Source organism: Pinus tabuliformis, chromosome 8, assembly GCF_031772625.1.
Source record: "Pinus tabuliformis cultivar Carrire ecotype Pingquan chromosome 8, CPIR1, whole genome shotgun sequence".
In the NCBI taxonomy this organism is placed as follows: Eukaryota; Viridiplantae; Streptophyta; class Pinopsida; order Pinales; family Pinaceae; genus Pinus; species Pinus tabuliformis.
Window position 1 is genome coordinate 1,508,646,795 of NC_142294.1, and position 72,089 is coordinate 1,508,718,883.

The window sequence follows — 72,089 nt, forward strand, 5'->3', positions numbered from 1 at the left end:
ATCTTGTATTTTATAACTTCTTCAATCCTAGGGTTTTGACCACAAACCCTAGGGCTTTCTGCATTCAACTTTAGAATCTGGCCAAGATTTCCAAACCCTAGATTCATATTCTAAAGGATCTCAAACATATTTAGTATATTATCAATCAAAGATTCTTGCTAGATCTGTGAAACTTGCTAATGTCAGAACCCTTCTATGTCCAAGAATTTCTGTTTATAAAAATGTTCTTATCCAATGAATGACTTCATCATTCCCAACAATATATCAAGAAGTTTGCAGGAAGGCTCTTTAAACTTTTAGAGGGATTAGGTCATCCCCTTTTGACAATGATCTAGTGACGATCATCTTCAGGTTTTGGCTTCAGTAAAGTGACATATTAGGAGGATAATTCAGCATTTCTACCACTGATAGAGATGTGTTTCATGTCTGAGCATTTATGATTTGTATACAAGGAAATCATAAAGAGGGTCATATCCACAATTGCTTGTTAGTTAACATTCTTTCAATCATATGATCTTTTATTCAATTATATGCTTCTCCAAATCTTTGACAAGGTAATGTAGCATTATTGGAGAAACTATAGTGATTATGGAGGTATGTCACAGATACCATACAGGGAACTTTGCCCTTGGAACATCAGAGGTCTGGATCATATCACAGACTTACACGAATTTTGAGCTATTGGACATTTGAGACATACCTTGTAAGGAGTGACAAATTGAAGTAGGCCTGCCAGGAATAACAAGTTAGAATTCAAGTTCTGCCTTGCGTATTGAATCTCTGCAACCAGTCAAAGTTAATTCTTGAATATAATGATAAACCTCTGCCCATGTCATAATCTCTGTGTATCAAAACTTCTGTCATATACACCAAGGACTGATCTCTGCAATGTATTCTGTATTATCTCAGTGCATCCACACAGTGCGCATGCTATTGTGTGTATATGCCTGTCATAGTTTCTTCAACAAATACAAGTTGATGATCTGGGCATATATTCCTGCAAGAAACCTCCAATCGACAACAAATTACCAAGTACACCCATCTGTTCTCAAAATATATTCAATGCAAAAACTGAATCTAAGTGCGATCACTTATAGTGCATGTAAAATGAACCTTCAACAATTGAAGTGCGCATAAAAGGAACCTCTGGCAAATTAATGAAAACATATATACAAAGATCATTGATCCGAATTCTTCCAACACGAAACACATAGATCACGTAAATATTTTCTTATCCAGTTCAATTCATAAAGAAGTAGTCTTCAGATGAGTAGATCCCTGCAAATAAACTTTGAATGACCACTGTGCAGATCACAGCGAGGAACCTACAGGTGTGTTGCAAAACGCAAGAAGGAATTTCACACTGAATAGAATGGAATATTGATTGTATGGCGTGCATAAGTTAAAGTCATCTCCAACATAATGTATATAAATGTGAACCTTCAATGATTAAGATCTGGTGCGATTAACCAATCACTGAAAATATGATGCACATGATCACAATTAACCTTTAGGACCGTTTAAAAAGTATGTGAACTTGATCCAAGCAAGGATATAGTTAACACTTACTGTCTACAATTCAAAAGGGGACATCAAGCTAGGTTTTGATCCAGATCCATTTGGACTTGATATTGCTTCAGAGAGACTTGAACTTATTCTATTCCATCACAGATTATTTGAAGGTAATGAGACTGATCTTGATGACAGTAGGTTCGGTCTCATAACAGAGATGGAAATATGGATTAGAAAGATACTAAGATCCATTCATGATGAAGACACAGACCTTTGCAAGAGAGAGTCAAGCTAGGATACTTACGTACTTTTGATATATCAAGACATCCTATATCTGTCAGATCTTACAGGCTTACAGAGATAAACTCAAGTTTTTAGAGACATACCTCTGACTTTGATATAGGGACAAATCATATTCTAACAGAGTCATTTCAAACCTACCACCTCAGATATGAGACATAGAAAATCATACCTTGACCTTGTTTCTTATTTGTCCTTCCAAGTCTCTTTGAGCGAGATCTGATTCAAATGATGAACATAACTCGGACTTCCTTCCAGAGATGCTTGAGTCTTACAAGGTCAATATTTAGTTCTTTCAAGAGGATCTCTTCTACAGACTTCTTTCAAGATGATGAGTGCTTCTTGTGATCTGCAACTTTCTTGTTTTCCCTGCTCTGATACCATGTTGAAAATCAAGTACAAGATGTACAAGCAATATTTCTGACCTGCTGATAATTATTTGTGAATTTAGAGCTTCTTTAATTATTTTTCTTCATCAAATAATTATATACTTTAGAAATCAAAAGATAGCAATGACAAGAATGTAGTGATCACAGAGCTCAAAAAACAATAACAAGAGGCACTAGAGTTTAGGTCAGAGACTAGGGAAAAACCCCACAAGGAGGAAAACCCAATCAAATATCAAGAGATCCTTGGTGAATTTTCTATGGTGCAAATTCTCTTGGAGATCAATTTTTGCATGGAGATGTTTTCGTAGGATTGATTGAGGTGTTTCTTTTGAAAATTTTGAAAGTGTCGTGCCTAATTTCTATATTTTGCATAATATGTTTGTGTAGTGGGGTTTCTATTTTGTGCTGTAATTAAATTCTAAATCTATGTTGAAATCTTGCTCCTTTATGGCATGCAAAATTGTTATCTTTGAAACTTACAAGGAAACTTTAAATGTGCATTCCTTATATTTAAATTCTCCCCTCACATGGAAAGTAGTTGGTGTTTTAAAAGTGGATGCCGTAGTCATCTACTTTTACTCCACCAAAACTGTTCTTATTGAATTTTTCTCTAGAAAACTCCATTCAACCCATTTAAGACAAGGCACTAATCATAATTGGGTTGATCATCCATCCAATCAATTAAATTCCTTCTTTCTTGCCTTTTTCCTAGATATGTAGGGCTAGCAGCCAGGATTTATTGTTGGAAATTGCTAAAAAGTGAATTTAAGTTTGATGTTTATGGTTCATAAAGTAGGAATTGCATCAATAAATCATACAAAAGCAAAATATAGCATTTTTGCATTGTAAAAATCCCCTCTTTAGGGCTGATGTGATCCTTAATTTGCTGTTTATGCATGTTTTCATCACTAGATATCCACTAAGAAACCCTGATCCTTGGTGTTTATTTGAAGGCATATTCCCTTTGTTGAATATTCATCAAACAACCTTTTCCCTTGGCTGTTATGTGACATTGTGTACCTTATTATTTAAAATCAATAAAACCCTAATTTATAACATCAATCAAATTGGTCTGGGAATAGAGTACTTGAACTTTGGCATATAACATCTACAGGTCTTCTAGACTCCATCGACACTTTGTCCTATTTAATAGACTTCATATTGATCACCTTAAGCCATCATTATTGAATACTGTTTAGGTGAATTTAAGGAAGGCTCCCTTGTGGTCAAATACCACTAAAGATCAGGATAAAGGTTGCTGGGGTGACAGTGCAAACCCTTTCTCATGTTTCCCTAAGGTCTGGTCTTGCCTAGTGGGGCTTTGCACTAGGCTTGCTAGATTTTGTGTCAGCAATTCCCGCACAAGCTTTGCCCTATTTCATCTTGAAAAAAGTGTTAATAACTTCACCATTTCACTTGAAACTCTGGTACATGGACCGATACTGTTTCTGTTTTGTTAGTGTAATTTACTAACAAGAATATTCAGAGTTTTGCTCATGCAAGGATGGGTTGGAGCTTTCAAGTTTCGAGGAACACTTCCTTTTTCAAGTGCCAAGCACCCAACACCTATCAAGAGGTGGGATACTGTGTCGCACTGTATGGCCAATTCTTGGCCCAAAGTCACCAGATTTCACTTAGCACAAGGTTCGTTTTGACCAGAGAATCATACTCAACTCAGGACTGGGTAAAATGTGAGTCTTGAGCCAACCTGACAATGACTTGACACCATGACAAATAGAAAAAAAATGCAGTTTTTAAAGTTTTTTTTTTCTTTAAAGACTATACATGGAAGATTACAATGAATATAATGAAAATGCACTGAATATAATGCAAAAATAACATATCCAAACATAACCAAGTATATGTAGGCATTTTGACTTGCTAGTTCTGCAGTGACTTGATGGGTCTTGCATTGGTCCAATGGGTCTTGTTAAAACTCGACAGGTTTAGGAATTTTTTGGCAGTTTTGGGCAGGTCACATTGACTTGGCGGTTCTTGAGTCTGCTCGCAAAGCCCTATTACTATGGCATGGACAGACTGAATGGCCATGATAGCCCTTTTGTTTTACAGGCCGAAACATACCATACTCTTGGGGGGAATTGAACACTTGTGTGGAGAATACAACCACCCCTGCTTGGCCAACCAGTCAGGTTCCCAGTGGTCTCACGGCAATATATTGGACCTGTGGTTTGGATAAAAACTGTGTATACCTTTTGTTTGTAAATGTCATCTGAGAGCCAGGTTATCATGCTTCATATCAAGTTCCTGTGACGCATAATTGACTGCTTGCCAGGAAGTCTACCTCAAGCATTCGGCTTATGCTCTCTTGTCCTCTACTTGATTACCGAAACATCCATTTCTAGGTGTGTTCCATACCTTTGTTCAAATTTTCTCTATGTTGTTGATTGCTTAGTCTCTGCTCATGTAGTGCTCCCCCTCACCCCACAAAAGAAAGAAATAAAATACATGATGGTTGTGATAGTAATCTTGTATAATTATGCACAATAAATTTAGGATTCTTTCTTCACTTGCTGCAAATATATTTTTTCTAATGATTACAATTGGTATAAGATATTGAATGATGAGCAATGCTCATGAGAGAATTGGTCATAGGCAACTAAAATATACAATTAGCTGTTGTTATAATATGATCTGACTGATCTTATCTCTTGGTTTCAACAGGAAGTGAGTTCAATGCTGCTCAATAAACTGGTTGCAGCAGGTGTTGGGGATAGACCTGTTGTGTTTGTGACTCACAGGTTTGTCTGTAGGTCTTTATTTGATAGCGGTTGTGGTTTTCATCTTTATGCTTGCATTATCCCTGGACTTGTTTATGAAATTCGTATGCTTTCTTCACCAAAAATTAGTGGTGGTCTGTTTTTTAATTAATTGATTGCCTGACATGACATCATAAAGCCAACTACATAGTACTCTATTTCACCTTCTAGCCTATCATCCTATACTTTATAGTCGAAACACAATTGCTTACTAGTGACATAACTACCCTAACTAATTATTACAATAACTATCAATTACAACAACCATTTCTTGGTTGCCATATTTAACTTCTATTCTTTATTCTAATTTATGTGTTTTATCATCTATTGATTGTAGTTCATAATTAGTTCAGTGTTACTTGGTGACAACCCAACTTTGGTGGTCAACAATGGTACTATATGGTTGATAATAGTTGCACTTGGTGGTATTTTGCATGCACTTAGTTGTTGAAATAAGGATGCAATCTTCACCTAAGGCCATTGGGTAAACTATCTTGTGTAATTGGCTTAAAAGTTGACCTATTCCTAAGTTGCATGGTATGGGTAAATCGAAACACATCTAAAATGGGAACACATTAGAAATGTTACCCTTTTTCTTTATTTATTTATTTCAGAAAATTATACTGAAACTTTGGAAGAAAGCGTTTGTGTTTTAGCATTATAATTTGGAATACAGATATAGATTCATGAATAAATGAACAAGTGAAAAGGCCCAAGGCCCAAGAAAATCATGCTACAACAAATACCTACATATCTTTGAAATCATTGCCTATATTGGGATCCTCATCATCAATATCACCCTCTAAGCATTATAATAAGATAGAAAAAGCTTAACATGCCAAATCCAGTTTATGTCTGAGTTATGGGTACACTTCTACTAGGGTCATGATAGAGGAGTTCAACAGTCAATACCGGTAACATCAATGTACAGAGAGGGCTTGGTTCTCTTGATTAAGTGCTAGTTCTTTAATCTCATACACGACAGAATCCAATGGAAACGTTGCAATCCCCTCAATTTTGAAATCCTAAAAATTGTTAAGTCCACTGGATCTTGGGTGGAATCTAAAATTCTACTTTCTCCATCTCGAAATGGTACCAAAGAGGTGTTTCGTAGGCATTTCTCCTTTTGGCATAGGGACACACATTAATCACTTTTTGTCTAAGAGATATTATGAGTTTATTAATATCAAGGGGGCTAATGTACTTTTTATGTGGAGATGTACTATGCACTTTTAATTATTAAAGTCACGTGCTTAAAAAGTGACTTTGTGTAAAGTACTAAAGTACACTTTATATTATTAAAGTGACTTATGTTTTAAAAGTCACTTTATGAGAAAAAGTGACCAAGGTACTAAAACATCGAAAAGTACTAGGGAGGTGCATTAATAGAAAATGGGACCAGATGAGGGGGGGTCAAGTAGGGGACTAATCTCCACCCTTGATCTAATGGTTTGAGATTAAATCTCAACCATTAGATCTTAGGGATAGGGTTCCAATCTTTTCTTAGGAGACAAAAGAGAGGAAAAAGGAGGAGGAGGTTCGTTATTCTCATGAAAACATTGGGAAGAGGAGCAAGAGAGAAAGGAGGAGCAAGCTTCAAGAAGAAATCGAACAATAGGAGAGCAAGAGAGTTTAAGCACTAGTTTGAATCTTAAGAGGCTGAGTTTAAGCCTTGGAGGCGATTCAAATCTCTAAGGAGGAACTTCAGAGAAAGATTCAACACTCGGGTTGAATCTTTCTCTGAGCTTGAGTTAGCGTACATGCATTATTTATCTCACCCACCAGTCAGCTAAAAAGAGGCCAAGAATTTCGGGCTTGAGGAGCGTATTTCTCTTCTAGCCTGGGCATGCTACAGTATAAAATTTAGGAGGCTTCAACGAGCTATCAAGGGTGGAAAATGTCTGCTATAGGAGACCAAAATCTAGAAGGGAGATGTGTGTCACAGTTCTAAAATGTAAATTCTTCCTTATATCAAATTCCCTAAGCACTGTAAGCCAAAAGGAGGGTTTATTTTTCACTGGATGAGGGAGACTTTGTGAAGATAGAATATCAGTCCCAGAAATTTCAGAGTTAAAGAAATCTTAGAAGAAGCAACTAAAGGGAAGAGATAAGTTTAAACTCTCCTTATAATTTTGTTGTAAGATTTCCTTTAAGAAGCAAAAATAAAGCCTCCGTTCAGAATTGGTTTTGCCCAACAGTGGGATTTTTCCAGGGTCAGGTTGACCAAAAATCAGTGTTGAAAATATTGGTATCAGCAAAATATCAGCGAGGGTCTAGAAAACATCTTATCGGCAATATCGGCGAAAATATCGCCAAACATAAAAAATGCATAATATATTCATTTTTTTTCTTCAAAATTTTAAACTTATAATAGCAATAACAACATGAAATAAACAGATTGGCACATAAATATGAAGAAAACACTGATATATATGATGTAGTGGATGTAAAATAAAAATGATACATCAAAGGCGATACCAAATCCTGCTGATCCTTGATAATTGTCCAATCAAGGACTCAAATGTGGAGAACTAATACAAAATAACATCACATATATAAAAGTATCTCATCACCATGAGGTATATGTAGCAAAACAAATAAAACTAGCAACTATCTGTTTGAGATCAGTGCCCTCTCCTCCTTTTATGGGAAAACATGATGGGTTGTTTGGCAGCCCTGCCCCTGTAGCAAATGTCAAATAATGACTGCTGGGTATGGAGCTGTGCTCTCCTATATCTATATCAGATGGTGTTGACGTTGATGCTTCCATAGTCTCCTCCTCCTCCTCCTCCTCTTCCTCTTGCTCCTCCTCCTTGTGCCGCTCCTCCCCCGAGTCCTCCTCTTGTTACCCCTGTTCTAATGGTTCCTCTGGCTCTAACCATGCTGTTAATTTCATAGAACAGTGGTATGTTCTATGCTTAAGCACAATTTACTTCAATTTTCCTTCAACAGCTGAATGCCAATTTCCAATTATATCCAGTAGCAATCACATTAACTTATAAACATTGATAGTAAATGCAAATAGAACATGAATCTAGCTCCAAGATCCAAAAGGCAAAAATCAAAAGGTTAGTCCGGGAGAAGCAGTTGGATATCAGGGAGGGCTTCTTGTCTGAGAAATAATGGATGAATAAGTAGAGTCACCGCCCAAACAAGAAACCAACCAAATGTCCAGGTGCTAAAGGTGCATATAGAGAAGATGAAAGGATTAGTGAGAGGAAAAATATAAGGCGATGAAAAGATGAAGAGATGAAATGGCGCCAGAAAACGTGGCGTTAATGGGATAAGAAATGATGAAAGATTGAGAAGATAAAGATGATTAAGATGAATGTCGCAAATCCAAGGTCCAATAAATTGGTCCCCAACAACGACACCAAAAAATGTTGTCGCACAAAATGTCTAGGCATCGCAACAACTACTCAGATCGGGGCCTGTCACACTGATCCCCAATCACTCCGTTTGAGTTGTCTCCCAATCGCAGTCTAAGGGGGGTAGACCCTATGGAAATGGAAAAAGGAAAGATTAGTTGGGAACCAACCAACCTGAGAGACGTAGCTAAGCAACCAATACTTGTTTTAGATTTTGCAAGATTTTAAGGATTCGAAATGATTTGAAGAAAGTGATACGGTTCCTTTAAGTCAACTATCTTGCGAAGAAAATAAGGTTCAAGTAAAGGCTGAGAAACTGTTGTTGAAAAGACTCGACTGTCTCATATGCAAATGCAAAATTTAAAACTATGTAAAATGCAGGGACTTGGTTAATTTTAGTTAAATGAGGGCTTAAAATTATTTCTGAAATATTTTTTAAATGTTACTTAAGGTTCAAAAAGGTGGTGATCTAAATGTGAAAGCATGTACTTATACTAGCACTGAAAAATGTAAAATCTGCACAAATAATTACTGAAATGCACAATGGATTGAAATGTAAAATTATGAAATAAAACACCTTTAAATTCAAAAATTCATTTGTATGAAATACTCAATCAAGATCATTAGATGCATAACTAAAACTAGATTAGTCCTACTTGCATAAGCATGTAAAAAACAAATGAACTACAAAAATTAAACTAAATGTTTTAAACTCAGATCACATTAATGAAATATCAGTCTAGTAATCTGCTCTTACATCAAATGTTAAAACCAACAATATATTCTAAAACAACTATCTTGTAACCATGCAATATTCATAAATTTCTATGTATAACAGTAGAAAATTTTAAATGACAAACTGATAAGTACAATTCAAAAATTTTTCTTAGTTTAATTCTTTTTGATCTATTGCTGTATTTCATCTAAAAAACTCGGAAATAAACTACTGAATTACGATAATTTTTATTTTAGAAATTTGTTTGCAAAAGTTATTGAAACTAACTTCTATTTCTGCAATTATACAATAGTAAAAATGTAAATTAAATTTGCTGCTAAATTCATAAAATTTCCGAGTTTAATTATTTCTGATCTATTGATGTATTTGATCTAAAAGCTCAGAAAATTACTAAAAAAATAGTGAAATAATATTAAGGAAATAACATGCAAAAGTTTCTGAATGTAATTATGTTTCTGAAATGTAATGCAGTGAAAGATGCAAACTATTTTGCTGTTAAATTTCAGATAAATAAAATTTTATGCCAGTATTAATCTTGCTTTCAATTAGATCAATGAAAGGTAAGGGTTTAGAGGATGTCCACCAGTGAGCTCCTTGAAGACACTTGAAGATGGGTTGCCCAAGTCACTGAAAATTCTCCAATGCAAATGGCAAACTTAGAATTTTTTTGATAAAATTTGTTAAATTTTTTAGGGAATTTTATGGAGAAAATTTAGTGATGATGGAGGGTGAAGAAAGGGAGGTTGAAATGAGAATGATGTGAGGCCGTAAAGAGGTGGGGGATGGCCACTGCAGGGCCCCAAGGCCCTAAAATTTTTTTCCCACGATCTTCTTGAAATTTATCTTCGACCTGCAAACAGAATGGAGATGCCCTTCGGGGCTTAGATCTCTCTCCGGAATCCACAAAAATCACCTGCAATTTTCAGATTTATTTATTTATTTTTATTTTTATTTATTTATTTTATTTTTATTTTTATTTTATTTATTTTTTTTGCACAAATAAAAGACAGAAAACCCCAAAGCATGTAGATACAAAAATATGAAATACCCAGAACCCTAATGAATTAAAAATTTGCTATTTACAAATCTACAAAAATATTCTACAGATCTAACATATCTGCAGATCAAAACCCTCTATTAGCCAGATTTAAACAATTTTTTACACAATATTTAGAAATAAATTTGAAATTTTAAAGAGGCACAAGCCCAAGAAAAACCCTGCAAGTAAAATATTCTATAAAATGACTTCAGAAATTAAAAAGACACTGAGAGTCAGTTGGTCCAGCTGAGGACTTCCTTATACACCCAAATTCTGAATGATAACTTCTGCACACTTAAATTTGTTTGTTAGATTAATAGAGATCTAAAAAATGATCATAAAATTATCAAGAAATAGAGATACCTGCTACTTCTATCAAATTAAAATGATATTCTAAAAACCCAGAAATTTGTGCAAGATCAATCATCAAAGGCTATTAACCAGCAAATGCAAAGAAAAGAAGCAAGTATGAATACACTATTACCACATAAATCTGAAAGAGGAACACCACGATCTGAAATCCCAAAGTCTTTGCGTTTTATTAACCAGAAAAAGTTACAGGAGTTTTCTTAAAGCAAATACACGATTCAGAAATTGGATCCAAATAATGGAGAGAGACTTCTCATTTATAGAAAAATTCTCCAACGGCTAGTTGGCTTGATCTCCGACAAAACAATCTCAACTGTTGATGAAGATCAAATGATCTTTTAATTATCACCGTTGAAATAAAGTTATTTTTTGAGGATATTCGAATTTCACTTTTAATTTCTTTTTAATTAACTCAAAAATGACTATTTTGAGTTAATTGCCGCAAAAAGTTGATTTTGACTTAACTATTATGGCCCAAGGGTTCAAAATATTTTGAAATTTTCAATATTCCCTTGGTTGAGGACCTCCAAATATTAAAAACTTTAAAACCCACGAATTTTAAATGTTGGAGAATTTAATTTTTCCTAGGACCTAAATTAATTAAATTTCTGGCTTTAGCATTTTAATTTATTTTAGCTGGAAATTTTAATTAATTGACTCATGAGGGGATTATTAATTTTTCCTACCTTCTAATATTTATTCATGGTGTCTAACTATTAAGGAACATGCAATAAATATTTTTACATGAAATATTACATTTCTAACCCATGAAGGGGTAACACCCGTTTGTTATAGACCCTCAATAATTACCCATTTCTGCGACACAAAATATTATCTAGTAGACTAAGTGACTTGTAATAAAATAATATAACCAAATAGTTAGAATTATTCCCAGATCATTTTTACAGAGACTCGATAAATAACACTAGGACTAATTAGGACTAATTAAAAATCTTGATGACAAAATCCACCCTAGCTTTGGGGTGAGGCTGGAGGGAAAAACTATGCCGATCATCTGTGTTTAGAAACACATATGAATCGGTGAGACATAAAATAATATAACCAAATAGTTAGAATTATTCCCAGATCATTTTTACAGAGACTCGATAAATAACACTAGGACTAATTAAAAATCTTGATGACAAAATCCACCCTAGCTTTGGGGTGAGGCTGGAGGGAAAAACTATGCCGATCATCTGTGTTTAGAAACACATATGAATCGGTGAGACTAAAAACCTCCTAGGATAGAAATCATCATCGGAAAAATAAATTTATCTAGGTTGTTACATACATTTGTCTTGGTAGGACCATTTACATTACAAAATGCAGTATGGGTTTACAAAACTCTAGTGTACATATCGCTGATAATGATGAATTTGTGGATCATCTAAGTGCTTGGACATGATGGAAATCCATGCGCGAAAAGATGTATAGCTATGGCATAGTTGACATGGAGTGGTCAACACCCCCTAAAAAATAGGAAAGAGTACAAATTGTCTATAATAGATATGGAACCTTGCCATAGGTAGTATGCCTATAAACAAAAATCTCTCTGCATGTCCACAATATTATACTTAGCCTCAAAATTTGATGGGAAACCTAGATACACTATCAAAGCTACCATGCCAAGACTACCAAAAATATAAAATCCTCAGAATCAAATGAAACCACCACCATCGAACTCAGAACTCAGTGGGGAGCCCAATTGTGTAATTAGATCTGACATGCAACAATTGCTAAAAGTATAAAGTCCTTAGAATCTCATGAAATCAGACTCCTTGAATTCGTCTTTCAATAAGGAATCAAAATGTGTGATTATAATTGACATGCAAGTACTGCTAAAAATAGAAAGTGCTTGCACGTTACTTGTGTTGAGAAATCTAGGGCATAATAGTTAGGGTTGTTTTAAATTTGATTTCTCTTTAATCGATTACATTTTCTTGTGACATTATTATCATCATTTAGTTCTTGTTTTATCATCAAGGCAAATGCCAATAAGAAGATCACAATCCAAACACAAGAACACCAGATGTAGGTTGCTAGCTAGGGCCATGGACTAGATTCCTGACTTGGGCAATCTATCCAACCAGTCACTCAACAATTTAGGCATCGCAATACCATGGACTAGATTCCTAACCAACACAATCTATCCAAGTGGGACTAAGTTGGACTCAAGCTTTCAACCCCTCTAGGTACCATCGGGTTTACTTGCTAACCACTAACCCAAACATACAGGTGTGTATCCAAAACAGAGTTCAATAAACAACACCACCTTTTCAATTCCGGGATTCCAGACATTAACACAGAGTGCCGGCCTGATATCTCCCTAGGCAATGCTTCATTCGCAAAGCCTCAACAAATCTATTCCATTTATTTATCATCAATACAATCACCAATATCTACGAAACCCAACAGGCTTCTTAGATATTCAAATGTATTATTAGGAAGAGCCTTTATTAGTATGTCTGCTACCTGTTCATCTGTCGGAACATACTTTAAGTTCACGATCCCATCCTGCACCAAGTTCCTAATAAAGTGGAACTTATTATTGATATGTTTCGTCCTCGAATGAAACACGAGATCTCCAAACATCTTGATACAACTTTGATTATCACAATTAATTATAGTAGGACCCAAAGACTTCTTGAACAAATCTGTCAGAAGCTTCCTTAACCAAATAACCTCTTTTCCTACTTCACATGCAGCCAGATATTCTACCTCGACACTAATTGCAACGAGATCTTGCTTCCTGCTAATCCATTAGATCACAACAGCTCCCTGACTAAAGAATCCTTCGGTAGTGCTGCTTCCATCAGTCTCACTGCCACCCCAATCAGAGTCTGTGAACCCAATTAGCTTGACTTCCTTACTATCATACTTTAGGCAGTGATGTATAGTGGCACGAAGATACTTCAATATATGTTTGGCAACTATCCAGTGATCATGACGAGGCTCCGACTGAAACTGACTAAGAAAGTTCACTGCAAAACATATATCTAGCCTAGTATTAACCAAATACATCAGGGAACCCACCAACTGACGAGGTAGGATCCACGAGACTAGAGTTGGAGATCCTCAACTTCTTGAGGTTGGTGATCATAGGAGTAACCATCGACTTGGATTCCATCATCCCAAATTTCTGCAATAACTTGATGATGTACTTTCTTTGCCCCAAATATATCTCCCCAAATCTCTGCCATACTTCTAGACCTAGATAGTAATGCATCAGTCCTAGATCCGTCATCTCAAATTCAGCTGCCAACATATTCTTGCATTCTTGAATTCTTTGTTCTACAATGGTGATGGATAGAGCATCAACATATAGTAGAATAATGACAGACTCATTATTCACGACCTTAATATATTGATTATACTCTTCATGAACCCAACCTGAGAAAATATGCATCCATTCTTTCATACTATGCTGTTAATTTTAGGTATGTTCTATGCTTAGAGCAATTTATTTCAATTTTCACAGTTAGCTCAATATCTTTTCCAGATTAGCAATCACATCAGCATTAAGATAAACTGCAGATAGAACATAAACATAAATTGCAGAAGACAAGCCAAGAAAAGAGGACACAAGATGTGGCGCTAGCCAGGAACAAACCCCAATGTGGGAGACCCTTGATCAATTCTTCTTATATGTTCTTCAATAGTTGAGCAGAGAGAGAGAGAGAGAAAGATAGTACATTTACAACATAAGTCAACACTTTGACTTATCTAGATAAGAGAATAGATCATCTCTAAGAAGATGATACATGAGATCAGTGGAAGACATGCTGCTTCAACTGATTTTCCAAGGTGACTCCTTCACCTATCATTGTGCTGCATTTGGTCGTCATGCTACACCTCACTGCACCATGCTGCACTCATCATCACAATGCTGGACCTTATGACCTTGTTGTACACATCACACTGTTGCTCCTTATGCTGCATTGTTGTCCCAGTGTTTAGCACTGTTGTACCTTGTGCCACTGCAGCACTATGCTGTCACCCATGTGCTTGCTGCACCAAGTACCATACTGCTGTCCCAATGTGCTTGCAACACTATGCTTGCTACACCTTGTTGTTGTTGCTGTCCCATGTACCATACTATTGCAGCACCATGAACTTGCTGCACTAAATACTAGATGTCCCATGTATCTCTGTTGCACAATGTCACAATGTCATTGATCATTGTGTTGTCCCAACAAGTTGTTGTCCCATCATTGTGTTGTCCAATGAGTTTGCAGCACCATGTACCTTTGCTGCCATGTCACAATGTCATTGCTGTCCATGCATCTTTGCAGCACTATGTAACCTTGTTGTTCACGCATCTTTGCAGCACTATCTAGCCTTCCTGTCTGTTGTCGCACAGAGTGTCTAGGCACCGCGACAACGCTTAGATTGGGGGTTGTCACCTTGATTCCCAATCTCTTTGTTTAAGCTGTCTCCCTATAGCAGGCTAAGGGGGGTAGACCCTATGGAAAAATGGAATGAAGAACTAGTTGGGAACCAACCAGTTCAGGAGACACAGCGAGGTGATCAAGTACTTGATTAAGGCTTAACAAGACTTAGAATTTGATTAGATTTTAAATGATTAATACCAGTGCCTTATGGAGTCAACGATTGATTAGTTGTTGCTACTTAGGAAACAAAGATATGAAATCCGTTTATAAAAATTCATGACAAAATTCTTTAACAATTGCTTGAAAATATTTGCAAAATGTCTAACATGTAACAAGCATTTAATGATTCAAGCAATGATTAATTTCACTAGATGCACAATGTCCTAGCAATTAAATTTCAAGAGATACAAATACCTTATTCAACCATGAAATTTTAAAAGCTAACCAGTGTCAAAAAATTTATGCTTAGTGACCCAAATCTAGGAAATGCACCACTTTCAGATAGTTAATCTTCAAATAAAAATTTAAGCACATTTAACTATAGACAAACACTGATATCACAACAATCTTTAGCACAAAAAGACACTAAGAAGAAACAATTGTTTAAATTTTTGTTTTTCGTTTGTTTGTTTTTTTTGTTTTATTCTCTTCTTTTATTGATATGGGCCGGAGGCCACATAAAGAAAAATTTAAAACCTTTAAATATGAAATTTATTTCGATTTAATATTTTAGGATTTCTCAAAGTCACAAAAATGTGAAGTCCCTTTTAGGTTTTTAGATTTTTTTTAAAATGTTTTTAGGTTTTATATTTTGAATGTTTTTAGATTTTTTTTATTAAAATCAAAATAAAAGACAAAAGAAACAAAAAATAAAACAAAACCCAATTCATACCCCCCTAAGAAAAACTAAAAATGGAACCCAACCTTAAAAAATAAAAAGGAAATCGAAATCGGACTTTTGAATTTTGATTTTTTTTTACGAACCAAACTAAAAGAAAAATAAAATCGAATCTAATTAAAATTAAATGAAATCGAAACCTAATAAAAATCATGCGCTAACCCTAACCTAAATATACAAAATAGAATTAAACTAAAATAACACATATATGCAAATGAAAAAGAAATCGAACGTATGATTGTTTTGCAGCTGCAGGTACAGGAATGTAAGTCTGCGGACAGCATGAAGGGGATGAAGAGGTCGACGGAGGGAGCTGCGTAGACAAGCAGAGAGTACACAGAAATGAGGGGCAGATGCGTGCTAAGGCGTTGTAGCAGCGTGGACGCAGAGATGAATGTGGACAGGGATGCGTGGATGGGGCTGCGTACAGAGGGTAGAAAGGAAGGTTTTGATGGACGATATAGAGCAGATAGCGTGGATGAAAGGTAAGGGTTAGCCTGGAGAGGGTAGATCGATGCGTTTTTAGGTGATGTGGAATAGATGCGTGAGGGAAAATGTCGCTTTGATCTTGTGTTTGCAGGTCTGAAATGCAGCTAGCAGGGAGCTGGTCGAGAGGAATGGTAGCGCGGATTTGCTGAGAGTGGACTGAAGCTAAGGAATGAGGACTGTGTGGAAGAATGAGGAGGGACGGATGAGGAGACCGAGGGTAAAAGAAGGAGCTGCGGAAGGGTTAACACAGAACTGGAGAAAGTAGCGTGGATGGCTAGCATTGAGGGAATGAACAACAGATGCAAGATTGAGCAAAAGGGAGCCATGGGAATAACGCATCAAAGGTGAGGGAAAATGGAACCAAAGAAAAGATCTGATGGTGAATGGAGAAGAAACGCGATGGGAGAATAGGGCAACATGGAAGAGAATGGATTTAATTTCTGGAGGAGAAATCACGGATCTGAGGGGCAGATAAGCTATGGCAGCGGCAGAGGGTTTTGAAGGTCACTGCTCGGAGGATAGACAAAAAAAAATGCAGGAAGAAACCCAAGATTTTCCAGATCTCATAAAAAAAATTCAGATTTAAAACTCTTAAAATAAAAATAATTTCGAAACTCTCCAAAAAACAATAGTAGAAACAAATTCGAATTTTTTTTGCTCAGGAAACCCCAGGCAGCCAATCAACCTGCAAAATGGTGGCCCAGAACTTCCAATAGAACCTCTAAATTTTTTTCCAAAAATCTTAATTAAATTTTTAAATCGCTCTGCTTCAGATTTCTTTTAAACCCTTATGAAATTTCCAGATCTGAAAATAAATAAATTGCCTGCAAAAAATGATGCTGATGGACCTCCAGAGATCCAGATCTTACCCTCCAGGGCCTAATTTTGGACTCTGCACAGCTTTCAGCTTCAGATCTGTAGCACTAGCTATAGGACAACAAGAAACACCCAAACGATATATACAATGACCCAAAAAAAACCCAAGTTAGAAAACTAAAGAAAGTTACAGATCTATGTACATAAATAGCAAATCTATCAGATCTAGGGAGTGTGAGTTTGACTCCGCTCCCAGATCTGATGATTTGAGGCTCTCAACAGCCAGATCTATCGATTTAGCACAAAAAAATTTAATTTTTTTGAATTTTAGAGGAGGTACTAAGCTCAAAACCCTTCATGCATCACCCATAAAAAATATATCTTATGATAAGGTCGGGATTAAATTATCGCTGGGCTCCTCAGAAAACACGGATCGAGAGTTGGTTGGTTCAGGCGAGAACTTCCTCGAACGCCCGATGATCTAATAATCAAGGATTTTCCTGCGAAACTCATTTCAGCCGTCAACATAGAGTGAGAAAACGATAATAAAATTCAGATTTAATAGAGATATGTGCTATTATATTCAAAACTTAAATTATCATTCAAACCTGAGCGACTGAGCAAGGTACCTGTATTCACATTGCTCTTCAGAAGCTATTATTAATGGCAAAAAAGAAATTACGCACGAAAATAATCCATCTTACAGCATTTCCATGAAGAGTAACACTGACGAAATTTAACCCCAAAGTCGTTCTTTATTGCTCATAAAAAGATTACAAGAGAGAGATTTTCGCTTAGTACACGATCAAAAGATCGGATCCTTCTGATTAATGACCTCCTATTTAAAGACAAATCTTCCAACGGCTAGTTGGAGTGATCGTTGTCAAAGTGATCTCGACTGTTGATGAAGATCAAAATTTCTTTTAATCTCATCCGTCGAAATTTTAAATATTGAGGAAATTTCGAATTTTTCAATTAAATGCATTTTAATAAATTCAAAAATTAAAATTTTGCATTAATTTCCTCAAAATTTTGACTTTGATTTAACCCCAGGGACCCAAGGCATAAAATTTAGCAAAATAATCAATTACCCTTAGTCCTGGATCTGTTAAGATCTAATTTTTTAAAGGACCCACAAATTTTACCTCTAGAAAATTTAAATTTACCTAGGACCTAGGACCTATGAGGGGATAAATTATTTTTCTAACCCTCAAGACACTTTACATCATGATTTTACATTTTTTACATCTCAAGGGGGAACACCCATCTGAAAAGGACCCTCACAGACTACCCAGATCTGCGACACAAATATAATCTAGCAGATCAAACAATTTGTAATAAAAGAACCAAACCAAATAGTTATGATTATTCCCAAATCACTTTTACATAGACTCCATCTAGAACACTTGGACTCCCCTAAGATCACAGTGACAAAATCCACTCCGGCTTTGGGGTAAGGCTGAAGGAGAACTCTGCCGACCATCCAAGAATGGATCGGTGAGACAAAAAACCTCCTGGAATGTAGATCGTCACCAGAAAAGTAGGTTTACCTAGGTGATTACATACACGACATGGATCTGCTGAAATTATTTGCATTATACACATGCAAACTGGGTTTACATTATAAGATGATTCTCAGGCTGATGATGATAGCTCGATGACAGGAACACATTGATCAGGCGCTATCCCTTTTGCGAAAAGGGGGTGTACTGCTATGGGTCGTTGACATGTAGTGGTAAACACTGTCCATGCATCTTTGCAGCACTTATGTAGCCTTGCTGTCCATGCATCTTTGCAGCACTATCTAGCCTTGTTGTCCATGCATCTTTGCAACACTTATGTATCGTTGCTGTCCATGCATCTTTGCAACACTTATGTATCCTTGCTGTCCATGCATCTTTGCAACACTATCTGGCCTTGCTATCCATGCATCTTTGCAGCACTTATGTAGCCTTGCTGTCCATGCATCTTTGCAGCACTATCTTGCATTGTTGTCCATGCATCTTTGCAGCACTTATGTAGCCTTGCTGTCCATGCATCTTTGTAGCACTATCTAGCCTTGGAACAATGTTTAGGGCTGCCTTGAGGACAACATTTAGGGCTGCCTTAGAACAATGTTTAGGGCTGCCTTTAGGACAACATTAGGGCTGCCTTAGAACAATGTTTAGGGTTGCCTTTAGGATAGCGTTAGGGCTGCCTTAGAACAACGTTTAGGGCTGCCTTTAGGATAGCGTTAGGGCTGCCTTGGAACAATGTTTAGGGCTGCCTTCTTTGCTGCGGCTAGGGCAACCTCTTTTCCTCCAACGTCTAGGGCTTCCACTCCTAGATTTCTCTTCCACTAAAACCCAAGACAAGTGGAGACAAATCAAGATAGAAGTGTGTGTAGAAATGATTATCAAGTCATCTTCTTTCATACTAAAACGTTGAGCACATGTGGGGTTTATTTGGTTGCTGGCTGACCTTGACGAATTGTCTTATAACACAAATAAATTCATAAGTCCATGAATACTTATCGGAATTGGATGATCTTTAGATCAATCCTTCACCTCTCGATAAGAGGAGTCCAAGAAAAATATCAGCTGCCATAAATAAGATGACCCACATGGAGTTTGGCCCTAGTTGCCAATTTTAACACTCGCTCTCAACTAGGGAGAACTCCATCCGCTGATCCATTTGTTCGATTGTACTATCTCTGCCATCAATGCCATGCACTACTCTGCTCTACTTTGCTCTGCTCTGCTGATCTCTACTCCATTGAACCATGAAGAAGAAGAATTGATCGAGAATGTCTTATACCATTCTCTACTGACCCGAAGTCAGTTCCATATGAAGAGGGTGTGTCATGCCACTTTTATTGACCCGTAGTCAGTTTCATTGATCCCAGATCAATATCACAAGAGAGTGTCTCAAACCACTCATATTGATCCCAGATCAATGGAGGTCATCCTAGCATAGGGAGTATGGTAGATACAACAATGCGTCCATCAAATAATACTACTAATGGTCCCTATCCCCATTTCTCTATTCATTGATCAAATGAGAGGTACTTCCCATGAGTCCCAGACTGCATGGGTAGGATGCCTCGACAGGAGAACTAATCATCCTGTCCACAGGAGAACGAATCATCTTGTCCACAGGAGAACGAATCACCTTGCCCCACAGTCGCCACGGGAGAACTAATCATCCCGACCCACAGGAGAACTAATCATCCTGTTCCACAGTCGCCACAGGAGAACTAATTATCCCAACCCACTAGAGAACTAATCATTCTGTTCCACAGTGGCCATGGGATATCATAGGCAACGCTGAGCCATTGACCCTGTACACAACGCACCATTATGGGAGGGTGAGTCGCCCTATGGTCGCGTGTTGTTCCAGTAAGAAGGTCCCTCAACGACTCCAACATGCAGGACCCTTATAAGAAGGTCTCTCAACAACTCCAAGTCGTTCGGGAAAGTCACAGATTTGACCTTTCCCAGGGCTTTGACAGAAAGTCTGCGACCTGTACATTAGTCTCAATGTGATGAAGCCTCCTCGCTCATCGACTTACCATATCCCAGATAAGGTAGTACTTGATGTCTATCTGCTAGAGCAATCATTGAATATGGGATTCCTCAACAATCGAATCCCCCCTTGGTTGTTACAGAGGATCACAGTGGTATTCATCATGTGTACAAACAGCTCATTGAAGAGCTTCCACAACCAGGCAACTTCATATGAGATCATACTCGTAGCTATGTATTCGGTCTTAGCGGTGTTTATAGCAACCAACTTCTGCTTCCTGCGCATCCATGATATCGAAGCATAATCCAAGAAGAACCAACACTGAGAAGTGCTCTAGTGATCCTCCACATTGCCTGCCTAGTCGGCATTCGAATAATCATGCAGCTTCATATTTTCGGCAGTATATCTTAATCCATGAGAGATTGCGCCCCGAAGATATCTCAGAAGATTCTTGGCACCCATCCAGTGAGGCTCAATCAAACATGAGCTCACCATGCTAACTGCAAAACATATATCCAGATAGGAGTTCACCAAGAACATGAATGCGAATGAGTTTATGAAACTCAGAGGCATTTCCCAAATCTGGTTCGACATCACTACCATGTAAATTCTGAAAGTTAAGATCCACGAGGTAGTCACGAGCTTGCAGTTTACCATTCCACATTCAGAAGCCAACGCCCTCTTACTTCTGCAAATGAGAGGGTATGCACCTATCAGAAATAGGTCGTCCTCAGAAGGTGCTGGTATGAGGGGTCTATCATCCACAACCTTCGAGCAATGGTTTGGATCAGTTTTACTCCTAGTGAATCTCAACTTCATCAGACAGCTATCAATCCTCTGATACTACGCCCAAGATGTTTTGGTTCAAGCCATAGAGGGCGTTCTTCCACCTGTATACACGAGATTCCAGATCATGAATCTTAAACTCCTCGGGTTGTTCCAAACCTGTGGACCTGCTATATGAGGGGAATGGTCCCCTTGTAAGATTTTCCTTTGGTACATCTCAGACATGTTCCTTAATGCTCTTCTTGAATTTAGGCATCCCTGTCACCATCTGACTCACATCGGGTAGTGCCCCATAATAAGTAGACCTCTAGTGCTATAGATGAGATGTGACAACTGACATGGACTCCAACGGACCATCTTGCAACTTGATACAAATTTCCAACCCTGAACCCATGAGTAAAAACATCTTAAAAAATTCTATTTTCAAACACGTATCTTTTCATCGATGAGTGCCACCTTGAAACCTTTGACTTCCATTACCGAAATGGACACCAGGTTCTTCTTGCAATTAGGTACATAAAGAGATTCTCGTAAATGAATCGAGTTACTCTCATTCAATCTAGGTGTAACATTCCCTACACCCTTTCTCAGATAGGTGGCATTGGCTCCAAGTATAATCCCACGATTGTTTCCATCTCTACTAAATTAGAGAGATCACCCTTCTATTCGATGAAGTGCCTTGAAGCACTACAATCAATAAGCTAGATTCCCAAAGAATCTAAAGGAGAGGGCCAATACAAGATAACGCTTCTTTATCATATCAAAAACAACATTTGATTCTTCATACCTGGGGTTTCTTGCTTTCTTGAAGAGTCGCTCGTTTCCTTGATGACCTGCTTTACCTGTCATTCCTTTGATCATTGAAGATGTCCCTAGAATGATTGTTATCTTCATAAAGTGATGTGTCCTTACCATTCAAACACTCCTTCGCATAATGGCCGGACTTATTACTACCAAGGCATCTGCCTTTCCTTCCACCCTTAGATCCAAACTTCCCATTGAAGTGATCTTTAGGTGGGCCATTAGAAGCTTCCGTTGCACCATTTTGATAATATTCTCTGCTTCGACTTCACCCTTGGCGAATTTGAAGAGGGATGAGGAATCCATTGATCCTTTTGTCCTTTCCCAACTGTCTTTGGTGATTGCTTTTTCACTCTTGCTTGGGCTTTGTCTTCACCTCAACTCTAATACCATGTTAATTTTAGGTATGTTTTATGCTTAGAGCAATTTATTTCAATTTTCATAGTTAGCTCAATATCTTTTCCAGATTAGCAATCACATCAGCATTAAAATAAACTGCACATAGAACATAAACATAAATCGCAGAAGACAAGCCAAGACAAGAGGACACAAGATGTGGCGCTAGCCAGGGACAAACCCCAATGTGGGGAAACCCTTGATCAATTCTTCTTATATGTTCTTCAATAGTTGAGCAGAGAGAGAGAGAGGGAGAGATAGTACATTTGCAACAGAAGTCAACACTTTGACTTATCTAGATAAGAGAATAGATCATCTCTAAGAAGATGATACATGAGATCAGTTGAAGACATGTTGCTTCAACTGATTTTCCAAGGTGACTCCTTCACCTATCATTGTGCTGCATCTCGTCGTCACGCTGCACCTCACTGCACCATGCTGCACCCATCATCACAATGCTGGACCTTATGACCATGTTGTACACATCATACTGCTGCACCTTATGTTGCATTGTTGTCCCAGTGTTTAGCACTGTTGTACCTTGTGCTACTGTAGCACCATGCTGTCACCCATGTGCTTGTTGCACCAAGTACCATACTGCTGTTCCAATGTGCTTGCAGCACTATGCTTGCTGCACCTTGTTGTTGTTGCTGTCCCATGTACCATACTATTGCAGCACCATGAACTTGCTGCACTAAATACTAGATGTCCCATGTATCTCTGCTGCACAATGTCACAATGTCATTGATCATTGCGCTATCCCATCATTGTGCTGTCCAATGAGTTTGTAGCACCATGTACCTTTGGTGCCATGTCAGAATGTTATTGCTGTCCATGCATCTTTGCAACACTATCTAGCCATCTTTGCAGCATTTATGTAGCCTTGCTGCCTATGCATCTTTGCAGCACTATCTAGCCTTGTTGTCCATGCATCTTTGCAACACTTATGTAGCCTTGCTGTCCTTGTATCTTTGCAGCACTATCTAGCCTTGCTGTCCATGCATCTTTGCAGAACTATCTAGCCTTGATGTCCATGCATCTTTGCAACACTTATGTAGCTTTGCTGTCCATGTATCTTTGCAGCACCTATGTAGCCTTGCTGTCCATGCAACTTTGAAGCACTATCTAGCCTTGCTGCCCATGCAACTTTGCAGCACTATCTAGCCTTGGAACAACGTTTAGGGCTGCTTTTAGTGTAGAAATTTCTCATTTCCCACCTCGGTTTTCAGTTTCTCCTTATTTCTCCCATATAGTTAAATGCCTTTTCCCATAACCATACATTTAACAAGCTGGAAAAAATAAATTTGCTGAAAACACAAATTCTGAAAATTCTACAGAATGCTAGAAATTGCAGAAATAAAAATCAACAGTAATAAACAACCATTAAAACACATTTAAACACTGAGATTTTTGGTCAATGTGACCCTGGAAAAACCCCCTACAACTCTTGGGGAAAACCAGTTTGAGAGCTCTTCTTTATTTCTGGAAAATGTCTTTTTACAGTAAGAGAAATATTCAACAAAAATCAGCAAGCAAACTTTTACAACTTATCTCAGCCTTGCTGAAACTCCGCCTTGCTGAAACTCCGCCCTGCTGAAACTCCGCTGTACAGACTTGCTGAAACTTCGCCCTGCTGAAACTCCGCTGCTGAAACTCCGCTCTGCTGAAACTTCGCTCTGCTGAAACTTCGCTGCTGAAACTCCGCTCTGCTGAAACTTCGCAGCTCACTGTCCAGAAATCTCCCTTGCTCTCTTGCTCTCCTTCTCTCAATCTGCTCATGAAAGAATGAATGACCTTTTCCTCCTTTAATCTAACCCCAAGTGACTTTTGGGTGATCCCTAAATCCAATGGCTGAAATAGATTGAGATCTAAGGCTGAGATTAAATGCTTATTTAAATCTCACTTTTTATTTTTTAGTTCACCCCACTTTGATAAAGACCCACTTAGTCATTTATTTCCAAAGTCACTTTTCCTTTCTAATTTTTCATTGACTTTATAAAAGTCACTTTAAAATTAGACTTAGTAACTTTATCACTTAAAGTCACTTTTAAATTAGATTTAACTTTATAAAATTATAAAGTCACTTTAGGAGAAAAATTAAATTCTTTTGGACACTTTTCCCTAGGCCAAAGATCAAAGCCTAAGGGAACCACCTGTCCTCCGGTACCAAATTTCAACACTCCCTCTTACCGAGGAAGGTGTTCCTCACCACACCCATCTTGTCTCTGAAGTAGACATGCTTGCCCCGTGGTAAGGCTTTGGTAAGAATATCTGCAACCTGCTCATCAGTGGAAATATACTCAAGCTTCACAGCTCCCTTCTGAACATAGTCTCTGATGAAATGATATCTGATCCCGATATGCTTTGACCTATCATGAAATACTGGATTTCTCCGTGAGTTTAATGCAACTCTGATTATCACAGTAAATCACTGAAGGTCTCAACGGCGGACCAAATAAGCCAAACAACATCTTGCGAAGCCAGATAGCCTCACAACTAGCTAGACTGGCTGCCGTATACTCTGCTTCCGCTGAACTCAATGCTACTGACTGCTGCTTCCAGCTGAACGATGACACTATTGTTGAACCCAACCCAAAACAACACCTTGAAGTGCTCTTCCTGTCAGAAGCACAACCTGCCCAATCAGAATCCGTGTATCCTACCAATCTCACTCAATCTCCCTGCCTGTAGTCCAGACCATAATCCACTGTCCCCTGCAAGTACCGCAAAATGTGTTTTGCAGCCACCTAGTGAACCTTCCTAGGCTCACACATAAACTGACTTATCGTCTTGACTGCAAAACAGATATCTGGTCTAGTGTTGACCAAATACATCAAGGAACCAATCAGTTGCCTGTACAATGTGGGATCCACCAATTCGGAATCCGAAGCATGAAGCTTCTTCCAGTTGTTGATCATCGGTGTCGACATGGGTCTACAATCCTCCATGTGGAATCTGTTAAGGATGTCCACAATATACTTCCCCTGCCCCAGGAAGAAATGCCCCTCCTCCTGCCACACCTCCAAGCCCAAAAAGTAATGCATCAAGCCGATGTCCTTCATCTCAAACTCCGTCGCAAGATCTCTCTTTCAGTGCTCTGAGTCTCTCTGCACCTGTAATGACCAAGTCATCCACATACATCACCAGAATGAGAAGCTCCTCACCAATCACGATAAAGTAAAGGTTCGGATTTGCCTCACTCTTTGTGAAACCCATCCCCTGCAAATATGTATCTATCCTGGAGTACCAAGCTCTGGGAGCTTGCTTCAGGCCATAAAGGGCCTTCTTCAGTCTGCACACATGGGACTCCTTCCCATGCACCTCAAAGCCCTGTGGCTGCTCAATGTACACCTCCCCCTGTATGAAGCCATTGAGAAATGCAGTCTTCACATCCATCTGGTGGATCTTCCAACCCATCTCTGCTGCTATCGATATAATGGAGCAGATCGAAGTATATCGAGCCACGGGAGTGAAGGTCTCCTCATAATCAACTCCCTCTACCTGGGAGAACCCTCTAGCCACAAACCTTGCTTTGAATTTCTAAATGCTGCCATCTGCAGCATGCTTTTGTAGAAATTTTGAATAATTTAACACATATTCAATGGCGATTATCCTGATCATGTACTAATGCGGAAAACATACACAATACATAAGCTCCTCTACGTTGATCAAGAATATAGCAGCATCAATAACAATAAAACATCAAGAGCATTCACACATTAACACAGTATGTATCACGGGGAAAGCATCTCGCTAAAAACCCCACACTATCTGTATATTAATGATTGAGTCATGTAACATTACACAGCATAATACTTCTCACAAGTATCTCCACCTCTGTTACACACAATACAGCTCAGATCTGATCTCCAAATCTCTTCCACTGCTTGCTTGCCTCCACTGCTCAATACCTGCTCAAGAACTGATGAGAATTGCTTCCCAAACTCTATTTTCACCTGCAAAATAGTCACTCACTCTTTGTGGACGTGAGCAAAGGCTAAAATGCGGGCCAAATACGTGAGCAAACTCATTGGCATACTCAATCCCTTGATTGTGCAAGATCTGGTGCACAACTATAGTCACAACTGATAGCAATCTGATTCTCTACCACCTGTCCCTGTTGAACTGAACATGCACTGACATGCAACTGAGTTAACTGATGTATTCTTTAGTTGTATTATGAGTTAATAATTAGTTTAACAACTCATCATTAGTCTATCTGCAGTTAGACTAACTACAACCAGTTTAACTAAGTTAAACTGAACACAACTCCATCAACTGTACCTCCAGTCCACTAAACTCAACTCACTTGAGTTCTAACTGAAGTCATGCATGCAACAACTCAACTGACTCATAAGAAAAACGAATTTCCTTCTGACAGCTGCATGTGCCACTTCCGTAGCTCAAACTGAAGTGCTCCAAGAGAATAAGATTAAGTTTATAGTCCAAATATTATTGTGAGATAATAATATTTGACTTTTCTATTTTTTGACAGCCAGTCTAAAAATAGACTTGATCACTCACACTGTGATCACTCACACTTTCATCAAAAATAGAAGTCCATCTATTTTTCCCAACTTGATCAATCATCCATAAACATAGACATGATCCATATGTCTAAAAATAGACATAGTCTAAAAATAGACTTGCGCCAAAAATAGCCTGCGGGCCCACTTAGTGAAGGCGACTCTTTTCACTAAGCTCCATCATCTTGTTGCAATCTCAACACTCCCTCTCGACAAGATATGGATTATCAGCAACCCCTATCCTGCCTCGGTGGTACTCGAATTTGCTCCTGGTGAGAGCCTTCGTCAGAATATCAGCATCCTGATCCTCCGTTGGAATGTACGAAAGTAACATGATCCTCCGCTGCACACAATCTCTGATATGATGGTACCTGATGTGCTTGGACCCGAAAAACCCGACCAGGATCATCCTCATCCACACAGATCTCTGCTTCCTGCTGTACCAAGAAACTACTGTCGATCCGATACTGAAGACCCCTCCTGATGTGCTCTTTCTATCCGTTGGGCTCCCTACCCACTCTGCATCCTCCTGCCTGTACCAAGATCCATATCCCGATGTGCCTCTCAAGTGGCTCAATACATGCTTGCCCGCCTTCCAGAAGAGCTTGGTAGGCTTAACCATAGCTTGTGAAAGCTGGTTAACTGCATAGCATATATCAGGTCGTGTATTGACCAAATACATCAGCGACCCCACCAACTGTCGATAAACAGTGGCATCCACTTCTTCTCCCGAAGTGGCATCCTCCTTCCTCCAACCTCCAGGAAGAGGAGTATCAACAGGCTTGCAGCCATGCATGTTGAACTTCTCCAGTATCTCCCGAGCATACTTGCCCTGAGAAACAAACAGTCCACCACTGCGCTGCCATATTTCCAATCCTAGGAAATAGTGAAGGAGGCCCAAGTCCTTCATCTCAAACTCTGTAGCAAGATCCTTCTTGCATGACAGTATCAACAGCTCATCACCCGTTAGAATCAAATCATCAACATACAGTACAATGATAAGCAACTTACCTTCCACCACAATCTGGTATAGGTTCGGATCCGCCTCGCTCTTGGAGAATCCAAGTCCTGTGAAATAGCTGTCTATCCGTGTGTACCAAGCACGTGGTGCTTGCTTCAACCCATACAGCGCTCTCTTGAGCCTGCACACATGCGACTCGCTGCTGAAGACTTCAAAGCCTTCGGGTTGCTCAATGTACACCTCCTCCTCAATGACTCCGTTGAGGAACCCAGTCTTCACATCCATCTGATGAATGTGCCATCCCATCTGCGCTGAGAGAGCAAGAATCGTCCGTATGGAAGAATACCTTGCGACAGGTGCAAAGGTCTCCTCATAATCGATCCCCTCAATCTGTGAAAAGCCTCGGGCAACAAATCTTGCCTTGTACTTCTCCACACTCCCGTCAGCTGCCTGCTTAACTTTGTAGATCCATCTCGAACCCACCACTGATTTCCCTTCCGGTCTAGGAACAATCTCCCATGCACTGTTTCTGACAATAGAATCATACTCTTCCACCATGGCGTCTACCCATGCGGGATCCTCCACAGCTTCCTCGAAAGAGGATGGCTCAGTCACAACACACTTGCTCATAAGAGCCATGTATCCAGTGTACCGATCAGGTGACTGTCTCTGCCTGCGTTGGGCTGTAGGTGGTCCTACAACTTTCTCTGCATCTTGAGCCAGTCGCTCAGCTTCTGTCAAGCGCTTTCGCCCTCTGATGGTTGGCGCTGCATGAGTGGTCTCTTCCACTCCATGAACCTCGTCCTGTGGCTGATCCACGTCCTGAAGCTCATCCTTAGGAACTAATAGCTCCTCATCTGCATGCAAGTGTAGCTCCCTCTCAAGCGAACACTTCATGGCTTTCTCCTCCTGAAATTTTATATCCCGTCGCACAACAGTTTTACCACTGTCTGGCAAATACACACGATAGTTGTGGGGCGTATCAGTGTACCCCACAAATATCCCAACCTTTGCAGTCGGCTCCAACTTCTTTCTGGCATCCTTCGTCACATGCATGTAAACGTTAGCACCAAAAATCCTCAAATGAGAAAGATCAGGCTTCTTACCAGAATAAGCCTCCTCGGGTGTACTCATGCCAAGTATCCTATGAGGACAACGGTTCTGCACATAAACTGCTGTATTGCATGCTTCCGCCCACAAGTGAAGGGGTAGGCCCTGATCATGCAACATTGCCCGTGCAGCACCCACAATCGTTCTGTTCTTCCGCTCAGCTACCCCGTTCTGCTGTGGGTTATGGGGAGCTATGAGCTCTCTACGAATCCCTTCTGCCTTGCAGAAATCCTTGAACTCGTCCGAGATGTATTCACCACCATTATCGCTCCTAAGAGCCTTCACCTTCTTCCCCGACTCCTTCTCGACTAGTGCTTTGAATTCACAGAACTTTGAATATGTCTCGCTCTTCTTCTGCATGAAGAAGATCCAGCACTTACGAGAGAAATCATCAACAAAAATCACATAATACCTGTGTTTTGCTGTCGAAGCAACTGAGAAAGGTCCACACACGTCTGTGTGAATTCTCTGAAGGATCGTCGTGGCGCGACTATCCTTCTCGTGAAAGGTGGCTTTCACAAACTTCCCCAAAGTACACCCCTTGCACTGATCTGACTGCGCAAGTGTGCCTTTAGGAAGCCCTGTAGTGATCTGCTGCAGTATCTTCAAGGCTCCATGGTGAAGGTGACCCAATCTCCTGTGCCACAACTCGCCATCATCCCGGCTCACCAATCCTTCTGCCTTGCCTGCCATTGCTGCGCATCCATCTACATGCAACTGATAAAGGTTCCTCACTCGAACCCCTATCTTCCGGGTCTCACCAGTTGTCTTGCTGCGCAGGAAGGCCTTTCCCTCGCTGAAAACAACATCATACCCCTTGTCTTCTAACATCGCCACTGAGATGAGATTCTTCTTCAATCCTGGAACATGCATGACTTCCTTCAATACAAAGGGTTTACCAGACTCCCTCTCAAAGGAAATGGTACCGATACCGGTCGCACTGTATCTACCATCATCGCCCATCTCGATGTGCACTCCAAGATCTTTGTCCTCCAGATCAGAGAACAAATCTCTATCTCCCGTCATGTGAAAAGACGCACCACTGTCCAGGAACCACACTGATCCCATCACACTTGAAACCAAGCATGCGATCAATGAAAAATCAAGCTCAAACTGAGAAGCTAAAGCCTCTCCCCCTGCAGATCCAGCAGCTTGCTTGTTCTTCTTCTTCTGCGGACAATTTGTGGCATAGTGTCCGTGTTGGTGACAGTGAAAACATTTCACCTTGGACATGTCCTGCTTCTTGCCTTTCGCACCGGAATGAGAAGCTTTCTCATTCTTCCCCTTCTTTGCTTTGGCAGCCAAAGCACAATTCTCTTCATCAGATACCTTTGATGAAGATCCATTCTCACCTTTATTGTTATTGAGTTTATCCTTGAGCGCCAGGTCGCTCTTGCTTTGGAATAACATTCGCAATCTGTTGAAAGACATTTCAACAACACTGTTGCAAATTCGAATTCCACCAGCAACCAACTCAACTGCTTCCGATCTAGAATTCGTGAGTAAACACTTCCTGAATAGTAGATCTGATGATCAACCCTCGCTTGATATCCTGTAAAAATCTCTTCTACAAATCAAGCTGCTCCGATACCATGTAGAAATTTTTTCTACAAATCATCTAGCTCTGATACCATGTAGAAATTTTGAATAATTTAACACATATTCAATGGAGATTATCCTGATCATGTACTAATGCGGAAAACATACACAATACATAAGCTCCTCTACGTTGATCAAGAATATAGCAGCATCAATAACAATAAAACATCAAGAGCATTCACACATTAACACAGTATGTATCACGGGGAAAGCATCTCGCTAAAAACCCCACACTATCTGTATATTAATGATTGAGTCATGTAACATTACACAGCATAATACTTCTCACAAGTATCTCCACCTCTGTTACACACAATACAGCTCAGATCTGATCTCCAAATCTCTTCCACTGCTTGCCTGCCTCCACTGCTCAATACCTGCTCAAGAACTGATGAGAATTGCTTCCCAAACTCGATTTTCACCTGCAAAATAGTCACTCACTCTTTGTGGACGTGAGCAAAGGCTAAAATGCGGGCCAAATACGTGAGCAAACTCATTGGCATACTCAATCCCTTGATTGTGCAAGATCTGGTGCACAACTATAGTCACAACTGATAGCAATCTGATTCTCTACCACCTGTCCCTGTTGAACTGAACATGCACTGACATGCAACTGAGTTAACTGATGTATTCTTTAGTTGTATTATGAGTTAATAATTAGTTTAACAACTCATCATTAGTCTATCTGCAGTTAGACTAACTACAACCAGTTTAACTAAGTTAAACTGAACACAACTCCATCAACTGTACCTCCAGTCCACTAAACTCAACTCACTTGAGTTCTAACTGAAGTCATGCATGCAACAACTCAACTGACTCATAAGAAAAACGAATTTCCTTCTGACAGCTGCATGTGCCACTTCCGTAGCTCAAACTGAAGTGCTCCAAGAGAATAAGATTAAGTTTATAGTCCAAATATTATTGTGAGATAATAATATTTGACTTTTCTATTTTTTGACAGCCAGTGTAAAAATAGACTTGATCACTCACACTGTGATCACTCGCACTTTCATCAAAAATAGAAGTCCATCTATTTTTCCCAACTTGATCAATCATCCATAAACATAGACATGATCCATATGTCTAAAAATAGACATAGTCTAAAAATAGACTTGCGCCAAAAATAGCCTGCGGGCCCACTTAGTGAAGGCGACTCTTTTCACTAAGCTCCATCATCTTGTTGCAATCTCAACAGCTTTACCTTGTAAAGCCATCTGGAAGTAACCACGGATTTGCCCTCAGGCTTCGGCACCACCTCCCAAACATCATTCTTCATGATAGAAGAATACTCCTCGTGCATGGCCTCTCTCCAAACTTGCTGGCTAGCTGCCTCCTCATAGCTAGAGGGCTCAGAGTCAAGGATGCTGGTAACCATTGCCATATAGCTACAAAACCTCTCAGGTGGTCTACTCTCTCTGACCGGCCTCTTCGGCTCAGCAACAGATGAGGCATCTCTCAAGGTGTCCTGAAGCCACTTGGGCTTCCTCTTCCCTGAGCGCACTTCTCCCACTGGAGAATGAAACTCCTCCTCCTCATCATCATCAGGAGCCTGAACTCCTGATTGTTTGTCTGCTGTCCTCCTGCCTGCACCTGAACCTGTAGAAGCTGAGGTACCGTGTGAACTGTCCATCAGTGGACTCCCTAGTGAATTGCTCTGCATGCTGCCCGGAGCACCACCCCTCTGGCTCGGTGAGTCACTGCTCACTGACGGACCTGACATCCTCATATATGTACCTCCTGATCCTCCTGATCCCTGCCCACTGGATCCCTGCGACTGACTCAACTGCTGCTGAGGGTCTGGCTGATCCAGATACTCTAACTCCCGTGACCTCCTAAAGGCCCTGTCCTCCTCGAACTTCACATCCCGTCTGATAACAACTCTCCTCTGTGCAGGAATGTAAATCCGAAAGGCCTTTGAGGTCTCACTGTAGCCCACAAAGATACCCTTCTCTGTGGTGGGCTCTAGTTTGGTCCTCTTCTCCTTGGGTATATAGGAGTATGTAATGCATCCAAAGCTAAGTTGCAGGAAACGCAGGGGTAGAGGGCGTTTCAGGCTGGGAAACGAAACGAAACTCGTTTCGGCGTACCGTACGGCCTGGAAACGCGTTTCCGGCTGTACGGTCACGTTTCTCGAAATGGAAACGTGGCCGTACAGCCGGAAACACGTTTCCAGGCCGTACGGGCCCCGTTTCCCCAAAAAAATCACTTGTTTTTAATTTTTTTTTTTTCTAATTAGTTTTTAATTTTTTTTAGGGTTTCTAAGCTGTTCTAGAAACCATTTCTAAAGTTATAAAAGAGCAGTGTCTCTCATTCTCTCATCACACTATTCAGCAAGGAGTTTCTCTTGGAGATTGGTAGTTGTTTCAGCTAGGGTGTTTTGAGCAGTGAGCAAAGTAGATTTCAGCAGCGGGAGAAAGAGATTTCAGCAGCAAGAGAAGGAGATTTCAACAAGAGATTTCTGTAGCAGCAGATTTGGCTCAGCTACAGCCATATTTCTCTTCTCTTTTCTGGCATTTCCGGGTAGTTTTAACCACAGAAAATTAATTTGGGTAAGCCACATTCATTTTGTTAGTTTTTTCTTACTATTTCTTCAATTTTTCTAGGGTTTATGCAGCTAAAAATATGAAAAACGTTTTTTATTTATAGATTTGTTTTTTAAATTTATTTTTGCAGCAGATTTGGCTCAGCTACAACCATATTTCTCCTCTTTTCTGGCATTTTAGGGTAGATTCAGCCACAGAAAATTAATTTGGGTAAGCCACATTCATTTCTTAGTTTTTTTCTTACTATTTCTTTAATTTTTCTAGGGTTTATACAGCCAAAAATATGAAAAACGTTTTTATTATTTACAGATTTGTTTTTTTAATTTATTTTTGCAGCAATGGCTTCGAGCCAAAGTGCAGCTGCAACTTCAAACCCTAGGGCCAACCCAAGGGCTGAATATTATCCTCTTTGGAGGCATGTGACGAAGCTTCAAAAATGTGGAGGTGGTGGCTCATGGGAATGGCGATGCACTCTTTGCAATAATACGTACAAGGGCTCCTACCCAAGAGTGAAGGCACATCTATTGCATGGAGGAGGACAAGGGATTGTGGGTTGCACAAAAACATCAGATCCGTTGGTAAGGAGGGCATATCAAAGAGAGCAAGATGAGGCGGATGGTACTAAGAGAAGGCATGATGACCTTACTCAAGCTCCATCTAACATTGAGCCAAGGATTGTAGCTGAAGCAAGAAAGAGGAGAGCTGGTCACACTCAAGAACATGAACAACCAGCACCCAAACATACCAGAGGCTCAGGGGCATCCCATTCAGTTCAGGATAGCAGAATTGCTAGATTGGTGAATGTGCAAGCAAGAGAAGAAGTTGATTCCAGAGTGGCCAGGTGCATTTATGCATGTGGTATCCCATTCAATGTTGTTCGCTCTCCTTACTGGCAAGATATGATAAGGGCAGTTAACAAAGCTCCTCAAGGGTACAAGGGGCCCAAATATGAGAAAGTCAGAACCCAGCTTCTCAAAAATGAGAAGGAACTTGTGGAGGACATTTTAGCTCCAATTCGTTCTTCCTGGAGTAGCTCTGGGGTTACCATAGTCTCAGATGGTTGGACAGATATGAGGCGCAGACCATTGATAAATATCATTGCCACTTCCCCCAAAGGAGCAATGTTTATCAAGGCAGAAGACTGCTCAGGAGAGGTGAAAGATGCACAGTTCATTGCTGATGTTATTATAAAAGCTATTGAACAAATAGGGCCTAACAGGGTGGTGCAAGTTATCACGGATAATGCTCCAGTTTGCAAAGCTGTAGGTTTAATTATTGAGGGGAGGTATGACCACATCTTTTGGACACCATGCATTGTCCATAATCTGAATCTGATCTTAGAGGAGATCGACAACAAAGTTTCCTGGATAAAGGAAGTCACAGGGGAAGCAAGGGAGATTATCAAATTCATCACCAACCACCACCAGTCTCAGGCCATATTTCGAGAGTACTCCAAATTGGAGTTGTTAAAAGTTGCTGAGACAAGATATGCCTCAAACTTCGTGATCTTGCGCCGCCTTGTTGAGGTTAAGCATGCATTAGTTTCTATGGTGGTGAGTCAACTTTGGATTGAGTGGAGACAAGCAGATTCAGAGCGGGGATCTATGGTGCGTAGATTGTGCCTTGATGAGGATTGGTGGAGCAAGGTAGATTTCTTGCTAAAGTTCACAACCCCTGCATTTGAGCTTCTCCGGAGTGTTGACACTGACCAACCTTTCTTGGGAGAGGTATATGATGGCATGGATTCCATGGTTGAGAAAACTATGGAAATCATTTCGCAGGAGTCTCCACAACTTCTGTTTGTTGATGATCATTTTGCTGGTTTGATCAAGAAAATCATTGTTGACAGGTGGAACAATTTCAATACACCATTGCACAGCACATGCTTTGAACCCCAAATTTTATGATGAGGAGCTTATTGCTAAAAGCAGTGGGAAGAGGAAGGCACCCCATAAGGATAGAGAGGTGGCTACTGGGGTGAAAAAAGCACTTATGAGAATGTTTCCTTCTCATCTACATAGGGAGGTAAAGGAGGAATTTGCGAGTTTTGCTGCAGGAATAGATGATTATGCAGATATATCAGCTTTGGAGGAGAGAAGCACCATGAATCCAGTTAGGTGGTGGATTTGTCATGGAGCAAATGGTGTACATTTGCAAAGCCTTGCCATTCGTATTCTTTCACAAGTGGCAAGCTCTTCATCAGCAGAAAGGAATTGGAGCACTTATGGTTTTATTCATTCTGTGAAGCGCAATAGGTTGGGCTCACAGAAAGCAGACGATCTTGTTTATGTGCACTCCAACCTTCGCCTTGCATCTCGTAGGGGTCCAGAATACAACAGTGGTCCTTCTAAAGAATGGGATGTGGATGCAGAAAATCCTGATTTGGATCTCTCTCTTGCTGCCCTGAATATTGAGGTCGATTCTGGAAGTGGAATTGGTGCATCATCTTCTTCAGCACCACCATCCACTGTTGAGCATTCTGCTGCTTCTATTTTTGATGAGGATTGTTATGATGAGGATTAGTCTTTTGTGACTTGTCTCTATAGTTCTTGCAGCCTTATAGTCTTTATTGTACTTGCAGCCTCATATACTAATATAAATAAAGGCTGATTTTGGATTTTCCAGTTCCTATATTTTTATTTTCATTATGTGATGACTCATGAGTAAATCTGATGTAAATTTAATCTTAATGTTAAAATGTTTAAGTAAATGTATCATTAATGCTTTATGATTGCACATATATATATTAATAATTTTTAAATATTTTTAATATATATATATATATATATATATATATATATTCGCGTTTCCCCGTTTCCAAAATTTGGGGAGGTCGCGTTTCGTTTCGCTTCCCGTTTCCGAAACTCGTTTCCGTTTCCCCGTTTCGTGCAACTTAGATCCAAAGATATGAAGATGACCAATATCAGGCTTCTTCCCAGAGAAAGCCTCCTCCGGAGTCATGTGCCCCAAGGCATGATGCGGACTCCTGTTCTGCAAGTAAACAGCTGTGTTGCAGGCCTCTGCCCACAAGAACAATGGCAACCCCTGATCATGTAACATGGCTTTGGCAGCCCCTATGATGGATCTGTTCTTCCTCTCTGCAACCCCGTTCTGCTGGGGGTTGTAAGGAATAGTGAACTCCCTCCTAATCCCTGCCTCCGCACAATAGTCAACAAACTCTCCAAGGGTGTACTCTCCTCCATTGTCCGACCTCAGGGACTTGATCTTTCGACCTGTCTGTGTCTCCACAAGAGCTCTGAACTCCTGAAACCGCTTGAAGACCTCACTCTTGGCCTTCAAAAAATAAATCCAGGTCCTCCTGGAGTGATCATCAATGAATAAAACATAGTACTCATATCCACTCAAGGAAACATGAGACATCCCACTGCTCACATCGGAATGAATCAAATCAAGTATCCCAGTCACTCTGCTGTCACTGCTGGGAAAAGGGAATTTGGTAAACTTGCCCATCGCACAACCTCTGCAAGTATCAAAGTGATCAGTATTGAAATCTGGCACACCTGTAGTGATCTCCCGCAATGTCCTCAAGGCTCCATGATACATATGTCCGATTCTGCGGTGCCAAATCTCACACAACTCAGAACTGCTAGCTCTGCTGTCGGTACTACTGCTCAATGCCAAAAGGGGCTGGAATGCAAACTTGTAGACCTTTGCATGGCATACACCTATCACTCTAGCTGAATCAGCTGGAGTGCCCCTGGGATACATCAACACCTGTCCTCCCCTGAACAGTACCTCATATCTTCTGTCCTCCAAAGCTGAGACGGATATGAGGTTCTTCCTCATCCCTGGCACATAAAGAACATCTGACACTTTCAAGGGAGGTTTGGACTCCCTCTGAAATGTCAGTGTCCCCACCTCGACTGCTCTAACAACTCTGTCATCACCGAGTAACCTCTATATCAGTGCCACTCTCTGAAAGCTCCGAGAAGTACTCACAGACTCCTGCCATGTGACGTGAAGCCCCACTGTCCACATACCAGATACTTGAAGATGCTCCGCTAATAGAGGGAAAAGCATGCTCCCTTTGAACCTGTGTGGCAGGTGATCCTGCACTAGAGGACTCACACGTAGTGAACGCAAACTCCCGATTAAAACAACCTGCAAAGTCCTCAATCTCTGTTGAAGCTGCCACGTCCTGGTTCTTCCCCTTCTTCTTCTTCTTCTCCGGACACACAACTGCATAGTGTCCCATCTTTTGACAATTCCAACACTTCACCTTGGAATAGTCCTTCTGTGTGTTCCCCTGTTTACCTTTACCTTTGCCTTTGCCCCCACCACTGCTTGTGGAAGCCTGCTTCTTCCCTTTGCTTTTCTTGCCTCCTGCCACCAGTGCTACATCCTCATCCTGCCCAACTGGCTTGGCTGCCCCAAGCTGACCTTTCCTGATCTCTGTCTGAATGCAATCATCCCAAAACCTCTCCCATGTGGAAAGGGTCTCACGTGCACAAACCCCATCAGCAAAGTTCAACCATGAACGGGGGAGGCCATTCACTGCAATCTGCACCAACTCAGTGGGTGGAATGGCCTCTCCAATCGCTGCCAACTCATCTCTCACATTAGTAATCTTTGTGAGATATCTAGCTGCACTATCATTACCCATCTTAATGTTTTTCAACTTCTCCTTCAGGACCATCTTTCGGTTTTCATTGGTACTCTGGTAGAGATTGGACAATGCTGTCCACATCTCAGTGTCCAATAGTTCAACAGAGAGAGAGATAGTACATATATATCAGAAGTCAACATTTTGACTTATCTAAATAAGAGCAGAGATCTTCTCTAAGAAGATGGCACATGAGGCAGTTGATCTGAACTCAGGTGAAGGCATACTACTTCAACTGATCCTCCAAGGTGACTCCATCACCATGCAACACCCATCACTGTGCTGCACCTCATCATCATGCTGCACTCGTCACTGTGCTGCACCCAATCACTAAGCTGCTCTTCATCACTATGCTGCTTCCCATTACTGAGCAATACCACATCATCATGTTGTACTCATCATCAACAAGCTGCTGCAATGCATTGTGCTGCTGCTATATCTACATGCCCATCATCACCATGTTGTACCATTGTGCTGCACCATACTGCACTACACTGCACCCATCCTTACTGTCACCTATATGCTGCACCACTATCATTTTGCACTATGCTGCACCATTCATCATGCTGCACTAATCATTGTTGCAACTAAACATGCTATCTCTAACACCATGTTGCATCCAACATACCCTCATCCATGCTTCTTGTAATAAATATCATTATGTTGCACATACAACATCCAATATGCTGCAAACTATTTACACTTATTAGCCTTCGCTGCTTGCTATGGCTTGCAACCTAGCAAAGCAGCTAGGCTATGGTTGTTTAGGCTTCTTTCATATTTAGGCAGCAAAGAGCTTCTCTAGGACAACAACCAAGTCCTCTAACAGTCTTCCTTAACTGCTTCTAACAACCCTCCTAAATAGCCTCTAACAACCCTCCTAAACAGTCCCTAACAACCCTCCTAAACAACCTCTAACAGCCCTCCTAAATAGTCTCTAACAACCCTCCTAAACAACGAATAAGTTCGCTCGATGGACTGCATCCAGGGCACCAACATGACACATAAGACCAGCATATTAGGGATCTCTTTAAGGGCCTAGATAAGGCAGCGTGTGCAACATTAAGGTCTCCACCATGACTGCATTTAGGTCTGTGTTTAGGGCTTCACCTTGTCTGCGTCCTAGATCTAGGGTATGCGTAGAGTTGGGGCATCATCTTCTAGGAGCTGCGTAGATCCTTCTTGCCCATGACAACATCTAGGGAAACTCTTCTTAGGGTAGCATATCTCTTAGGATCTCTCCTCCCACCAAAACCCAAAGACAAGTGGAGAGGAAGAGATCATAAGAAGAGTGTGTGCAAATGACTAGCAAGCCACCTCTTTTTATACTAAAACGTTGAGCACAAGTGGGGGCAATTTGGTTGCTGGCCGACCTTGACGAATTGTCCCATAACACAAATAAATTCATATCTCCATGAAAGGAATCCAAGAAAAATATCAACTGCCATAAATAAGATGACCCACATGGAGTTTGGCCTTGGTTGCCAATTTTAACAAGATTCTATATGCTTTTGAGAAAGATTATAACCAATGAATATTCCCTTGATGCTTGTAGAGTCCAACTTCTTTCGCTTGTCTTTCGGAACATGGATATACGCTAGACTTCGAAATATGTAGAAATGATCCACACTTGGCTTCTTCCCTGTGAATACCTCTTCGGGTGTAGTATTATCAAGACTCTTATGAGGACTTCTATTTTGAACGTACACGACAATCATTTTGCTTCACCCCATAAGAATTTCGGTAAATCTTGATCAAGGAGCATAGTTCAAATGCCTTCTTCGATTGAGCTATTCTTCCTTTCAGCCAATCCATTTTGTTCGGGATAGTAGGGAACAATGGGCTCCCTCTTAATAATTGCATCCTTACAATATGCAATTAACTCTTTAGAGGTGTATTCCCCTCCATTGTCAGACCTTAGAGTCTTTATCTTCTTTTCGGTTAGGGATTCCACCTTAGCCCTAAACTCCATGAACTTATCAAATACTTCATCTTTAGTTTTTAGTAGATAGAGCCATGTCTTCCTCGAATGGTCATCAATGAATGTTACATAGTAGAGATGACCTCCAAGTGTCTTGTTAGACATGGGCTTGCATACATCGGAATGGATGAGATCTAATATTTCTTTGGATCTAGATTCACTATGATGAAATGGCTTTCTAGTATGCTTCCCGAAAGAACACCCCTTGCACATACCTTCATGGTCTAACTTCATATCAGAAATACCATGAACCAATTGACTAAGAGTAGGGATGACCCTATAATGAAGATGGTCATACCTTTGATGCCATAGTTCAATGGGACTTATTTCCATATGCCCCAATGCTTGAGGAGATGGAGTGATAACCCGGTAAAAAGTTAAAACTTCCTTCACGAACTCCAATAACCCTAGCTTTGTCAATACTAGAGTTCTTTCCCCAAACCAGTACTTTTCCATCAACGAAAGAAATCCTTTCCCTTTTATCTTCTAAATAAGAATAGAAAGTAAATTCTTTTTCAAACCTGAAACATAGAGAATGTTGTTGATATGCAACTTCGATCCATTATCGAGCTTCAATGATGTAGATCCCAGACCTCTAACAACATAGCTTTTATTGTCACCCAATTCCCTTGCATGAGAGGATGACTCCTTTGATAGTGTGTGTAGTTGCTTGCTTTCGCTTGTCATCTGTCTCGATGCTCCACTATCAATGATCCATGCATTGTCATCAGTAAGAGAACCTGTAAGGGCAACCAAAAATCCTTGACTCTTGACCTTGTTGAATAAGTAGTAGATGATCTTCTTGATCCATCTTCCAGTAGAGTTGAAACCCAATCTTATGTAGTTGACCATAGAGGGAGAATCCATGCCAGCAGAGTGATCTTTGACTTCTCTTGACCTTAGCTTTGATACCATGTTGGAAAATCAAGGATATTATATTAGGGTTTGATTCTCCTTTCTTGATAATTACTTGTGAGTGTGTTGGCTTCTTTTACTTCTTTATTATTTTATCTTTCAACAAGCAATTATACATATATGAAGATCACAAAACAAGAGACACAAGATATAGGCACATGCTAGGGAAAAACCTCCCTCGAGGGGAAAACCAAGTCATGATAATTCTTCCGTTCAAGAGTATTCTTTGAGACTCTTTACCGTAGACCAAGATCAAACCTTCCCTCCACACGACGTCACCCTTCATGATCTTTGACCCCTTCCAGCAACTTTGACTAGGCAACAACTTCTGGCAACATGCAACTTACAACAATAGGGAAACCTTAGGAGACTTCGATCTCTAAACCTAGACCATGAAATAGAGAGAGAGAGACACCAAAAGTTCGATTTTCTTCTTCTCTAGAGACTCCCCCAAACTCGCACTTCTTTCGTCCTCTCGACAATAGACTTCGCACTTCTCCAGCTCTTCTTGAGATATGAAACTTGCTTGAGAGTGAGTGGTTCAAATGACTTCAACCTCCTTCAATATATAGGCTTCTAGTGGGTCGAATGGGGGTCCTTAGGCTGAATTGATCTTCCTTTGGTCGACATTATGTGGAGGACACATAATTCATATTTGAATTGATACAAAACCTTTTTTCATGATTCGAAATCCCAAGAAGGGTCACTTCAAATATATAATGATTCTATAAAGTCAATTTTAATCCTAAGATTCCACAACGGGGATTTTGACTAATATAATGATGAGCCAAGCATGAAACCCATGCTTTAATAAGTCATTGTTACAATAATAAAAATTCTTTTCTTTATTCTTTTGACAAGTACATTACATAATGACTCAAGTACATTATTGAAGACTGAACATTCTTCTTATGAGATCTCTTCAGATTGAGAATGACCATGTACCTCTTATGAATAGTTCCCTAGTTAAGAGGGAGCGTTGAAAAATGTGTAACTAGGTTCGGTCTTCATAAGTGTAAAATGTATTCTTGTAAATGTAAAATGAAAAAGAAATTATTATTATTATTATTGGAGCATGGGTTTAATGGTCAAGTTCTGTTATTTTGTAGGTCAAGCACCCATTGAGTGCTTCTAGGGTTTGTCCTAGGTATAAGAGTCATTGTCATATATTGGAGACCCTATGGGCACATTGTAAATTGTAAAGAAAAAATTATTTTGTCTTTAAAGTGTCAAAATACCTCCAAGATCAAGTCGGCCTAATGAGCTGTCAAGTTAGCCTACATGAAGAGCCACGTCCACTCTTGAAGAAGCTGATATATAAGAGGAACTCGTCCTCCATTTAAAACACATTCTCTCATCTCTTATGCGAAGAAGAAGAAGGAGAGGTCGAAGAAGGAAGTGCGAAGAAGAGGAAGTCAAAGTATTTTTGGGCCTTATCTATTCTTCTGGGAAGATCGAAGTTAGGGTTTCTGCGCTGGATCTTCTGGGGTTCGATTTTGGAAGCAAAAGAGAAGGGAAGGCAAGTGAAGGTCTCTTAGGGAATCTTACTAGCCCTAGGACTCCAGTTAAGGCAAGCGAAGTCAAGAGGAAGGCTATTAGAGGGAGATCGAAGTCTCCTAGAGAAGCAACAATAGTTGCAGTAGTTGCTGGGAGCAGAATTTCAGATCTATTCGGAGGTCGAAGATATTGTAGCAGGAGGCCGTGGTAGACTTGATCTTGGAGGGTATTTGTCTGAGTCTAGGTCATGGTATTCGTCAATTAAAGGATTTGAAAGATAAAGAAGATATTTTTGGGTTTTCCCTTCAAGAGGAGGGGTTTTTGCCTTGGTAGCCTATATACTGTGTCTCTGTTCTTACTATTTTGGTAGCTGTTTGATGTATTTCTCGAAGCTAATAAGTAAAAGGTAACACAAACAATTATCAAGTTAAGACAAATAACATATTCATTGCCCTATTGAATTCTCAACAGTTGGGATAACCATCGATTGAATAGGCTCAGTTGGTCCTTCTTCTTCGTAATTTTGTAGTAGAGTTCTCATGCTGAACTTCATCTTCTTCAAATACGGGAACTTCTTCGTCATCATAATCAATAGGAATATCCTTTGATTTCTTGTAAGCTTGATTCTCATCAAATATGACATCCCTGCTTACTTCAATGTTTCTTCCCTCCTTTATGTAAATTCTATATGCTTTTGAGAAAGATTATAACCAATGAATATTCCCTTGATGCTTGTAGAGTACAACTTCTTTCACTTGTCTTTCAGAACATGGACATATGCTAGACTTCCAAATATGCGGAAATGATCCACACTCTGCTTCTTTCCCGTGAATAATTCTTTGGGTGTAGTATTATCAAGACTCTTATGAGGACTTCTATTTTGAACGTACACGACAGTCATCGCTTTATCACCCCATAAGAATTTCGGTAGGTCTTTATCAATGAGCATAATTTGAATGCCTTCTTCGATTGACCTATTCTTCCTTTCGAGCAATCCATTTTTGTTCGGTATAGTAGGGAACAATGACCTCCCTTTTAATACTTGCATCCTTACAATATGCAATTAACTCTTTAGAGGTGTACACCCCTCCATTATCAGACCTTAGAGTCTTTATCTTCTTTTCGGTTAGGGTTTCCACCTCAGCCCTGAACTCCTTGAACTTATCAAATACTTCATCTTTAGTTTTGAGTAGATAGAGCCATGTCTTCCTCGAATGGTCATCAATTAATGTTACATAGTAGAGATGACCTCCAAGTGTCTTGTCAGACATGGGCTCGCATGCATCGGAATGGATGAGATCTAATATTTCTTTAGATTTATATTCACTATGTTGAAATGGCTTTCTAGTATGCTTCCCCAAAGAATACCCCTTGTACACACCTTCATGGTCTAACTTCATATCGGGAATACCATGAACCATTTGACTAAGAGTAGGGATGACCCTATAATGAAGATGATAATGGTCATAAATTAATGTTACATAGTAGAGATGACCTCCAAGTGTCTTGTCAGACATGGGCCCGCATACATCGGAATGGATGAGATCTAATATTTCTTTAGATCTAGATTCACTATGTTGAAATGGATTTCTAGTATACTTCCCCAAAGAACACCCCTTGGACACACCTTCATGGTCTAACTTCATATCAGGAATACCATGAACCATTTGACTAAGAGTAGGGATGACCCTATAATGAAGATGGCCATACCTTCGTGCCATAGTTCAATGGGACTTATTTCCATATGCAACAATGCTTGAGGAGATGGAGGGATAACTTTGTAAAGACTTCCTTCACGAACTCCAATAAACCTAGCTTTGTCAATACTAGAGTTCTTTCCCCAAACCAATACTTTTCCATCAACAAAAGAAATCATTTCCCCTTTATCTTCTAAACAAGAAATAGAAAGTAAATTCTTTTTTCAAATCCAACTTCAATGATGTAGATCCCAGACCTTTAACAACATAGCTTTTGTTGTCACCCAATTCCACTGTATGAGAGGATGACTCCTTTGATAGTGTGGGTAGTTGCTTGCTTTCACCTGTCATGTGTCCTGATGCTCCACTATCAATGATCCATGCATTGTCATCAGTAAGAGAACCTGTAAGGGCAACCAAGAATCCTTGACTCTTGACCTTGTTGAATAAGTAGTAGATGATCTTCTTGATCTATCTTCCAATAATGTTGAAACCCAATCTTAATTAGTTCACCATAGAGGGAGAATCCATGCCAACAAAGTGATCTTTGACTTCTCTTGACCTTAGCTTTGATACAATGTTGGAAAATTAAGGATATTATATTAGGGTTTGATTCTCCTTTCTTGATAATTACTTGTGAGTGCGTTGGATTCTTTTAACTCTTTATTATCTTATTTTTCATCAATCAATTATACATATATGAAGTTCACAAAACAAGAGACACAAGATAGAGGCACATGCTAGGGCAAAACCTCCCTCGAGGGGAAAACCCAGTCAAGATAATTCTTCCTTTCAATAGTATTCTTTGAGACTCTTGAGTCTTTACCCTAGACCAAGACCAGAGTTTCCCTCCACACCATGTCAGCCTCCAAGATCTTCGACCCCTTCCAACAACTTTGTCTAGGCAGCAAGTTCCGACAACATGTAGCTTACGACAACAACAAAACCTTAGGACACTTCGATCTCCCAACCCAGACCACGAAACAAAGAGAGAGATACGCCAAAAGTAAGTTTTTCTTCTTCTCTAGAGACTCCCCTAAACTTGCACTTCTTTCGTCCTCCTGACAACAGACTTCACACTTCTCCAGCTCTTCTTGAGATATCGAACTTGCTTGAGGGTGAGTGGTTCAAATGACTTCGACCTCGTTCAATATATAGGCTTCTAGTGGGTCGAATGTGGGTCCTTAGGCTGACATGATGTGGAGGAAACATAATTCATATTTGACCTGATACAAAACCTTTTGACATGATTCGAAAGCCTAAGAAGGGTCAATTCGAATATACAATGACTCTATAATCTCAATATTATTCCTAGGAGTCCACATTGGGGACTTGGACTTATATAATGATGACCCAAGCATGAAACCCATGCTTTAATAAGTCATTGTTACAATAATAAAAAATCTTTTCTGTATTATTTTGACGAGTACGTTACATAATGACTCAAGTACATTATTGAAGACTGAACATAGTTACTTTTTCCAACATTTATAAGATCAAACACGCTGCTAATGGCAGTGTTGAGATGTTCAAAACTCGGTTCGTGGCTCAGGGGTTTTCTCAGAGAGAGGGAGTTGACTATGATGAGACATTTGCCCTTGTAGCCAAGTATTCCTCCATCAGGGCTGTTATTTCCATTGCTGTAGAGATGGTTGGAAGAGCCATTAGATGGACGTCAAGACAACATTTCTTAATGGTATGATTGAGGAGGAGGTCTATATAGAGCAGTCATAGGGCTTTGAACTGCATGGGAGGGATTCTCATTTATGCAAATTGAAGAAAGCGTTGTATGGACTTAAGCAAGCACCATGTGCGTGGTATTCTAGTATAGACAACTATCTGCAGAGGATGGGCTTCACCAAGAGTGATGCTGACTCAAACCTCTACTACATATTTGTCAAGGGAGAGCCACTCCTTGTGTTATATGTAGATGACTTGTTTTTTATAGGTTCAGATAAGCTCATTCTAGATTGCAAGAAGGATCTTGCTTTGGAGTTCGAGATGAAGGATATGGGGCTGATGCACTACTTTTTTGGGTTAGAGTTGTTGTAGAGAGATGGGTAGATCTTCTTTGGACAGGGGGAGTGTGCTATGGAGATCTTGAAGTGATTCAGGATGCATGACTGCGGTCCTATGGCTATGCCAATGGTTAGCAATTGGAAGAAAATAAATGCTTCCAAGTCAGAGGTAGTGGACCCCACTTTATATAGGTTGCTAATTGGCTCTCATGTATCTGACATTGTTATCAGAACTGAGTTGGTGATCAAACTGAAAAACCTTGTGGACTGGGAACCAATTGGAATCGGACCAAAAAACTAGTTGACCAAACACGCAAAATATTCAAATTTTAAAGAAAAACATATATATACATGTACATCCATATGAATCCAAACCATTTATACATGAATAGGCAAAAGTTCTCATTTATATAGCATGTAAGGGTGCACATAACCAAAATAGCATCGAGTGAAATCCATCTTTGAACCAAAGATGCATCAACAAATAGGCTCTAGATGGCCTCTAACATCCAATAAAAATAATGCTACAGCAAATGCCTACATATCATCAAAATCATTGACTATATTGGGATCTTTGTCATCAATATAACCCTCTAAGCATTAAAATAAGATAGAAAAAACATAGCATGTCATGTCAAGGATTTGTTTGAATGATGGGTACATTTTTAGTAGAGTCGTAATAGAGGAGTTCAACAACCGATGCCACTAACATCAAATTACACAGATGGTTTGGTGCTCTTTATTAAATACTAGTTCCACACCCTTGTACATGAGAAAATCCAATGGAAACATTGCAATCCCCCCAATCTTGAAATCCTGAAAAATTATTAAGTTTGGTGGATTTTGAGTGATATCTAAAATTCTACTTTCTCCATATGAAATCCAGTGAGGTTGGAATGACTCTCAAACATCCTGGGTCATTTTATGGTAATGTTAAAAAAATTAAGTAAAAGGATGAAAATGAAAGATAAAGAAAAATGCCACTTTTACATAGCAATACCATGAAATTAGAATTGCATAGCAATTCTAGAGCCATAGGCTTGAATATTACGTTGAGGGCCTAGGGGAGAATTAGAAGTGGGCCCGGGCAGGTACAAACCAACAAAACTGGTCCTGAATTGGCCGGTTCAGTGAGATAAGTTGGTTTGATACTGAATCGGCCTATTCTGGTTCCAAAGCCCTAACTGAACCTGTTTTGGGCCCAAACTTGTTGGACCGTCTGATTCTGGTCCGGTTTTGATAACACTCGTATCTGGTCAACACTAGAATGGATATAAACCGGTCCTGAATTGGCCGGTTCAGTGAGATAAGCTGGTTCAATACCGAACGAGCCTATTCTGGTTCCGAAGCCCTAACTGAACCAGTTTTGGGCCCAAACCTATTGGACTGGCTGATTCAGGTTCAGTTTTGAATCTTGATAGCACTGGTATTTGGGCAACACTAGAATGGATATATGTTTTGTTGTTAATATATGCAATCAATTTATGATTGAGCCAAAGTGAGTGCACTGGGTGGCAACAAAACATATACTTAGGTATCTGCGTGGTACTATGGAGTAGTGTTGAAAATATCGGTATCGGCAAAATATCGGCGAGGGTCCAGAAAATATCTTATCGGCAATATCGGCGAAAATATCGGCAAATATCGGCAAGCATAAAAAATATTTTTTTCAAATTTTTAAATATAGCTGATATTTTGCCGATATTTTCAAAATATCGCGATATTTTGCCGATATTTTCCGATATTTGCCGATATTTTGAAAATATCGCGATATTATCAAAACAGAAAATATCGCGATATTTTCTCGGCGATATATCGTTTTGCCGAAAATATCGCGATATTTTCGAATATCGCCGATATATTGCCGATATTATCAACAGTGCTATGGAGTAAGGGTTCAGTTATTTCCAGGGAGATGGAGTGAAGATAGTGGGTTATTTACATGCTTACTAGCTAGGCAACACAATTGACAGGAAAAGTACTTCAGGTTGTTGTTTTAGCCCGTGGTTTGGACCTTTTTCTTGGTTCAACTGGAAATAGAAGTCAGTTGCATTGAGTTCTACTGAGGCAGAGTAAATGGGAGCAAGTTTGGCATCATGTGAGGCCATTTGGCTCTGGAAGTTACTGATGGGGCTGTTTGATCAGGAATTAGAGATAGCCGTGATACATTGTGACAATAAGAGTTGCATCAAGCTCTTTGAAAATCCAGTGTTTCATGACAGGTTGAAAGACAAAGATTAAGTACCACTTCATCCAAGACTCTGTGCAAAGAGGCACAGTGAAGCTGCAATCTGTACCTACAGATGAGCACGTTACAAACTTCCTCATGAAGGCCTTGATGAAAGGCAAGCTTGTATTCTTCATGGGCAAGTTGGGGGTGGTGTAGAACAACTTCCTTGCTAAGAGGGAGTGTTAAAATTGTAGCTTGGATAAGTGTATCTTCATAGGTCTTGTGTCCAGGTGTGTAGAAGGTACCTGGAAAATGTACTTATTTCAGCATTTATAATTCTCCTAAGTCCACATGTAGGAAAAACATGATAATTAATTTAATTAGTTATTATTACCTTTTTTAGTATTAATTTCCAAAGTTATAAGCTTTGGATATTAATATTTCCATTTAAGAAAATCAAAGAAAGTGATAAGATCAAATTGTAGCCTTCGATCTTTTCTTTGAAGATCTCAAGGGGGAATATGGTTATGAGAGAATTTATAAATTGCTCGAATAACTGGGTGAAGGACACATATGAGATCACATCGAGTGAGAGAGAAGAGGGCCGATTTGGGTGAGAAGAAGGAAGGTCAAGCGCTGAGAGAAGGGGTCGTCTTGTTCAGAGAAAGAGGGGCCGCTGTATTGAGCAACAAGAGAGGGGTTGAACTATAGGATGTGTTTGCAAGAGAGAGAGGTTGAGTATTGGGGCTGAGTTTCCTGCTGGAAGAGAGGCCAAAACCTGGGCCAAGATCTGCTGAAGAAAAGGGGCCGTACTCTGCTGGAGAGAGGCCTTACTTCAGGCCATACCATTGCAGAGGAGTGAAGCTTATTTTTGTGGCTGTTCCTGGCTGTATATTCTCTGGATCTGTTGTTGTAATTATTTCCTGAGTATTTTCTCTGAAGCCTAATAAAATCTCTCTTTGCTGGTTTTTCCCCACACTGGGCTTTTTCAAGGTAAAAGCTGTGTAAAAGTTTATGTGCTTGGATTTCTTGTTTTTGCTGTGCATAATTTGTTAGAAGCTCAGCTGTGTTAATTTTGTGTAGATTTCAGATTTGAATTTTCTGGGTTTTAAAAATAAATTTCTGAGTTTAAAAATTTGTTGGCACATTAATCGTTTGGCTGGGCTTAGAGAAACTGACAGCAGTTCTTGGCAAGTTGTTGATCCTCCAAGTCCCTCAGTGGATATGCCTTTAATTGTTCACCATAACCCAATATTATGATTTTGTTCTCTCTATAAGTAAGTTTTGATCTGCACTACTCTTAGGAATAAGCATATATATTGTACTCCCAAATATGTGCAATTTTTTCACTGCAGGTTTGCCACTGCAGGCTTCCTAGGGTGTGATATTCCAAACTACTTTGGTTGGACTCCTATTACTTGGATAAACTGTGCAATTACAAGCTTCTGCCCAAGATTTTCAATCTATACCTGTGGATTTTAACATACATATGTTATGCCTTTACTGACAGCCAAGAAAATATTGTGCAACCATAAGCAGTGAAGGAACAGCGATAACATGAAATCAGAAGTAAAAAAGACAAAGTAGGCCAACCTTCTATAGTATGAACAACGACGTAAAACACATCATATCTTCAATTACAACCCTTAAGATCAGGTGAGGCATAACATGTGCCTTGACAAATCTGAAATTACAGCAGAAAATTCCCCAGCACTTAAGGTTACATCCAGGACTAGGGAGGGTTTACAATCTCTACTGTAAATCTTTTCTCATTATGCAGAACTGCCCTCTACCAGAGATTATTTCCAACAGCCAGTAGAATGGTTACCATTGCATAAACCCTAATCTTCCGTTTAAAATAGAAGAGAAGGATGAAAACTGCGCATATGTTCTTGCCCCTTGACTTCTTCCTCCTAAGAGCTGTTTAACTGGGCTTGGGGGGCTTCGCTTATCAAATCCAAGCATGAATCATACAAATGCAAATGAGAGTGCTAATCCTTAATTAGAGTTCTTCAACTAATCTACTATCAAATAATAAAAAACTATTAGTGGTTTTTAGATTTACTATTTTCTCCAAGAAATAACTTAAAGCTGAACGTTCCACACAATCAATAAAACATGTGAGAGAAGAGTTTGAATGGGTCTTCATGCCTTTTGTCACACTCCTATGTAAAACACCCTCTTGAAATAGGCTTCCTTGACCAGTAAGTAAGGTTGCTGTGGCTGTTCCAGATGTCTTCATCTTATGAAAGTTGCCCTCTGAGAAGGTTAACCAACTCCTCATAAAATGGATCTCATGAAGATCTCATAGAACAAGATGCAAGAGTTTGTTGAGATTAATCCCTGCCTTGAATGATGAGTTCCCATATATATTGTAACCAACTTGGTATATGTGCAAACAGTTGGTGATGCTGGTTACAATCACCCATAGATCACGCATTTGACTTGTATTTCCCAGTGCTGTGTGCTCCTTTAAAGATGATTGTTTGACCACCATGTCAAGGGCTTTGTTTTGCCACTTTTCTCCATCTTTCCATTAACATTATAAACAATAAACGAGGTGGAGTGCTTTTTAATGTGAATGTGTTTGACCTAGAACCAAGTGCTATATACCACATGACTTTGCTTTAGGCAGGGTGTTCCTTAGTGTGCATATTTATGGTTCTAGCACTCATAAATATGCATACTAAGAAACCGCTATGACCCTTTTTACAGGGGCTGTTTCTCCTATTTCAGTGACTGGAAAGAGTTAAGATTGCCACTTGGCATGCATGTTGATTTCAACCTTTAAACACTGCACATGTAAGGTGGCCAATGGAAATAAGAAACAGGTTGAAGGAAAGAGCAGGTGTGTGTTCTCTTACGCTGTCACGAACAGGCCCAAGGATAGCCAGATTGTGCCCTTATTATGGTTCAGAATAGTCACAACCTTGCCCTATAAATAACACCTTGTATGCTGTATTATGTTAGTTACATATTAAAAAAGTCCCCAAAATATTGGATAGTTGCTGATGTAGGCCCTTCTGATATTGTGTCGAGTCTTATGGTGTAAATACTGTGTTGGTCTTGATAAAGCAGCACACTATGTGCTGACATATCTCCTCAGATAGCAATCTGACTTCACAGGGATTGGCTAAAAAGGCTGCACCTTGTTATGCTAAATCACTGGTTAATATGCTGAATATGATTTAATGAAAACTGCAACCATTTTGCAGCCAAATGAAGCCTAAAAGATAGCAATAGCAGTCTGGAGATACCCAATTCAGACAATATTCCAGCAATCATGGTACCATCACTTATGCCCATCAAATGATCTTGTCTGTGCTGCTTGAAAATGCCGGGTCTAACTCCTGGAAAAATATCTCTGATACTGCTGGGTAAATAGACTGTACACCCCCGAAAGATGGACCTTTTTAAAGTTGGATAGACTCCTTGGTGGTCACCATTCATTTACAAAGACCAAACTTCCCACTATCCTGTAGTCATTATGCTTGGTGCTAAGCTTGGATCTTTATCCAATTATTGGCTGTACCTTTAATGTTCTGCATTCATTTGTTCAAGTACCAACATTATTTTAATAGCCAGTTGTTTTGACAATAGACATTCTCCATGTAGATTCTGTTCTCAAAACTACAGAAAAACTGCAGGAATCTGAACTGGCCATCCTTTTAGGTACTGTCGACGTTAAACATAATCTGGTTATACAGGTCTGAAACAGAAACTCTAATGTTTGCTTCTGCTATTACTTTCTAGTGAATTCCTAGCTTATCCATATGATACCTAATATGGCCACTCCTGTGCTCTTCTTATGAGTGAAACTGTTCCATTTGACAAGAATGAAGAGGAAGAGAAAGCATGCTCGCATCCACATCACCTTAGTACTGTGGAAGGAATGTCTCAAAATGCACGTGCATCTTGAGGGGCAACACCCTCAAAAAGAATGTTAATACCCAAGCAGATTTCCAAAACTCTTATGCTTCATATACTCTTGTTTTGTTTTGAATCACGATGTTACAAAGCTGACCTAATTTTTTAGTATACAAAATAACATAACCACAGGGACAGCTGGACGTGATATAGGAAAGGCCATAAAGAATTTTGCTATGCAATTTTGTTGCAATTTATTAAGATCGAGCAGGGGTAAAATATTTGGAGCATTTTGTGAAGATAAACAAAGCACTTAATTAAGGCATTTGGATATTATCTAGCTTTGAGAGCACGTTGAACATTTATCATCAAGATCCTATGCTTTTTAGATGAGCTGTCTATGTATGCTTTGAGTTTACGATGTACTTTTGACTGCTTTCTTAGTTCAGTGATTAAGTCTACTTGTTTATTTGTTGCATTGTTGATGGTTCAAGTCATTGGAATGCAGCATGGGAGGCCTCGTTGTCAAGCAAATGCTATTTCAAGCAGGAAAAGAGAAACTCACAAAACTTGTAAATAACACCTTTGGAGTTGTAAGTAGCATCAAATAAAACATGTCAATCAAGGCTGGTGCCTGCTGATGTGAATTATCATGGGTGCCTAGTTAAAATGTGCAGTATCTAATTTCTTATCATTTCTGTTGTCCAAGTTAAGACTTATTAAAGAAATTGTAAGCTTTCTCTTTTCAGGTATTTTACAGCTGTCCACATTTTGGAAGTAAGCTTGCAGATGTGCCATGGCGGATGGGCCTTGTTCTTCGCCCAGCTCCTTCGGTTAGCTTTGCCTTTGGACTTCTTTTATGTTGTTCATTTTCTTTATAAGTATGTAGGACATGCATGCCATGTAAACGTCCATGCAAATTATCTGTATAATGATTATGTATTGTACTGATTGGAATTGTGTAGATAGGAGAGTTAAGGAGTGGATCTCCGAGGTTGGAGGAGCTTAACCATTTTGTCCGCCAGCTTCATAAAAAAGGTGGTCTTCAGGTTCTAAGTTTTAGTGAGGTAGAGCTGGTTTTGTACTTTTTATATTTAATTATAAAAGATCACTGGATTAGTGTTCCTGGATAATGAAATTATTTTAAACTAAGCACTGATGCTTGTCCTGAATACTTGATCTGTAGACTAAAGTAACTCCTTTAGTCGAGGGATATGGAGGATGGGCCTTGCGAATGGAAGTTGTACCAATAGAATCTGCATACCCTGGATTTGGTGAACTTGTGGTATGTAATAGAATTTTCACATTTCAATGCTAGGAAATATGTAATGGACTTTTCACATTTCAATGCTAGGAAATAGGACATGTGCTCCTAACTATGTGTGTTGCGTGTTGGACATGTGGATACACAGGACATATGATACCAGTGTGTCTGACACTCGTGGGGCATGTGTCCTTTGCTAAGACAAGTGTCTCATGCATGTCTCATACTAAGTCATCACGTGTCCCAGAATGCTGGACACTCAGGACCCCACAAAAATTCAAAACATGTGTCCCAATGTGTGATTGATGCACTTCTATTTCTAAATATTCAGAAAATTTAGATTTTTATGTCTACAATCACTCTCTCACACACATGGATATATATATATATATATATAGAGAGAGAGAGAGAGAGAGAGAGAGAGAATTTTCACAGTTGTAATTATGGAAGATTTTCTGGATGTAAGCTGTGCTTTAAGTTTTGAATGAACCAGCAGATGTTAGGAACATTTCAAAACTTAAATATAGTTTACATCTAGAAGATCTTACTTGATATATATGGATATATTTACACGCCTCTCCATGTCATTTTTTGGTGGGTCTACATGTTCCTCTTGGATACCCTAATCCCTGTATCCTGCGTCCAAATGTCATGTGACTTAGCTTCAAGGTAATAAAGCTTACAGGTGCACTTACAATAGAGCCACAAACTGATTTACTAATAACATTCCTATGATGAGCTAAAGATCAAATATAATAATTGTATAATATCTGTAAATGGTTGGATGGCACAGCTGAAGTGTGGTTGGCTTTTCGGTTTGGTGTTACGTGTCTGTTTATTGTTTGACCCTCACATGCTGGCCCTTGTATATAATTCTTTCACTACAGCTTTATTTCAGTTTATAAAGTCGGCCCTTCATCCAAACTGTCTCCTTGATCTGCTTGTAACAATTCTGTGTGTGTGCGACAGATATGCCTGTTCTGGTGCATTTCTCCTGTGCCCAACCATGTCTTCTGCATGTGTAACAATGTATGACAGGTCTTCGCCCTAATTGAGACTCTTCTCTGCAGCAATTCTGCACTTGTATCTCTCAGACTGTGCTTTTCTTCTGCAATTCATGTGCTTTTGCAATTGTAATAGCTGCAGATTGCTACTGTACCATGTTGACACCCTAACATTATGTCAGCAACAGATCCATAGGCAGATTCTCTGCCTATGAATAGAGCCTCAGTGCCCTAAATCTGTTTGTGACTGCTAAATAATTTTCCTTGAATCTGCTTGCCATTTTATCCTATAGAACTCACATATTTTCTTTCTCCATGAATTTTAAAATATCTTTTAAAAGGCTTTATAAATACTAATTCCCAAAACGCATATTGGAATTCTTCAAGGTTGGTCTGAGATATATATATATATATATATATTAAGAGCAATTATTCAAATACCTCAACGCTGGTTATAATTTCCAGCTGAGGAAATCCCATGATAAAGTTATTCTCCTGTAAAATTTGTGTTCAAGCAGATCCCCTGGACTGCCGATCAATGCAATACCTGGACCTTTACCAGCACTTTCCTCAGCTCTTTGTCACTATAGCTATGATGCCATATCAGATTCTCACACAAGGAAAATCATGGTCTAGACAGCTGTGTGTGCAAGAGAATAGTCACTTCAATCCATTATTCAAAAATGATTGATGTGCTTCTAATAGATCTCAAGTCTCATAAGAGGGTAGGAAGACCAATAATATCCTGGGAGCTGCAACACCAAAAGTCACGTGGGCTGGTTTATTGCTTAATATAAAAGTATGGACCATGTACAATGACCATTAAATAAACATACACATCAACAATAAGTGCATAATAGTAATAAGCAATGGGATTGCAAACATGATACCTAGAAGCTAGAAGAGCAAGGATAGAAGCTGCAGTAGAAACATTAAAGCGAAGCAAAAGTAAATGACTATCTCCATCAATACAATGTGATAGTGCTCTACTCCACAGTCACTATAGGAGTAGAAATAGAGGCAGGAGATGAAAGATGAGAAGCAGCCTCTGGATCCACAAAGAGCTAAGATACTTCCATAACAAGTGGGGAAACTTGATACCTTGCTTCTACCAAAGAGACAGGGTCTATGCATTACCAGAGGATGTGCTCGAGAGAATATCTAGGGTTGAGGGGACCTCATCATGTGACTCAGGAAGACGCTTGGAACAATCAAATGAAACTCTCCTAGTACTCAAGGCTAGTGTGAAAAATTTGTTGGTAGTGGACGAAGTGCCATAATTGATTGTTTGAGCCAAGTATGACAATAACGTGTACTTTGCAAATCCGATACATCTGAGAAAGTCTTTATGAAAGGGAACACGATTCACAACTTACTCATAGGGATATGTGTATCCAACCCTCAACCAAATTAAGGTGAAGTATCCCATTAAAGACTAGGTGAAATCAAAATCTTCTTCATTCATGGAACTGCAACTTTCCCTTGATAGCGAATAGGATATGCATGGTCTCATTGAGCTTGTGCCAATTGCATCTAGGGCCTCAATGTTGTTGAAATTCAGTTGCAAGATTGAATTTTTAGTCATGATAATTACTTGTGAAGATGTTTAGTGTTCTTCTTAGTTTTTCTTTATTGTTCATTAAGCAATTATCATTCAAATACAAGAAAATAGAGATCATAGTGCATAAGAGACAAGAGACACCAAAGATTAGGCCAGAGGCCAGGGAAATGTTGGCATTATGGTACAAGGGTTGTCCTTGATGGCAACCGACACATAGGTCAAGTCAGATTTGATAGGGACATGCAGCTGTCATGGCTGTAGTATGTACCCAATAGGTTCCCAGCGGTTTTAAGGTATGTCTAGGGTATGGTCCGGCTCAAATTCAAGATAATCTGCCCTGCCTTTGACAAAGTTGCCAAGATTCATTTATCTAGAAGCCCTACAGATACCACCTGTCTGTGAAAGCTAGAAGAATAAAATCCAGAATAGTATGAGTTGCTGAGACAGTTGAGCCACATGAGCGACAGGAATATTATATGTTGTTGAGATGCCAGATATTGGTTCTATAACAATTGGTTAATCGGAACTGTGCCTGTAGTGTAGCCACCCTCCCTGTGAATAATTGAATGCCGTGGAAAGACTGAAATCTGTGTATTCACATTGATGATGGATTGCACGTCAAGGGATACCATGGCAAAATCTAAGGGCTGAACATGTCAGATGGTAGGTAATTGAATGCCGTGGGAAGACTGAAATCTGTATATTCACATTGATGATGGGTTGCACGTCAAGGGATACCATGGCAAAATCTAAGGGCTGAACATGTCAGATGGTAGGGCTGTGGTCGAATCGGGCAGAAAGGGGCTGACAGTTGTGAACTCGTGACCATACAACTATAACCAAATTCAAATCAAAGCAATGGGTAAAATTTTATGAAGGAAAGTGAGTACATATTCTATATTTATTATATCATATATATATATATATATATATATGCAGTAGTCTAACCAGGCTGCTTTTTTGTCTTGAAAATCATTGAAATTTCAGTAATAGTTTGATAAAATTTGGCAGGGTTTTTGTGTAAATCTAGGTTATAGTTGTTAAACTTCAAGATTTTGGTTGTCCAAAGGTTTTGTGTTGAATTCATTTCCACCATCAAAAACATTATTCAAACACTACCACTGCAAGATTTTTTGAAATTTTTTTGTCCGGTTTCATGCTACTTTTAGCCATCTGGGCAATTCCTCCACCTTGGTAGACCACGCCTATATATATATATATATATATATAATAACAAATGTTTAAAATTATACTATAATACTCGGAATATGGTTTCTTTTATAATCCATCTGTTATGGTTTCATACTCAGAATATGGTTTCTTTTGATCTAAATACAGAAATTAAAGTGAAGTTTTAGAATTCACGGTAAGTTTTTTTGCCTGATACGCAAGACGGGCAATAATCATTGGTTCAAAAATGACTGAATAGAAGAGAGGGTTTGCTATTGATGCTTACAGACTGCCTGAATTAATTAACAGCAAATTTGGTTAGTGAAGGCCTTGTTTTGATCTAGAGAGAGCTGCAACATTTGTTTAGAAACCTGTACTTTGAAGCATTTGTTTTGAATCCAATGTAGCTTGAATGAGAATGATCCAACCAGATTAATTTCCTTTTGGTCTGTTTGTTTGGGAAAACGAATCAAGCTTCACAATGTATCTTTTATATGAAAAGATTAATAAGCATTTTGGCTTTCTTGCAAGGTAGTCACGAGTCTTCTATATTATAAATATCTATGACGGAAGGAGCAGGGAGAACGTTGCATATTCAGAAAGGCTGATGCATGTTCAAAAACCTATATTAACAGATTTCAAATGTTCTTTTCAATGACGCAGGTACTCGACGGTACAGATCATATCAATTCGTGCAAACCTGTTAGCCGTGCAGATCCAGCATATAATGAAGTGCTTCATTTTCTGCAGACATTACAGAGAAAGCTCTAGTTCCATCCAAATAGGGTCTTAAATGTATAGGCATTTTCATCATTTCATTTGTTATTCTTTTTTAAATTATAAAATCAAATTTGATAATGATGGGGTGTTATTGGTTTGCTATGCTGTGACTTGTTCTAAAGGTACATTTCTAATGGAGTTGCAGAGCTTCATGTGTGATAGTTTTAGGGAAAATTCTTATGTTAATATAATTTCACTAAAAGGTGCTTCCGTAACCTAGGTAGATGTGTCACATTTGTAATGTTAATATATTAAAATTCAAAAAATATAAAGTCCAAGTTAAATTAAAAAAAATATGAAATCCATATTAAATTAAAATATATATATATGAATTCGATAAATAGTACAAGATCATGATAAATAAAAAAATACCCTAATATAATATAATAAAAATATGTACAACATATAGTACAAGATAATGATAAATAATTAAAAAAATGACCGTAATATAATAAAAATGTAGTAAAAGAAACAACATAGATCCATTTGAATTCAGGATCTTTGAAGTGCCATGAAATTATATTTTTAATTCTTTTGATCTTTTTTGGTGCTAATTAAGGTTAAGATTGGTTAAGTGAAATCTTGATAGCTTGATTAGATTTTGAGAGTTTCATTTTGTGAGGTGGTCAATGTTCAAAATTCATGGTAGTTGGGAAGGCACACAAAATAAAATCTAGTGATGTTAATGTTGGCGTGGCCTAATTTTGACAACTTAGATGCTCCTAGGTTGTGGTTTCTTAAAAAACAGGTTAACCCCACAAATATATGCTAGCCCAAAAAATATTGAAATCTGAACTTATGTTAAAATGGATCTCTTAGTACAAGTTGCAAATGTTAGCTGAATGATGCAGTTATATGATCACAAAGATTAGCGAGAAATACAAGCAATTATCATTGCAGTTGGTACAATGAATCAATTCATGGACTATTGGTTTGACTTGTGAATAGTAACGGTTACCAACATGATGGCATCTATAATCGACTCTCTTTTGTGGGAGAGTAAAACCAAAACCTTCCAAGCTAAATTAAAATGAAGGCACAATGCACCCCTTCAAGGGAGGTGGATGATGGAAATTCAATATATATGTATAATTTTCAACATTGGCAAGTTGTGCTTTTGCAGTCAATGATTATGGTTGGTGAGGGTTGAAATTCTTAGGATTTAAGACCACATTCATTCCGTCCTGTGTAACACTCTATTGAAATGATGCCAAGAAACTGATGCTAACAAATTCCAATAACTTTCTCTGATGTCTTTAAACACATCACATTCCAAAATGAAATGTTTTTTCGATTCCACTGCCCCAAACATGCAAAATGTACGCACATGTTCTTCCCAAGCTTCTTTAGGCCTTTTCCACCGTCGTGTTTCACACTGAAGTTGATGTGAGCTGGTTCTTAATTGAGCAATAAGAACCTTTGCCCTCCACAAAACGCTAACTCCAATAAACTCCTTTTGTTGTAGATCACACGTAGGATTGAATTCCTCAATATATTACTTCTTCTTTCTACCCAACTCTTTTTCCCATACCCATTTACGAAACTTCTCCATAGCAAAATTATTTATTTCCTTGTTATTTGTGGGACAAGCATTGAGGTAGATATTCCATTTTTGCATCCATGTGTAGTTTTGTCTCGTCCATGTTTTCTTTCTTTCACTCATGCCTTCATTGAAGATAACATTAGGCCATCTACCTACTCCCATTTGCTCAATTATTTTTAGATAGCTTATGAGCCGCATCATAGCAATTGCTTCGTTGGGAGTTGCTCCTATTTCACTCAACATTATATCATAAGATACCAAACTTTTTTATTTTGAATTGCCCATGATCAAGTGGTTTTGGATTTTCTCAATTTGTTTACATTTTGAGATGAGGGTGTTGTTGGCCCACAATTCACACCTATATAGCATTGTTGGACAAACTAGGAATCCAAAAAGCACTTTAATCGTTTTCCAATTCCATAAATCTGCCTATATACATTTGTTTTGAAGAGCATATAATGTTTTCCACCCTCCTAAAATTCCCTTCTTTTTGCAGTCCTCCCAATTAAGTTTGTTGTTGAAATCAATCTCGAGGTACTTGTACTCATTTACTTCTTCAAGAGTGTTGCCTTCAAAGAAGAGCGTATGTTGGCTCTGCTCCCTTTTATTAGAGAAAATCATTATTTTGGTCTTGCTAGTGTTGACTTGCATTCCCACTATACAAAAATGCTCAAGGGTATATATGTGTATCTGCAATCCATGGGCCGATTTAGAAATCAATACAAGATCATCAACTTATAAAAAAAGCTTTATCACAAACTCCCCCAATTGAACATAGTCTCCACCTTGCAGATTTAGCCACTCTTCCAGTTTATCAATATATAAACCAAAAAGCGTAGGGGATTGTGAAGCTATGGGCAACAACTTGTAACTTTCTAGGTATATGTAAACTGTAGAGTACAAATATGTCTGTGCAATAACATGAGAAAGAGTTTATGGACCATCAGCCATAGGTATGGCTGTGTTCAATAACATGATAATCAGTCTATGGACCATCAACCATAGGTATGATAAATGTAGAAAATAATAAGTATCCCGTGGAACATTAATGAACACAAGCTAGCATAGGTATTGTTGGAGGGAATGTCGTGGATGAAATGGTTAGTTGTCATGAAGAAAATGACAAATATTAAATACCCTGCAGTGCAACATTAATGGAACACATAAGCTAGCATATATACTGTGATTGTGGAATATTTTCAGATCAATTGTCGTTATTCCAGTGTACATTGCCATTAATGTTGCGTTGCGGGGTGTTTATTGCTTACTTCAAAAAGACACACAGGTTATCCACAAAGACCTAATCTACCAAAATGTTTTGAGGTATGTTGTCTAAACTTATCAACCTTTAAGCGAATCACAAACAAAAATGATTTTATTGAAGTAAAAGAAGTGTTCTTTAAAATGAGAAATTAATGTGCACTTAATAATCAAAATATAATATTAATGTTCATGGATGATATATTCATTGACATCTTTATCTTGATTAGCATGAGTGAAAACTTTGCAATTAATCACAAACAAAAATGATTTTATTGAAGTAAAAGTGCTCTTTAAAATGAGAAATTAATGTGCACTTAATAATCAAAATATAATATTAATGTTCATGGATGATATATTCATCAACATCTTTATCTTCATTAGCATTAGTGAAAACTTTGCAATTTTGCACATATGTATGCAGAAGATTGAGGAGTAATTTGATATATTAATCAATATGCAATAATATATTTGAAAAAAATGAGGCATATTTGTAATAATATATTTCAGGAGACATGCAAGCTAGGCAATCACCAATATGTAATTAGTTAACATATATATAATTTAATCAATTAGTTTAGATCCATCTCAATTTTGGATCTATCTAGCATTAAAGGGATTAAATATTTTTAAATTAAATCTTTCATCTTCCTTTAAAAAGATGCACTTTTATAAAATTGATCCCTTTTGTTGCTTGATAGTGTTAGAAAATCAACAAGGCAGAAAGATGTTCTCTTGTTGATAATTACTTGTGATTATTATTATAATCTTTCTTATGTTTTTATTTTATCTTAGTTTATCAAGCAATTACTAAAACTAAAACACAAAGATCAATAACACTAGATGTAGGCACACATCATGAGCAAAACTCCTATATAGGGGAAAACCTAGTCAATAACTCTTCCTTTAGTAATTCAAATGAGATGGACCAAGACCCTATACCAACAAACCTTCCTCCTCCACCAAGTCAGCCTTCCAATATGCTTTAGCTCACTTTAATAGTCTCTTCTTGTCCAACAGTTGCAACCTAGCATCAATCTAGAAATCTTAGCCCCAACTTCACCAACAACTTTAGAATTTTCGCCTTCCCAGCGATTGCAAAATTTCAGCCCTTCCAGCAGCTTCACATGTGTGGGAAAAAGAGAGAATTTCGACTTATGTTTGTGAGATACCTCATCCTTCACTATTCTTCTTCCTCTTCTTCCTTGAAATTCACAATTTTTTTGGGCTCAAAAGTTGCAGATCGAACTTCTTGTGAGTGAGTGATAAATGAGATCAAGTTGCTTCCTTTATATAGTGATTATGCTACTCAGTTTAGGCCGACTTGGTGGAGGAGGCCTAATTGACCTATTCTACAATAAAATAAATTTCTTCTTTGACAAATAAATCCCAAGAAGGGTTCTTTACAATATGACATGGACAAGGACACTTGACATAAACCCTAGAAACCTTCAATGGAGTCTTTGACCTAGAAACAATTGACCCAAGCATGAAACCCATGCTTTAATAAGTCAATTTATTTAATAATAGAATTTATTTTTCTTTCATTTGATAAAATACATTTCAAATATAATTATGAAGGCAGACACTAGTTACATTCTTCAACACTCCTTAACTAGGGAGGTATTCATAATTACCTATATCTATAGAGGTACATGGTAGATCTCCAAAATGAACCACAAAGAGTTCAACACACTTAGTGTTAGAGAATAGATTCCTGACTAGTGTAATATATCTGGGTGGGACTAAGATGGACTAAAGCTTTCAACCAGTCTAGGTACCATCAAGCTTACTAGTTAACCATCAACCTAGGGATCTAGGTGCGTATCCAAGGTTAGAGCTCCAAGACCAATGCCACCCTGCCTCTTCAGGGTCTAGACATTAAACACACATAGGCTAGCCAGATGTCCTCCCAAGCATCCACCATTAGATGCTTCATCTCTCTCTAATAAACTAGATATATCCATTTGTCCAAGCATGCTTTCCAAGTGTTCATCCTTCTTCATGGAGAGATTTACTTATACAAACACAAACACAAACCCCAATCAACAATAAACTTTCAAATATACAAACAAGTAAACACAAACCTTCGGGGTCCTTAGTCATTCTGATGCCACTTATATCAAGTTATTCATATGCAACTTAGAGAAAAGTTTTTCATTTTTTCAAGAACACCAAGACATCCTCAATATATTGTAGTACTTTTATTCATTCTTCAGTTTCTTCTTCAAGGTATCCATCATGGCTATCATAATATGTCCTCCCTCTTAATTTGGGGAGATCAACACTAGAGAACCTGTCATGGCTTCATTCCTTTTTACAATGTCAAGTCATCTTGATCATCTTCTTTCTTGATCATGTTTACCAATATTATCAAGTCAGCGTTACTAACGAACATCTCCAATGTCTTGAAGATTGTGTACCTGCGTAACTTAAACAACACGCACAACCAAATATGAAAGCATGAAGTTAACTATATCATAATCATGTCAATATAATGGAAGCAATTAGACTTTAGACATCAAATACCTAGTTAGGTTCATGATCTGCAAGAGATACATACTTCTTTATAGGGTTATTGTCGTAGACCCTTTAATTACAATATAACGCAACTTAATTAGTCTCATTCTATCTAGGACCTCAATATTACTTTCATAGATATGCCAATCTCTATTATGATCTACTGTAAACCCTAGATTCCAACTTTGAGACACAAAGCCTTAGATATTAACAATTAATAACAATCTACCATGTATCCAAGGTTTCAATGATGTTAGACATTACTAGGGTTTGTTTGCAAACCCTAGATTTTATTATCAAAACTAAATCATATCGAAAAGCAATATTATAATATCTTAGAATATCAATTACTTGGGTTTTGTTATAAACCCTAGAATCACAATCTTTGAGTACCAATAATTAGGTTAGCATACTTAGCAATACACGCTAATATCAATACATCAGAGTTGACATATAACAATTTTAATCAAGTTAGGGTTTCGATCAGACAAATGAATAAATACCTAGGGATTCATTCATAGGACCTTGCTATAGATATTATACATGTTTAGTTCATAAGCCCTAAATTACCAAACCCTAAAGATTTAGGGTTTCAACACATGACTTAGATATTAACAGCAAACCCTAAAGGGTTATGGTTTCTATTTTCTATAACAATTTGAAAACATCAAAAGAGTAGGAATTCTAGATTTCATCAACCTTAAGTAGACTAGGGTTTCAATATTAACATCCACATACCTTCAGGTTAGGGTTTTTATAGTGAACCCTTTTAGGGTTCCACAAGAATGATAATATAATGAGGGTAGATTCAATCTAATAATTAATCACCCTAACAAGAATTTCTATGATTCAAAAACCTAGACATAACGATATTAGTAATGTAAAGCAAATTTAAAAAGAAGAATGATTGTACATTTTGCATGAAGAGAACTTTATAACAAAGCTTATAGTTTAAGACATACCTCGAGTTCCTAAACAAACCTTGTATGACATCAATTTTTGGAGGGCTTCCTTTGCAAGATAACTTCTTCCATGCTTCAAGTTTATCTTCTGAAGTCTCTTCCATAACTTTTGTGTATTCTGTAGGCTTTTCTAACCAAGGAAAATATAAAGAAAAGGTTATTAGCATACAATACAAACACATCTTGATGGGAGAGGGAAACCAAACATAAAAGATAAGACAAGGAGTAAGATACTTATCTTTGGTAAAATAGTGAGGACTCCCTCTTAATCCAATCTTGAGGGATAACTACAACTTTATAAAAATGAAAAATGTTCTAGCAATATATATTAGGCCTATAATCTCTAGAAATCAAAACATAAAGAAAAACGATTCAAAACAACAATAAAGGACTGAGAGGGTTATGTGAGAGAGAGAGAGGACTTAGTAGTATAATTCATTGACTTCTGATTCTTCGGTCTTGTTCCTTTTAGGTGGATCTTCATCAACACCATTCACATGTTCCCTCTCTATCTTCTTATTTCTTGGATTTTTTGGATATTGGCTTTTGTAGTGACCCATCTTGTGACAGTTGTAACATTCAATTTTGGATAAGTCCATTTTCTTTTTTGGTCCTTTGAACTTCTTGAAGCTTCTCTTCTTGTGATGACCAAAATAGGCATTTGCAATGTTTTCTTGTTCCTCCTCCTCCTTGTTGTTTACTAATGATATTCTGGCTTCTTCTTAACTACATGGATTCCACATTTGTTCAAATGTTGGAGTATCCTTCCAATTGTTAAGTCATGATGCAAAGGCACTCCAAGATTTTGGTAGTTCTAGAAGCGTAATAATTATGAGCTCATTTTCTGGGACAAATTCATCTATTGCTCGGAATCCATCTCTGATTCTAGATATCCTTATAAAATATGATGAAACAATATCATCATTTGTCATCTTAATAGTTCTTAATTCATTCTTGAAGCTTGCTATTTAACCAACGTTCTTGATTGTGAATAACTTGGAGAGAGCCTCATACATTTCTTGAGCGGAATTTATGTTGGATATGTATGGAATTAGGTTATCCTTAACTCCATCCAATATTAGGTTCATAGCCATAATTTTGATTTCTCTGAAATTTGCTTTCTCTACATTACTTGATTCATATATGTCCTTGAATGAGATATAAAACTTTGTTCTTTTTGAGAATGAGGTCTATCCTCTTTTTCCAAGCCCTATAGTTGGAGGCTCTTTCTAATTTGTTTTCTCCCTTCATTGAGTTTGTCATGGTTCATGTAGAGTAGTCTTATCTCTTTATATGACTCTTTTCCTTAATGACTATTCTTTGATATCTTTTTTCCTTAATAGATCTTTGACGTGCCTTTTCCCTTCTTCTTCACCTTAGCTTTGATACCATGTTAAATCAGAAAGAAAGAAAGATTTTCTCTTGTTGATAATTATTTGTGATTATTATTATAATATTTCTTATGCTCTTATTTTATCTTAGTTCATCAAGCAATTATCAAAACCAAAACACGAAGATCAAGAACACCATATGTAGGCACACAACCAAGGAAAAACCCATATATAGGGGAAAACCTAGTCAAGAACTCTTCCTTCATTAATTTAAATGAGATGGACCAAGACCCTATACCAACAAACCTTCATTCTCCATCAAGCCGACCTTCCAATATGTTTTCGCTCACTTCAATAGTCTCTTCTTGTCTAGTTGCTACAACCTAGCATCAACCCAAAAAATTTGTCCCCAACTTCACCAACAACTTCAGAATTTCGGCTTTCCCAACAATTTTAGAATTTCGGCTTTCCCAACAATTTTAGAATTTCGGCCCTTCCAGCAGCTTCTTATGTGTGGGAAAAAGAGAGAGAATTTCGACTTCTTATGTGAGAGTCATCCTTCTCCTATGTTATTCTTCTTCTTATTCTACCTTGAAATTCACACTTTTTCTGGACCCAAAAGTTGCAGATCGAACTTGTTGTGAGTGAGTGATAAATGAGGTCGAGCTGCTGCCTTTGTAGAGTGATTCTGCGGCCTAGTTTTGGCCGACTTGGTGGAGGAGGCCTAATTGACCTATTTTACAATAAAATAAATTTCTTCTTTGACAAATAAATCCCAAGAAGGGTTATTTAGAATATGACATGGACAAGGACACTTGACATAAACCCTAGAAGCCTTCAATGGAGGCTTTGACCTAAAAACAATTGACCCAAGCATGAAACTCATGCTTTAATAAGTCAATTTATTTAATAATAAAATTTCTTTTTCTTTCTTTTGACAAATACATTTCAAATATAATTATGAAGACCAACACTAGTTACATTCTTCAACAAATAGATCTAGAGTTTAGATCAATCTAACCTGGTGATAACTATATATTATGTTGGTATTTCCCTTATTTGGTGGAGCCTTTGAAGTTATAAAAAGCATTGCATATTATATCTTTATGCATACTTAAGTGTGTTAATCCTTTCTTCACTTGTGTGCTTTGTTGGGGATATAAGCCTTCTAAGTAGTCTGGCGTGACAAAATATAACAATGTAAGTAATTTGAAAACCTTAACATATTTGAAATAATGATTGTCTAAGAGGCCAAGCATTTTGAGTCAATGGGCTTTAATGCAACTTCACATCGTTGAAACATATTCATGTCATGAACACTCTCTTTAGCTGATCCTATTAGACGCTAATAGAAGAGCATAATTCACTATTTTCTGGTGTCTTACATTTCATATATTGTCTCGATACATTGACCAATGATGAGTCTCTTTTATTTTCCAACTTACTACTGCAACCGTTGTAGAGTTAATAATCTATGTGCTGTAATATATTTATATTGCATAGAATAATGTGGATTATAGTTTCCTAACTCATCATGTATTCACCAATTATATTGCCTATATAATTTGGGTTTCTTTGGTTTTTAACTTGTCACCTTTGCCTTAGTCAAACATGTACCCTATAAACCATATAAATAATTTCTACATAAATGAATGAAAACAAACCATAAATTCTCTCCATGGAAAAACTAGCTCTTACAACTTCATGTTCAACAATCTTATATCAAGACTACAATATTTAGAAATTCCCCTAGTATTAATATATTGTACTCATAGGGTTGCATGAGAGTTATGACATATATTGTTTACCACCACCCCCACCCACACACACACACAAGATGGTGTGTGCCTCGTATTTTGAAATTGGTAGGATGTTGTTTACCACCACCCCCATCCACACAGACACACACACGAAGATCACTACTAGTTTTTTTTTTCATAACTTGCCCCATGACCATAAATATATAATTGAATTCCAATCAAAATATGTCATCAAAGACATTAGAGATTGATATCCAAACATGATCAAAGGTCTAAAAGGTTGCAAGACCCTAGAGAAACATGTCCTTGAGTAAATTCATGTAAGACAAGCAAGTGCAAAGCATCCTTAGATACTGAATCGACCAAAATTGTTATCTACATATATGAGTAAAACTAATAATCTAAGAAGGACTAGTGATATCCTTCAAATGTAAAACAAACAATGAAAGACTAGTACTATGGACATGGGTTTCATTGTTCATTCGTTAATGGTCATAGAAAAGTCTCCAAATACTTGTAATTGCATAACAATTTTCTCTCCATTCAAGAGAATAATGTTTTAAATTCACCTTGATTATTGGTCTTAATACTTAGATTTTCCTTACTAGTGAAACATCGATCCCTAACAATAAATAACATGAAGCATAGATTGCAAAAGTGTTATTGACCTTGGTAGGTTCCATCAAAGAAGATCCCTACATAATCCTTGTTCAGAATCACCTCTCCAATCACATGAATATGTTTTGGCTTTATACTAGGATTGTAAGAAGAAAACAATGAAAGAGATTTAAAGGACATTGAAAGTGGGAACTTGGACATCCTCAAGAAGCATGACATTCCCTAAGTAATCAAGGAAGTGCTCTATATTCCTTTAGTTCTCTTCTAGTAAAGTACTCTTGAAAACAATCTTCTAATGTTGTTTTATCCCACAAATGCAAAAGTGAGAATGACATTCAACCTCTTTCCATTTTTGTCTTGAGTGAGGAAATTTTAAAAATAAATATAACGAAGTTTCTTCATTACTTATACAAAGGATGCAAATGATTGGACCTTTTGTATTTCTATTTTAAAGTTTATCCCAAGTTAAAACCTTCTTATTGAGAAAAAGCCAAAGGAATAGAGTGCACTTTGGAGGGGATTTAACATTCCATAACTTCTTCCACCACCAATAGATTTCCTTAATCTCGGGTATTTGAATAGCTAGGTATCTGTGTTTGGTGGCAAAGAAGTCTCCATTTTTGTTATATGACCAAGCAATTTCATTGTATTCATCCCTAAGTCTCCCATGCACCTTCTTGAACTTTGTTAAATATCTATCTTAAGACTAAGTCCAATTACCTTGTAAGCTCAAGGCTTGAGTTTGATACAAACCTTGGATTCAAATTGAGCTAAGTAGAGGATTATCAAATTTGTTTAATGTGCATTTTCCCTATTCCTGTAGATGGAGGATTAAATCTTCTGGGAGGAAAATGCTTTACCACATCCAAGAAATGCATCAATAGCTGCTTTGACTTGAACCATTGAACCAACTTTCCAAGCAAGGAATTGACCTAAATTGGAAAAGATAATGTCAAAACTTTTCACTGATTGGATACATTATAAATACTTCTTCTACTCCTAGTCCAGTCTATGACATGCTAGGGTCAATATATTTTTCAATTAGAATCCTTCTCCATAGGTTGTCTGATCAACAAATTCCAAAAGGACTTAGCAGCTAGGGATTTAGCCAAAATGGAAGATGTTCTTGATGCCCTGACTACCTTGATCATTAGGTGCATAAATAACCTTACAATATGTCAAATGGGATCCCTTATAATCCCAACTTCCCTTCCACATATATTTGGAACATATATTCTTGATTTTGTCCAAATACCTTTTGGAATAGGAGCCATACAATGCCAATAGATTGAAATAGCTTCTACAATTGACTTGATGAAAACTAATTTTCTATACATAGAGAGATCATAATATTCTAAAAGATGTTTGGTGATTTCATATTTTGAAATTGGGAGGATGTTGTTGACACTTTATATATTATGTTTTCAATTAAAACCAACATTGTGTGTGAATGATCAAAATATTTCAAAAGATATTGTCTTTGCATTGTTGACCTTTAATAGATATTTTGTTTTTGCTTAAAATTAACATTGACATATTTAACTCAAAGTCAACATTGAAATAGCTTTGTTACTATTTTTTATTATTATTAAATGCCATGTATCCACTCTACATAAAGCATATAATTACACATCTCCATACTAAACTATAGATAATACCTCTCAATGTGATCACTTAAGTTGCTTTATTTTATTAAACTACCTAATGCTAATTATTATGCTACATTATGATATGCTATGATGTGATTGTTGTTAAAGACAACTCACTCTTTATTTGTCACCATGAAATTTAAGATTTTTACCCAAAAAATATTTGAGCTTATTCGGGTCAAGAATATTGTTAAAGCTTCTTGAGTCCACAACTTAAAATTATAATCAATCAACCACTAATTATGTTGACCAAAAGGACCTGAATATTGTTAAAGCTTCTTGAGTCCACAACTTAAAATTATAATCAATCAACCACTAAGTATGTTGACCAAAGTTTTTTTTGTTTTTTGTTTTTTTGTTATGTTGACAAAGAATAAGAGATGAACACAACCCATGAGGTTTAGACCAATTGGTCTATGGGGAATTTAGTGCCCATCAAGGCTAAGGCTCAAATCTCACATGGAGAGGTTGAGGTTGGAAGAAAATTGTGGAGGATAAAAACTATCCCAAGGGGTGTCCGGGCTTGACTAATTCTCGTACAAACATGGCGACAATATCATGTAGTTGTGCATATTGTTCTTCCATCCAATATGTGGGTTTGCCTTGACCCAGGCTTAGCCTAACTTTGAAAAAGAAACGAGAAATAAACACATATAGTGTAACTATTATTTGGCGTGGGTGATGTAGAACATGTTAAGTCATTGCCCTTTTGTTTTATTAGAGTCCATGCATGTTAAACATTTCAACATACATACCATGGATGAGTATATTGTATAATGTCCATGTTTCGCGCACTTTGGGGTATGTCACAAGGAAGTGAAGGAGGCATGACAAAATATGGTGTAACAGATTCCCCCTAAAGCATGAAGGCGGAATGAGGAGTGATGGTTGAGATGCTTTACGAGATTTTGGCAAGGACGAGGACACACACTGTCAGGAGACCTGCAAATCAAGGACGCATATACATATACATATCTGAAATCAAGACATGAATCCACAGCATGGGCGCATCCATCCAGATAATAAGGACTATATGAAAGGATCCATGGCATGGGCACAACCATCCAATATAGAAGGATCATCTGTAATATAAGATCCAAGGCATGGACGCATCGATCCGATATAAAAGGATCATCATAAATATAAAGTCCCCACAGTATGGTCACAACCATTCATATAGTAAAAACATGTGTACAATCATGAATAAAATATAACTCCACGCAGTTTGATTTATATCAGACAAAACTCAAGGTCTTGCGCTCCATCCCAACCTGATCAAAGTATGAATTCTAACATGTGAATGAATGTGCCGCAGTCGAACATGCTAAAAAACCACTTGATTACCAGCCATTGATGTGAACATCTTTCTGGATAAAGAGTTGAAGTCGATAGGAAATAACCCGTTGAAGGAGGGAAAATGTTGAATCCCCATCATCTACACGAAATAAGGAATAAAGTGAAATAATTTTCAAGACTGTAACAATGACTCAAACAATGTATAGGTAAATAACTTCAAATTGGAATTCTCTTGAACATATTGGCGACACGAATCTGGAGTGTGGTAGCATTAGACTTAACATAGGACCAAGGGTCATAATGGCAAGGTGGAATAGTAAAATGAGAGGCAAAATGGATCACCCAAACCCAAAAGGAAAAGTGACTAAATGAGGATATCCCAAACCCGAAATGAGAAACAAATGAGTGTCATGTTCAAGAGCGACATGCTACCACTATCAAGGATGTTTCATCTTCACTTTTCCCCCGTTATTTCTAGCGAGTACCTCTTTATTTTTACACAAGCTTGAAGAGGATACCATATTCTTGTCATATAAGTTCATTATTCGAATGAATCCATCCTAGTAAGTTTTACGAGCCCTCAGAAGGAGAAGCTCAGTCTCATCATGGTGACGAGTATTTTTTCATAAATTTTTAACGAGTTTGACGCAAGAATAACTCGCTGTCTTTTTCATATTTAGAGAGTTTGAAAAAAAAACGAAAAAGAAAACTCCATCATGTCCCTTTTCGTAATTTGTCCCTCGAACCCGAAAAGGTAGAAAACGATATTTGAGAGAACCTCTTAGCCATGTTTGACTAAGGCATTCATTTTTCGTACAGTAGTCTATCTCAGTCCAAAAACGTGTTAAACTTACACTGAGTAGACGTCATTTCATTTATTTTAACGAGTTCGAAAAGACAAGTACTCAGTGATCTTTTCATATTTCAAGAGTTAGAAAAGAGTTGAAATATGACTCCTCTTGGAGGAACAAGTGGTATAGAAGGATAGAAACTGGTTTCGGTCATGATGGAACTGCTCAAAACATGCAATAGTCAAGAGGTTGGCTAATAATACCACTCATCACAGATGTTCCTCAGGAAAGGGTAAAACAAACAAGTGAAAGCATATGATTGGCCAAAGAGATGGTGACGATGGAATTAAAAAACCAAGGCGCATCTGGAAATACAGGATGATAAAAAATGGCAATCACGAGATGTAAAAAAGGAATGGTTTTATTTTTACACAAGCTTGAAAGGGTCATTGCTCTTATGAAGCTCAAAACCGTGTTGGTCCCCTGTTGCACCGTGTTTGA

At 38.3% G+C, this 72,089-nt stretch overlaps 1 protein-coding gene across 1 annotated transcript; it reads left to right on the top strand.

Annotated features, from left to right (window-relative positions):
• The first annotated feature begins 4,858 nt into the window (after positions 1-4,858).
• LOC149241603 (uncharacterized) lies at positions 4,859-57,936 on the top strand. Its single transcript, XM_089367562.1, has 6 exons — positions 4,859-4,960; positions 52,588-52,672; positions 52,829-52,912; positions 53,045-53,146; positions 53,266-53,364; positions 57,742-57,936. The coding sequence occupies exons 1-6, from the start codon at positions 4,896-4,898 to the stop codon at positions 57,847-57,849; spliced, it is 543 nt and encodes a 180-aa protein (XP_089223688.1). The 5' UTR covers positions 4,859-4,895; the 3' UTR covers positions 57,850-57,936.
• Positions 57,937-72,089: the final 14,153 nt, after the last annotated feature.

Coding starts and splice junctions, on each gene's coding strand:
- LOC149241603 (XM_089367562.1), top strand. CDS start 4,896: ATGCTGCTCAATAAACTGGTTGCAGCAGGTGTTGGGGATAGACCTGTT. Junction 52,913..53,044: donor TTCTTCGCCCAGCTCCTTCG/GTTAGCTTTGCC, acceptor GGAATTGTGTAG/ATAGGAGAGTTAAGGAGTGG. Junction 53,365..57,741: donor CTGGATTTGGTGAACTTGTG/GTATGTAATAGA, acceptor TCAATGACGCAG/GTACTCGACGGTACAGATCA.